Genomic DNA, 70,792 nt, shown 5'->3' with positions numbered 1-70,792 from the left:
TGAAGTCGCAATACTACCATCAACTAGAATGGTTTGCTGCTCTGAAGAGATTTCCAAATATCTACTTTTGCTGTGGGTACAAGAAGTGTTCATTACCAACTCTATTTGACTAGATGTCGCATATGGCAGCCGTGGTTTTACAGTTTGTTGTGTTCTGTCTGCATTGCTGTCTGTCCTGTGTTGTTTTGTTTGCATTGCATTTAGAAATGCTCTTACTGTAACGCCGAATCAAATTCCAATATGTGTATGCTTAATGTGTATGCATAAATGGCAATAAACGTTATCTCATCTCATCTCATCATCAAATACAAGCTATTTTTAAAAGAGTATAACAAGGTTTTTTTGTCATTTGTTTGGGGTTTGCGTCTCATCATTATTCAAAATGGTTGGATCCCAGTTGTATGTGTTGTGCTGTTCCCTTTCTTCTGGAAAGCATGAATAACGTTTTAAACCCAACATTTGTTTGGCCCTTTTTAAAATTATTATTAATTGAATAAACATTTTACTACAGAGACAATGCTTTACCACATAAACCAGTTTGATGACATAACCCCTTTATGACATCATAATCACCTACCAGTATAGCCTGTTCACAGGTTCTTTTGCAGTATTTTATTTCCATTGGTGGCTGAAGGTGCATTAGTAAATATGAACTTTCAGCACAATGTGGAAGGTAATCTTGTGAAGAAGAGTAATAGGAATATAAATAGAAATAGGACACGCCACCTGCCGAAGAGGCACAGAGGCAAGAGAAAACATGAGGTCACAAGAGGTCACAAGAAGAAGCGGCAGATGATGATGAGGATGAAGGACCTTGAGGATGTCGCCCCGTCCCAATCTTTGGTCACAGAGACCTTTGGCTCACAGCAAGATGTGGTTAGCATGCCAGTGGTGAGGCCAGCAAAAGAAGAAGAACATCACCATGACACGGACTGGGGGACATTTCCCCTCCAGTTAGACGCTGAGCTGGATGACATTCTCTCCACGCCAGTAGAGGGCGAGGCAGAGGAGGCAGCGAGGCTCTCAAGCCTCTGTCAACAACCCTCAGAGGTTCTCATCTACCCAGACCTCTATAAGTTGCTCTACGGAGACCTACAGGGTATAGCCCTCTCTCCCTCCCAACCTGGACAACAGTCAGAGTCAAGCCAGGAGTCTATGAGCGACTTAACCCTTTCTCTCACAAACCAGTTCCTCTCACAAACACCTCAGTGTTTACCCCTAGGCCTCCACCCACTTCAGCTGACGCCAGACTTTGACCCAGTTGATGTAGACAGTCTAGACGCATCCACAACATCCAACCATTGTGACTGGGTGTCCGAAGACTACCTCACTGATGACCTCCTCACCAATGCGTTCGGCCATGTGGACAACCACCATGCTGCTTCCCAAGAGCCCCAGAGGACTGAGCCCCAGAGGACTGAGCCCCAGAGTACTGAGCCCCAGAGGACTGAGCCCCAGAGGACTGAGCCCCAGAGGACTGAGCCCCAGAGGACTGAGCTCAGTGACTCCAGGGAGGAGATGAGGAGGGAGAGCCAGTGGCAGCGAGAGCAGATGGATTCACTGGAGGCATACCTGGACTCGCTGGACTTGTCTGAATAATGAACTCAAACATTTTACTTTGCATGTTTCACCTATAAACATTTTGGATTCAGTTTGACATTGTTCTGTTTGTATCCTCATGTAACTTTGAATGAATGAATGAATGAATGAATGAATGGTCTTTATTGTCATTGCTATAGTACAGGTACCAAACAACGAAATTTGGGAGGGGGGGCTCCCCTGGTGCTAGGAAAAAAAAATAAAAACAAGAAGGGAAAAGAGCTGGTTTACATAAATAAAGGCTATGTACACTATCCACTATACTATACTATACAAATAAAACACTGTGCTGTACTCTATGTGTACACGACCGATTAAGTTCTTCGTTAGTTGATTCACTTTTTCGCTAGCTACTGTGTTTATATACTGTAGGATAACTACCTCGGGTGTATACTTTGAAACAATTGTGTACTTTTTTCATAGTTTCTATAAGAAACAGCAAAGTAAAAAGGCTTTATCAAAGCAAACCCCGCTCCATTGAACTGAATAAGACCAAAACATGAGAATCCATGAGAATAAAAAATAAAATCATGGTACAAAGAAAAACTGACAGCAGCTTCGAGAACAGTGGTTCTCCAGTATTAGTATCTAGGAACGTGTTAAAAATACATGTCCCTTGTGCTAAAACAACCTATATATAAAATAAAATAAACGTACCGATTATGGAAAATATGCAGGGCCATTAAGACCATTAAGACAAAATAAAAGTCTGATGTTAAAATGATTATTAAAAACAAAATAACTAAATAATAATATCTTCATAATGATATTTCATAATAATGATAATAAAATAAGAACAAAAACAAGAATAATTTCTTAGTGCTACCAGTAGCCTTTGACAACAGGGGAGGTTGGCGTTTACAGAACAAAAAAACAGATCGCCTGCCAGAACCGTGGCTTCCTTAGCGATAGTTGCCGTACTCGGGTATAGTTTTTTGTTTTTAAAGCAATCTCTATTGGTGGTAAATTCTGTGGAGATCTCTGTGATTGGTTGAGTCCGTCAATAGGTAGAGTAGCAACTCCCTCCTCCCCTCTGGTAGCTCTGGGGACAGGATCAGGTGGGTGGAAGGTGGCTGAGGTGGGACACTTCTCTCACACACACACACACACACACACACACACACACACGCACTCCTGAGAGGTTTGACCAGGGAGGCTGCTTGGTGGGAGTGGTTACGTTGCATAGTGGTCAAAGCTCCCCAGGTACTCCAGCGCTGCCCGGTAGCACAGCTGGTACTGGTCCTGAGGAGGGACAAACATCAGACGGAAGTTGTTACTACTGGGTGGAGCTCTGAGACATGTGTATGGTTGAGACAGGCAGTCATGTGGAGAAGTGGTAGAAGTCCTGAGTAGAAGTTGCCCCAAACCACTTATCTTATTACCATCCTTATTGTTGAGGTTAAGATTGGGACTGGAGGAAATCTGATCCTCTGTCTGATATTAGGGACAACTTCAACCTGAGCTCTTCTACCAACCTCTACTATTACTATGATATTACTATGATTACCATTTTAACTTCTAGAACTTTGTCTCTTTGACGACAACAACAACAACAACAGGCCAGTGGTACCTCTGTCTGCACCATGGCAGGCCGTTGGGTGCGTAGCGTCTTGACAGTCTGGAAGAGGTCGACCACGCCCTCGTACCTCATCCTCTCCAGCACGATACTGAGCGTGATGAAGACGCCGGTCCTCCTAGGGTCATAAGAACACTTAGTATAATAATAGCATAATAGTATTCATTCACATAGATATTTGTGTGATGCTGTTAACAGTAGACAAGGAAGACGCAGTTACAGTATAAATGCAGCGCTCTCCCTGACCACTGCATTTGCGTTGCATTTCTCAAATTTCTGGAACTGTATACATTATTATTATTATTTGTTATATATTGAATACTTTTATGTTCTGTTCGGCTTTTAATTGAGTATATTTTAAAGAGTTAGGCTAGGCTTTTTAAATTGATTGATTTGTTTTATTTATTGTTTTTAAACCTGAACATTTAAAAAAAAAATACTTCAGCTTTTAATTTTACAGAATTTTATATGACTAATTACATTTTTCACTTATTAATTGTTATTTTATCTCATGTGTTCATGTAAAGCACTATGAGTATATATTAAGTTGTATGAGTGCTATAGAAATAAATGTGCCTCGCCTTGCCTTGCCTACACTATCAAGCTGCCTAACAGTGCCCCCACCTGTCAGTTCTGTAAACCTACACAACACAGGGGTACAATTTCACGAATACACTCTTTTCCATGACAAAGCAGAATACAATGTTTTCAATTTGAAATGAATGAAACATGCTTTTTATTGAACGTTTTGGACAAATCAGAGGGAATCAACTCCCTTGTTGTCATCCATAAGGGGGGTCGTTAGTTGTCAACGGGGCTGTATAGACTTCCCTCTCCCCCTCCCACCATATAAGCCCCTGGTGCCATCGGGGCCTCGAGGCTGCCGCCACTCGAGGCTGTCCACCACTGTCAGGGAGGGCCTCCTCTGTCCTTGTTCCTCGTGGTGGGCAGTGCCAGCTGCAGCAGCTGCAGCCTTGCGTCGCGGGACCCAAGGGCTGGCCGTGGCCCTGAGGGGTGACGATGACTGGCTCGCCAGGGGGCTGTCCAGGGGGCTGTCCAGGGACTTGTGGCACTCTCCGGGGGCGGAAGGACCCAGAGCACAGCCAGAGCCAGAGCCAGAGCCAGAGCCAGACTCGGAGCTCTTCTGTGGGACTGAATCCGCCAGGGGGCTGTCCAGGGGGCTGTCCAGGGACTTGTGGCACTCTCCGGGGGCGGAAGGACCCAGAGCACAGCCAGAGCCAGAGCCAGAGCCAGAGCCAGAGCCAGACTCGGAGCTCTTCTGTGGGACTGAATCCGCCAGGGGGCTGTCCAGGGGGCTGTCCAGGGACTTGTGGCACTCTCCGGGGGCGGAAGGACCCAGAGCACAGCCAGAGCCAGAGCCAGAGCCAGAGCCAGACTCGGAGCTCTTCTGTGGGACTGAATCCGCCAGGGGGCTGTCCAGGGGGCTGTCCAGGGACTTGTGGCACTCTCCGGGGGCGGAAGGACCCAGAGCACAGCCAGAGCCAGAGCCAGAGCCAGAGCCAGAGACAGACTCGGAGCTCTTCTGTGGGACTGAATCCGCCAGGGGGCTGTCCGGGGGGCTGTCCAGGGACTTGTGGCACTCTCCGGGGGCGGAAGGACCCAGAGCACAGCCAGAGCCAGAGCCAGAGCCAGACTTCCCCCTCCCCCTCCCACCATAGAAGCCCCTGGTGCCATCGGGGCCTCGAGGCTGCCGCACCACTGTCAGGGAGGGCCTCCTCTGTCCTTGTTCCTCGTGGTGGGCAGTGCCAGCTGCAGCAGCTGCAGCCTTGCGTCGCACGACCCAAGGGCTGGCCGTGGCCCTGAGGGGTGACGATGACTGGCTCGCCAGGGGGCTGTCCAGGGGGCTGTCCAGGGACTTGTGGCACTCTCCGGGGGCGGAAGGACCCAGAGCACAGCCAGAGCCAGAGCCAGAGCCAGAGCCAGAGCCAGAGCCAGACTCGGAGCTCTTCTGTGGGACTGAATCCGCCAGGGGGCTGTCCAGGGGGCTGTCCAGGGACTTGTGGCACTCTCCGGGGGCGGAAGGACCCAGAGCACAGCCAGAGCCAGAGCCAGAGACCTGTTTTTCTGCTAGGCCGTCCTCAGACGAGCCCTCCATAGCTCCTGCTAGGCCCTCCTCAGACGAGCCCTCCATAGCTGCTGCTAGGCCCTCCTCAGACGAGCCCTCCATAGCTCCTGCTAGGCCCTCCTCAGACGAGCCCTCCATAGCTCCTGCTAGGCCCTCCTCAGACGAGCCCTCCATAGCTGCTGCTAGGCCCTCCTCAGACGAGCCCTCCATAGCTCCTGCTAGGCCCTCCTCAGAGGAGCCCTCCATAGCTGCTGCTAGGCCCTCCTCAGACGAGCCCTCCGTAGCTGCTGCTAGGCCCTCCTCAGCCGAGCCCTCCATAGCTGCTGCTAGGCCCTCCTCAGACGAGCCAGAGCCATAGCCAGAGCCAGACTCGGAGCTCTTCTGTGGGACTCTTCTGTGGGACCCGGGGCCTCCCAGGGGTGTCACACACACGCAACGGCCCTCAGACATCTGCTCCTCTGCCCGCAGGGCGTCATAGGCCCTCCGAGTCTCCTTTAAGCTGTCAAACTCCACCACGACACACACCTGCTGCCCCAGCACCGCATGGCGCTTAGCATGGTGCCTCAGCTCCACGGGCAGCTCTTTGCCAGGCCGCAGAATACGGAGGGACGTGACGTTGCCGTGCACGCTAAACAGTCTCAGCGCCGTCTCCAGGACTCTGGGCTGATCTAGGTCCTCTCCTGTCATACGCTCTCCTAACAGGTTCCAGGCCAGTAGCAGCTTACTGGTGGGGGCACAGAGCAGCCTTTTTGGAAGGGTCTCCCGCCGCCTCACTTTGGTTCCTTCCTCGTTCACGGCCAGCAACTCAGAGCAGCGCGCTCCGGCCAGAGTGACGCTCCAGTCTCTTGTCAGCGCCTTCATCTGAAATATGAAATTGATTGAGAATGTTTATTTTGGTCCCCTATGCAATTCACAATACAGATATAAAAAAAAATTACACAGTCACAATTCATAACACCAGGACCAAAAAGGTGTAGGCTGAAGCCGTGGCTTATTGCGCAGCCTTGTTACATGTATGCATGTCCCCCCATGAATGCATAATCAAAACATTGAAACTTTTCAAAATTTCACTTACGCATGTCAACAAAAAGTTCAAAAAATACCAAACAAAAACTATATTTAAACCTCTGTTTTATACTTGTTAATCATCTTATTTTCAAATAATTTTTAAAATCATTTTAGTGTACTACACATTTTCATTTCCTTTTCAAAAATATTCCATAAATTAACTCCTTTAACTGTTATACATCTTTGTTTTGCATTTGTTCTAATCTTTGTTTTCATAAACATACATATTCCTCTGAGTTCGTAATTACTCTGTCTAACTTGAAATAGTCTCTGGATACAGTCTGGAAGCATCTTATTTTTTACTTTATACATTACTTGTCTTGTGCCATTTTGAAGTCCACCAATTCTTTAAATTTGAGATCATAGGTGTTTATGAATAATTTGTTAGTTGGTTCTTGATAGGCAGCTCTGTTTATAATTCGTATAGCTCTTTTCTGTAGTAAATAAATTGGATTTGTGATTGTTTTGTGATTGTTTTGTGATTGTTTTGTCCCCACACTTGTCTCACTTGACTAGGACCGGAGCTAACAGTACCTTTTTGAAGGATGTCAGTAGCTTGAGGCTGACGTATCCCAGCCTTTTTTTCTGCACATGTTTGAGGAGAAACGCATCCTGGCACAGGTGTTCATCAGACAGGTAATACTCCAACTGCGACGCAATCCTCTCATGCAGGTCACCCGTTTCACTGCGATCCTTCTTCATGCTGCAAAGGACAACAGCCGGCCAGCAGGGAGTTTCTGAATGTGAAGGAACTAGAATCTTGACAGACCAGACCCTCTCTGTAGGCAAGGCAGGACCGAGGACCCCGTAGGAGCTGCGAGCTGGTCTGCTGGGCAGAGGGAAGGGAAGTGTCTGAACAACGGAGAACCTCCGGTATTTATCTGTTTTCGCCCCGTGACGTCACAATCATCATTGTGACGCAATCGGCCCGTTTTTATCAAAACCACTTTTATGTCTGACTGTCACAACAGAGATGACGTCACAACAGAGTTGACGGGTTGTTGCTGGGGTTTCACATTTGGGTTTTTTCTCCCAACAAATATAAAACAAATAAAAACATATTTGCAAAATCAAACCTGTACTGTACATTATGGAAGAACTGCAGTCTATAAAACCTGTACTGTACATTATGGAAGAACTGCAGTCTGTACACATTTGGTGAGGGATATATTTAGTTGCTCTGTTGCTTGTATGTATTTGTTACTCTGGTGTGCAAAGCTGGCGCGGGACCCGACGCCTGTTGTGTTTTGAATGACAGGCTACTACCGCCACCTTGTGTTAGCATTGAGTATTTCGCTTTTCATTTAAAATGAGATTAATTTCTGAGTTGCATCTATATGCCAGTCTTTAGCATGAATCATTGCGCAAACTGATCCGCATCTGCAAACATCAGTGTCTAAATTAGGCTACCCATCGTCAATAAATATTAGAAAACGAACTTGTACATAGATATATGAATCAATTAATTTGAAGTATGAATGTGCAGAAGTTGTATTAGAAGCAATATTTACCAATCACATGACTCAGGACCTGGACTGGTTGCGACAGGTCTATATGGTAAAGAGACAGGTCTATATGGTAAAGAGACATATTGATCTAAGGTGAAAAATTCGAGTTACATGACTTTATATCAATTAACTAGATGCAGATTTGTTGTAAAAACTGTAATGTACCGCCCCGCGGTGGCGCAGCGGTCTAAGCATTAGCCTCTAGTGCAAGCTGCCCACCGGGGACTGGGATCGAATCCCGGTCTCGCCAGACCCGGATATGGCCGGAGCCCACAGGGAGCGGCATATTGAGCGGCCGCTCCCAAGGGGGGACTATTTCCGGACAAGGATCCGTCGCGCAACAGCGCCCCCGGGGTGCCGGAATAACGGTTTTGGGCTCGAGGAGCCAGACAGCTAGTCTGCCTGGCTCTCTCCTCTGGGGCTGCCGGCCACGGGGTCGTGCGGCGGATCCTACGCAATAGGCAGGGGATAATTGGATACTAGGTTGGGTGCAATTGGATACTAAATTGGGTGAAAAAGGGCTAAAATCAGAAAAACAAATTTAAAAAAAAAAACTGTAATGTAATTAAATATATGATGAGCAGAATCCGGGTGCTATTTGCCATTGTAATGATAAAGAATGAGTGAGGCCTAGCTGGGAAGCCTCTGTGCACTGATGGAGTTTACTCATTTGTAATCATATGGAACTGTGGTGTTGGAGGTCCATAGCTGATAGAATGATAAGGTTCTATCTCCATTTAGAATGATAAGGTTCTATCTCCTTTTAGAATGATAAGGTTCTATCTCCGTTTAGAATGATAAGGTTCTATCTCCGTTTAGAATGATAAGGTTCTATCTCCGTTTAGAATGATAAGGTTCTATCTCCGTTTAGAATGATAAGGTTCTATCTCCGTTTAGGGCAGTTCAGAGATATTGAGCGTCAAAGTTTTTACATTCCATTATGTTTTGTGAGATGGAACCTTTGTATTTTATTAACCGTTTGCGTCCACTCGCCATGTTGCTATGATACTTTTTGCCCGTCAGGTTGGTGGTTGCTAGGGAAGAAACCACGTGACTGAAAGCTATGAATTCAAACAGCAGAATTAGTGGGATACTCTCCCAGCAAGCACCGACGGACCTGGACGAATTGGGACCAGCCCGATAACGGCCAGACCACGTCATATCACAACTAGTTACTATCTGGCCCAGAATATCACCCTATTTACACTCAAATATGTTTTTATTTTTTTTATATTTGTCGCGAGAAAATACCCAAATGTGAAACCCCAGCAACAACCCGTCAACTCCGTCTGTATGTCACGGATGCAACCTCAGCAAATATTATGTTCAAGTCAAGACTAAAACCCCATCTTTTTAATATTGCATTTAAGTTACAAAATACTTAAATTAAGATGATATAATGATTAAAGCACTTTGAGCTGCAACGTTTGCAGGAAAAGCGCTATACAAAGTTATTATATTATTATTATTATTATTATTATTATTATTATTATTATTATTATTATTATTATTATTATTTGATTAAATTGTATTGTCTACTGCCACGGGCAAACAGTGGCAGTAGTAGTTGATGAAATAGTCATACTATTTAAAAAGTGTTATTTTAACAGTTGTTATAGTTATACGGTATTCAATGTATTTATTTGAATTTATTTGAAACTAAACCTCCACAAGAAGAAGGGAACCTAAAAGTCGGAACGTTTGTACATGTAACTCTGTTTCCGTCCGGAACTGAAGTGAAACTCACAGCAGAGCAGCACCTGAAGTCTTACTGCGACAGAGACAGAGAGATTCTGTCTAATATCTATATCTATATCTATTGAACCATCAGAGAGTCCATCTCTGTCTAAACCTTTACAACCATGTCGATATTCACACCAACTAACCAGATCCGCCTCACTAACGTGGCCGTCGTGAGGATGAAAAAGGCAGGAAAGCGGTTTGAAATCGCCTGTTACAAGAACAAAGTGCTGAGCTGGAGATCAGGAGCGTGAGTATCTAACCCCAACCCTAGAACCCTATCTAACCCTAGACAGCTTTTATTAATATCAGAGATATACAGCAAGTTAAGACAACTGATCATGTCAGCATCAACAGTATTGTTGAGTAAACCTGTGATACTAATGCGCTGCGTGTGTGACTCAGGAGAGAAGGCGTTGTCAATACACGTGTGGCTGATTGCCAATAATGTGAACCTGATCTGTGTCCTGGTCATAGTCAGTCTACAGTCAATATGGTGAAAGGATCCATATCTGTTTCATTTCTCCTCCAGAGAGAAAGACCTGGATGAAGTCTTACAGACCAGCAGTGTTTTCACCAACGTGTCCAAAGGTCAGGTGGCAAAGAAAGATGATCTAATAAAAGCCTTTGAAACAGACGACCTGACAGAGATCTGTAAAGCAGTAAGTACCTGCTAGAAAACATGACTTGCATTAAGAGCCAATTCTACTCTCATTATACATCTCACATGTTATATCGTGTCAGTGTGGTGTATCATGTTATCTGTCTCTCTTGTCTTAAGATTTTAGCCAAAGGAGAGCTCCAGGTGTCGGACAAGGAGAGGCAGAGCCAGTTGGAGACGAGTTTCCGGGACATCGCGACCATCGTGGCAGAGAAATGTGTCAACCCAGAGACCAAGCGGCCGTATACAGTCAACCTCATAGAGCGAGCCATGAAGGACATCCACTACTCCGTCAAAGCCAACAAGAGCACCAAACAACAGGTGAGGCGACGTGTCGCCACCAAAAGAAGCTGTAGTTGTGAAAATGTTCAGGAATAAATCCAAGGCAGTTATTGTGGAAAAATAAAAAGCCATACTAGGTTTACAGGTTTACAGGTTTACAGGTTTACAGGTTTACAGGGACAACGCACATGAACAAACATGACTGTTCATGTGTCAGTTTTAGCCAATGTGACATTGAATGTCGTCCCTGGGCAGATGTTTAAAAAACATTTCAGATGCCAGTTTAAACAAATATAGACACATAAACACATAAAAGGCAGACAAGAAAGACACCACCAATTATAGCAAACAAGAATACACAACGGACACCTAGCAGCAGCACATGGCAAGTAAGTAACACACAGTCGGATAGAAGCGAGACAAAACTAAATAGACAATTGCAACAAAGAAGAAAAGCAACCGTCTATAACAAAACCCAAAACAGGACAAGAAATAACAACATAGGATACGTTTTAAACATGGGTCAAGTCAGAGGCAGAGGCCTGTTGCGCTGCTGAGGTGTTCTGGAATGTTCTGGAATGTTCTGGAGTGTTCTGGAATGTTCTGGAGTGTTCTGGAATGTTCTGGAGTGTTCTGGAGTGTTCTGGAGTGTTCTGGAATGTTCTGGAGTGTTCTGGAAGCCCAGGTTGCTTTGATAGCGGCCCTCAGCTCGCCTGCATTGTTGGGTCTGGTGTCTCTCATCTTCCTCTTGACAATACCCCGTAGATTCTCTATGGGCTTCAGGTCAGGCGAGTTGTCTGGCCAATCAAGCACAGTACCGCCATGGTAATTAAACCAGTTACTAGTAGTTTTGGCACTGTGGGCAGGTGCCAAGTCCTGCTGGGAAATGAAATCAGCATCTCCATAAAGCTCGTCAGCAGACGGAAGCATGAAGTGCTGTAAAATCTCCTGGTAGACGCCGGCTGTGTTGACTCTGGGCTTGATACAACACAGTGGACTATACACTGTAGTGATGATGATGATAAGAGTGATCTTAATGACCTTCCATGAGGTAAAGCTAGCGTCCGTTGTGCCACACAGGCCTTGGAGGTGATCCGCCAGCTGAAGGATGTAATACTGTACTAACATGGTTACTATGGTTACCCCCCCAGGCCTTGGAGGTGATCCGCCAGCTGAAGGAGTCCATAGAGATCCAGAGGGCTCACATGAGGCTGCGTCTGGTGCTGCCGGCCAAGGACGGCAAGAGGCTGAAGGAGAAGCTGAAGCCGCTGCTGAAGGTGGTGGAGAGTGAGGACTTTGATGAACAGCTGGAGATGGTGAGAGACACACGCCCTCTGGCCCAACACACACACACACACACACACACACACACACACACACACACACACTCTCTGTGATGGAGTGCTTTAGGCTTCACACGCTCAGTCAGTACGCTACAGTACCATGAAAGCATCGTGTCAAAACAAACACAGTACACAATTCATGACATTGTATTATATATGAAGCAGTTGATGTCAACAAGTTATATGACAATGTTCACACTCTCTCTCTCTCTCTCTCTCTCTCTCACATATGCTCTTGTCCTATATCTCTCTTTATCCATGTCCCCCTCTCTCTCTCTCCTCCTCCCTCCCTCCCTCTCTCTCCTCCTCCCTTCCTCCCTCTCTCTCCTCCTCCCTCCCTCCCTCCTGCAGGTGTGTCTGGTGGACCCCGGCTGTTTCAGGGAGATTGACGAGCTGATCCGCTGTGAGACCAAAGGCAAAGGCTCCCTGGAGGTGCTCAGCCTGAAGGATGTGGAGGAGGGGGACGAGAGGCTGGAATAGCCCAGAGCCCTAACCCTAGGACCACATCCAGTCATTCTCCTGTGTGCACTACTACCATGTGTCACCTGCCACACAAACGGATAATTCGTCATTAAATTCGTCATATTTATGATCCTCATGTTAACCAATCAAGCCCTTTATGATGATGATTATTTTACCAACTTGCAAATGCTGAACCCCCATGCATGTCATCATTCATCATCTGAGTTCTGTGACCCAGTATATACATATGCATATATACATACATGTTCTGTATTCTGTTGGTTTACAGAACATTCTGAAGCTTGAGGTTATTTAACAGTTTGTCCAACAGAGTGTTTATATAGTTTACCCTATCAAGTCTATTTAGTCGATTAACAAAGTCGATGTTAAGAGTTCCCAGGGTTTTACTTTGCCTTTCATTTAACCCAGAGTGCCATGTAGTCTTTTGAGAAGTACGGTCATATATTCATCTAACACCATTTAACACCATACATTTAACACCATACATTTACAATTCAAGTTTCAGTTTGTAGATTTGAGCTTTAAAATAGTGCTAAATGATCAATCAGTAGCAATCAAACAATGACATGCTGGACATTTAGTGAACAGCTTTCTAAAGTGCTTTTTTAAAAATGCTGTCAATGTTAAGCACTAGCCTTTACCTACCTATTTGATGTTTAGTTTGTTTAGAAGGATATGCACACATTTGCCACTATTACAAAACTTAGCGTTCTTAAGTTTTCAAATGTACAGTGTAGCCAGCGCAAAACTTAATATCATCATCTAATGTTCCCTTGTAAGTTATTGCAAATAAAAACATATTCATTCATTTTGTCTTATTATTTATTGTTTTGTGGATGTTATTTTTAGAGCCCGACGACCGATACTGGATTTTTGGTTCCAGTACCACTAATGATATTGTTCCAATAGCTGATATATTGTTTTTCAGTGGTGAAATGCTGAAATAGTCCGAAACCAAAACCTCTAGCCTATCATCACGGGCGGGGAAAATCTGTGGAGAAAGTTCCAGTGCGTTATTGAGACCTCGTCTGTACTGTCCAACTGTTTACATTTTTGACATTTAAATGGCTTAAACTGCTTAATGGCTTAATTTAAACTGCTAAATGGCAAAATTACATTTAGCAGATGCTTTGATCAAAGTACATCTGTCTAAAGTAAGTGAATCATCTATACATCAGTCATCATAAGAACAACAGTCTATGCTATGCTAGCACCAAGGTGCTGTTGGAAGTCACAATGCTGGAAGAAGGAAGGATGACTTCTATTCTTTTATTAACAGTAGAGGAACTGAAGTGTTGAGCCAGAGTTGTGGTATTTGTGGGCTGGTGAACCCCTTTTACCATCTGACCAATTGTAAAACGCTATGGAAGTCCTGTGTCATAACTTGTACAATGTAAACATGAGGCCTACTGGGGGCACTTGTCACGGTGCCGCATCAATATGCCGACCGCCCTCCCTGCATGTGAATGCTCTCCGCTTCTCTGTCTAGGTACATGTGGGAAAACTAGGGTTAGGGTTAGGTGCTATGTCGACTTGGTACATGCTGGCATGTCTAACCTTAACCCTACCCCTAACCCTAACCCTAACCCTACCCCTAGTTTTCCCACATGTACCGTCTTGTCAGCTCTCACAGAAATCCGCTAATAAACTGTCGGCATCGTGGTCCGTCGGCACAGCGGGTGGGCCCCTCTTGTGACTTCTGGAAACAGGCCAGACTGGTAGGTAGTTAAGGGTAAACATGTCTAGGCCCGTCCTCCTATGTGGACTGTTCTGCCCCAAGATGAACAATGTTATAGAAATATTAAGTCAATATTTTGTCATTTACGGCCCCAAGGTTAAGTTTGTAACTTAACTTAGATTCTACTGCTGCCTATCAATAATGCAATTATTGACATGACATAAAACCCAATGAAGACATACAAATTTAAAAAAGGAACTGCCCAATATGGTGGAGCGTTTGTTATGACTTGTTATGGCATGTATATAACAACATAGTCCTCCATCATTACTACACTTTGTTAGTGTTCTTATGCCCCATTCTGCCCTCCAAGAGCTCCATGCCAACAGTTAGGACATTATGTGAAAAGGTAAACACACACACCAAGCCACTTTTTTACATAACACAGACATGGTAATGATAGACTTGTATGATAGACTTCCAAGAGTAGAATTTGCATTGAAAGGCAGATTCAGAGCATGACAGATCACCCCAATACACACCAAGAGAAAACCACTAGTCCCCCCACATCTCAGACTTAATGTTAAACAATTAACAACTAACAGCACATTTCATCCTTCTCTGTATTCAAAGTTGTTATGTGTGTCATCGCAGTAGTAGAGGTCTGCACAGTCATTCACACCATATGGAACATCGCTACACGAAAGGCCCTGAGGCACACTGGCGGACTCAGGGGGGGGGCAGGGGGGGCGACCGCCCCTCCTGGTGCCCCCACGGTTGAAAAACGTCTCTCTTAAGTGCCCTTTTGAGTGGCAAAAATGAGAGGACGTGCCCTATTAGTGCCCCTCCAATGGTCTAAACTTGACCATGTGCACTGATGGGGTCCCATGTTGTGCAGTAGGTGCCCTTTTTTTCTTTGCGCCCCCCCTGCCCTTCAAACAGCCTGAGTCCACCACTGCTGAGCCAGTCTGTCTGTCTGTTCCCTTCAGACAGGCACTGATGTCCGGTTGTACTGGCTGTATCTGAATGCCGTGCGGTTGATCGTGTGAATCGGGGACTGTCCTTCCTGCTCTGACCCCGGATAGCGCTGCTCTCCTACAAACTCACTTCTTACTTGGGCAGCATGGCACCTGGTACTGAGGACGCCTCCGCCTATCATCAACAGGGCAAAAGAGATCCATCCTATGTACAGAGCGGCGCCCCAGTCCCTCTGTAGCGCCACAGCGCCCTCTAAGGGCCGGCTAGTGTGATGACACGTCCAGGCTAGAGGAATGAGCAGCAGTATTCCAGAGAGAACAAACACCGCCCCAGAGACGGCATTCACTTGGGCCCGTGCGGGGAACCAGACGGCTCCAACCACACTGATGACCACAGCAAAGGCCCCCGCACCGATGGAAGACATGATAAGGGCTCTCCACGTCCGGAAGTTTCCGGAGAAGGACAACAGAGCCTGGTAGAAGGAGCAGTGCAGGCTGCCGTCGTGGCCCAGGTCCCAGTGCTCCCATCCCAGCCACACCCCGTCCCAGTAGGCGGGCAGCAGGGCGGTGGTGTTGTCCACGGTGCCGCTGACGCTCCACAGGGGGAGGCAGCGGGTCAGGATGGCGCAGAGCCAGCCCAGGGTGCCCAGCGCCAAGGCAGCCAGCTCAGCTTCTCTCCTCATGACTCTCTGTGTCTGCTCCGGGCCTCACGGCTACTGACACGGCCTCAACAGCTGCAACTGATTAGCAGGGCGGGCGGTGTGAGAGTGTGTGTGTGTGTGTGTGTGTGTGTGTGTGTGTGTGTGTGTGTGTGTGTGTGTGTGTGTGTGTGTGTGGGGGGGGGTGTGTGTGTGTGCTTGAGTTTTTATTGTGTGCTGTAAAACTTGTCCTCCCGGATTCTTGAAGAGAAGAATAGGGCGTGGGACCGGCAGGCAGCGCTACAGCTGGATATGAAAGGGGATTCCTTCTGTTTGCTTTGCCATGGTTTCATAACAAGCCCCTTTTTTCAGTTTCTCTGCTCAGACAGAGAAACAGAAAACAGAAAAAACAGACACCAAAACAAGGAGAGCATTGTTGTGTCTGGACTCCTAACACTAACACTGCCTTGGGTCTTGTGCAGAAATGTACCTGTTTATGGAACACAACCCAGGGGAGGCTGGTGGAGGTAGCAATCGGAGGCAGGCTCATTGTAATGAATGGAATGCATTGAAACTGTCCTCTGGTTTTAGTCTACATACGCCTACATACTAAATACGCCTTGTGTCAACCCTCTTATTCTCTCTAATATGATGAATTCAGAAATACATTTTACTTTAAAAACATTTATTTCAAATTGTCTGACAAAGGAGAATGATTTGTGGACCTCTTCAATAATGTCAAAATGTAACATTGTTGTTCATGAAGAAAAATAGAAATCAGCATTATAACAAAAAATATTTTTTAAAAACGTGAAGCTTTATTTGACAATAGTCCAATTAGGGGACCAGAAAACGAATTAGATTCGATTGTAAGCGTAGTGAGTGACAGACAGCAATCTCAAACATACCATGGCCAGACAACACAGAAGGACATACAGTTGCATAATACAAAAATAGATTATTCTCAACATGCAAACCGTGCGTGCATCATCTCTCCAGTGTTCAAACACAAACATGTGTCCTGCCTGGTGCCTGAAGCAGAAACCCTCAGGGTTCTTCACACGTAGTTCTTCTTCTTCTTCACACGTAGTTCTTAACAGCGTAGCTGCTGTGTGTGGCGGTCTGGGCCAGCGTGTACCTGCCGGATGACGAGTGTTGCCCCCCCCCCCTCTCCGGGGGGCAGCTGGTAAACAGCATCCCCCCCCCACAGAACAGAAGCCCCGAGGTCACCCAGCCCACGTAGATGGCCGCGCCCAGCTCCTTCTTCAGCACGTCGGGCACGCGCGGGTTGTAGAAGTCCCTGATGATGGAGTTGGCGGTCCAGGACACCGCCACCACCATGGTGAGGCCGGCCAGGGAGAAGGTGACCCCGGAGGCCAGCACCACGCGCGCCTTGACCCGCGGGTGGCTCAGGCAGTTGGTGCAGCGGGCGCCGAGGAGGAAGAGGAGGAAGGCGAGGCAGCCCAGGACCAGGCCGATGCACACGAGGCCGCGGGCCGCCTGCAGGTCGGGCGCCAGGTCCAGCAGAGCGTCGTAGATCTTGCACTGCATCTGGCCCGTGTGCTCGTACACGCAGGTCATCCACAGACCCTCCCAGAACACCTGCATCACCACCAGGTGCGTGCCGATGAAGGCGGTCACCTTCCACATGGGCAGGGCGCAGATCAGGATGGTGCCCGCCAGGCCCAGCATGGACAGGCTGATGCCCAGCTCCTCCAGAGCCATGGGACACGGCCGCTGACACTGCTCACACCTGGGAACAGACAGAACATGAAGATAAAGGATTGTCCCAAAGTTACAACTATTTTTTGGGGTTCTGACTTGTTTTATTCTGCCTGTCTGTCAACACTTCTTTTTTTAAGTCATTTTTTCTGAGTGGGACAGTCCCACGCATATTTTTTATTTTATTGACAGATACAGTAGAGATTTTAGACAGGAAGGATGGGTGAGAGAGAGAGAGGAGGGATGACATGCAGGATATGTCCCTGACCGGAATCGAACAGTTACATGGTCAACACTTAACCCGCTACGCCACCTAAGCGCCCCTGTCTGTCAACACTTCTGAATGAACTTTGGGGAATGATTATGATAAACCAGAATGTATTTCATTGTAAATGCTCAGATTCCATACATGGACAGGCTTCCCATGTGGCAACGTGTTTCACTGTGGGTTTTCAGTCATCAGCACAATGAATGAATAAACAAGTGACGTATCTAATGAGGTATCCAGGCAAACATTCTGATTCATACAGCCATGCCTTCCCATGCATTCCTCATTCCTCTGGTCAATATTGACACATTAGCTCAACACATGAACGTTTACAGGGGAGGCTAGTGGAGGGATGAAATGATGAAGAATGATATCAAACACACATTCCATGCATCACAATGAGCCCATGCTCCGAGGTCTATTCCCTCTACTGTTACAATGGCAGCATTGTTGTGAGTTGTGTGTGTCATAGTTTTTGTCATGAGGACCTAATTACGGTGGCATACACAACATACACCACTAGAGGGCAGTGTGGGACCAAACAATGACATTGATGGAGTGATTGAGTGATGTTAAAGGATAGGAGAGAGAGAGAGAGAGAGAGAGAGAGAGAGAGAGGAGAGAGAGAGGAGAGAGAGAGAGAGAGAGAGAGAGAGGAGAGAGAGCAAAGAAGAGAAAGAGAAACAGTGAGTCATTCAGGTAAAGAAGCAGGTGTTAGTAGTAACACTGAGGTGACATCAGGCGAGCTGCATTCCCTTTGTGTGGAACATTACAGCCCATTTCAACTCTTATACCCCTGACTTGACTTCTGGTTTCAATGGGATCAATTATCAAAGTAAACAAAACAATTCTATCTAATCTAATTCAGAACTTGGTTATTAAAATCTTTAGGCCAAATTAGGCCCAAAAAACACAGAAGAGTCACATTTCACACTCACACTGACTTCATTCAGTAGTTTCAGAACTTCAAAACAAGTTAAATGAGATGTGCTGTTTGATACAACAGCACATCTCTGTCTCTGCTGTTTAGTCAGTGAGGTTGAAACCTGAATAGTTTCCCCTGACTTCCAGTCCTGAAAAACCGGTTCTTGCAGAGCGTCTCTGTTTCAACCACAGAGAACATCGTTGGGTCTACTATGATGAAGGCATCGATAGAACAAAAGAAATCATCTAACTCAGACACAGGCAGGTTCATTTTAAATATAAGTTTATTATTCTAATAAAATCAAAAAATAAAGTATAATATAAATGTTATTTTTTTTAATGTGGCAGCACCATCCCATTTCCCACCTTGGATCAACCAATCAATCAATCACATTATTTGTATGGTGCTTTTGACACAGACCAATGTCACAAAGTGCTTCACAACAAGAACACTACTAAACATTACTAAACAATACATACATGGATCATAGGACATTTTCACAAAATATGGGAAATAGAATTGGGGACATCGTTAGCCACTGTGATTCAAAGAGAGGATAAAACTTACAATGCCACTGCTTCAAGAAACACATGACATTCACATAACATACTGTAGTACGTAGTAGTAAATCGCAAATAAATCAAAAGCTTCATGACGCATTCATGACGCACTGTCTGTGCATATATATATATACATATATATATATATATATGTTACGGTACATGTGGGAAGACGGTACATGTGGGAAAACTAGGGTTAGGGTTAGGTGCTAGGGTGCTACGGTTAGGGTCAGGGTTAGGGTTAGGGATAGGGATAGGATTAGTTAGGGTTAGACATGCCAGCATGTACCAAGTCGACGTAGCACCTAACCCTAAATCTAGTTTTCCCACATGTACCGTATTCCCACATGTACCGTAACATACATATATATGTATATATGTATCCCTCCTTCCATCAATACCTTCTCCTTCATGTTTCACAGTCTGTCCATGTACTTCATCAGCTTACATTAAAAAAACGTTTTTACGTTTTTACATTTTTGGCATTTATCAGCTTGTCCCAACTGACGTGTCATATGTAGGTCTTTGTCGGGGTGGAGGAGGAGTGCGTAGAGTCCTGTTTGCTGCGTACTCCTGAGGACTTGCCCAGCAGATACTTCACAGACGGGACATCCTTGTCTTCCTTGGGGGGACAGGAGCTGCAGAGGAGCCCCCCGCCCAGGAGCAGCAGGATCCCGGCTCCCCAGCCCATGTAGAGCGAGGCCCCCAGCTCCCTGCGCTGGGCGTCTGTCATGAGGGGGTTGTAGAAGTCCCGGATGATGATGCTGGCCGTCCAGGACACCGGCGTGAGACACAGGACCCCGCTGATGATGATCACCACCCCCGCCGCCACCGTGGCCTTCGCCTTGGCCGCCTCCTCCACGATGAAGTTGGTGCATTTCCCCCCGGCGAACGTCACGAGGAGGCCCAGGACGCCGGTCACGATGGAGACCACCATGAGGGCACGGGCGGCCTGCAGGTCGGAGCTCAGCGCCAGCATGGAGTCGTAGACCTTACACTGCATCTGCCCGGTGCTCTGCACCACGCAGCTCATCCAGATGCCCTCCCAGATGGTCTGTGATGTCACGATGTTGTTGCCGATGAAGGCCGTGACCCTCCACATGGGCGCGCCGCACACGACGATCTCCCCGATCCAGCCCAACAGAGCCAGGACGCTGCCCAGCATCTGCATACCCATAGAGCCCATGTTGAATGCAGCGTCTCTCTCTCTGTCTCTCTCTCTCTCTCTCTCTCTCTCTCTCTCTCTCTCTCTCTCTCTCTCTCTCTCTCTCTCTCTCTCTGTCTCTCTGTCTCTCTGTCTCTCTCTGTCTCTCTCTCTCTCTCTCTCTCTGTCTCTCTCTCTCTGTCTTTCTCTCTCTCGCTGGCTCTCCACCTCTTGAGTGTGAGAGAATATAGCCAGGCGATCAGGTGTTTATGTGCATTTGAAGAAGTAGAAGAAAGGGAGGCGTGTGTGGTTGCTCCAGCTATAAAGATACTCAGAGCTGGCCAAAGAATACCAGCCTTGCAGGATTCTTTGTGTCAGCAGACAATAATGGTGTTGATTTTATTTCTTCTCTCGCTGGAGATGGAGATTGTCTTACATGCTTTTGTTCAAACACCAACAAGGAAAAGGGATGTAGGCCTACAGGGGCTATAGAAAGTCAACACACCCACCCCTTCACTTTTTCCACATGTTGTTGTGTTATAGACTCAATTTAAAATGTATTAAATAAATTAAAAGGGGCATTAATCCACACACAATACCCCATAATGACAAAGTGAAAACACGTTTTTTGAAATTCCTGCAGATTTCTTAAGATTTAAACACAGAAATACCTCATGTGCTTAAGTCTTCACACCTTTGCTATGACACTCTTAGTTTATGTAATATTGGAATCAATATCTTTAGTTTATAGGGTCTCTGATTTGCATAGGAATCAATTACATACTGTGTAGATTAGGATGTCACTACCAACTCAGCAAATGTTATAACCTTCTCTTGATCCTGACAAACTCCTCAGTCCAAGCTAGTGACAAATACACCCATAACTTGATGGAGCTACCAGCTACCAGCTACCAGCTGCCACTATTCTTCACATGAGAGATGGTGCAGAAACTGCATTGCATGTGCTGGATTTGCACTAAACTTAACGCTTTGTAGTAACACCAAATAAACACAGCCACTTTCTTTGCTTTCTTTGCTGAATTCACTTGAATTCATTGTTGCAACACAATTATGGATCTGAGATAGATTCTTTTTCCATCACGGTATTCGTTTTTGTCACTTGGTTATAGACCGATTTTGGAGACTGACTGAGATGATGTTGTCCCATCGACTGTGCTTTTACCCCTCCACCATTCAACTGTGTAGATGTGTGTAAGTCTCCCAGGCCTCAGGGTCGCGTTCCTGGGCAGTTTTGTTCCTCTCCGTTTGCTCAATCTATGACAACCAGATCCACACAGTGTGTCATTGATTCCTACAAATATTGATTCCAAAATGACATTAACTATTATCCTTGCATTAAGATGGACTCTATTTAACTTATTGAGTGATTTGTTAGGGTTCATTTTTGCTTTTTAGCTAATTTTAAGAGTGTCATAGCAAAGGGTGTGAAGACTTATGCACGTGAGGTATTTCTGTGTTTCAATCTTAAGAAATCTGCAGGAATTTCACTTCTCATTATGGGGGATTGTGTGTGGATTAATGCCCCTTTTTATTTATTTAATACATTTTAAATTGAGTCTATAACACAACAAAATGTGGAAAAGGTGATGGGGTGTGTTGATTTTCTATAGTCACGTATGTGTGTGTACACAGTTATGTGTGTACCAGTACTCTACCAGCAATACAACAGAGAATGATCATTCTATTTCTTTGTATGAATGAACTGTCCAATGATTAGTCTCACATTATCTACAGACATAAGATAATGCTTAGTTAAATGTTCTGTCCTGGGTAGGCAGGAAAATAACCAGTTTCTCTCTCCCTCTCTCCTCGACCATTCAACACCTTGTAACTGTACAATCACAAGGACAGTTTCCTTCCTGGCACACCTGTGAGATGCTTGAGTGGGTAAGAACTAACAATCACAGCATGTCATATGAGCTAAGCGGTTGGTGTGCATTCATACAAACAAAGAGAGAGGGACAGAGAAACATACCAGGCAAAGTGAGGCCGCTCCTTAAAGTCTGATCTGTTCACATGTATACATTACTGTGTCTCATTTAGAGAGTGCATTAAGCATTATAAACTGCATGTAAACATACAGAGTGTCAAAGGAAGTCATTATGGCTGGTTTTGGTACCTGAAAATGTATGTTTAGTTGCCGGTGACTGGGTTGCTCTGCTGTAACTCCAGCAAGGCCGTTTGAGAGAGAGAATGATATTTCTATTCCGGTGGAAAGTAGAAATCGAAGGAAAGGCTAGTTTTAATACATACGATTCCACTTTCCATTCAATGCATTGTATATACATGTACATAGGGATTCAGATTTCTACCTCCACTAGCCTCCCCATTGTCTATTGAACAATGAAAGCATGTTTTAAGCATGTCTCATTTTTGTGACGTCAAAGCACGCACCCTTTTCAGTTTACACAACGCAGCAACACTGGGCAACTGGGTCATCCATCAACATGCATTCTTGCCTCTCCTTAAAAACCTTCCAAATTCCTTAGTCTTCAGTCTGTCATAATCAGCCTTTTAGTGGGTCTTCACTATCATAGAGGTCCTGTGATGTACTGCTCTAGTAGACCAGGCTTTCCTTATATACTCATATCAACACTGGGTTACATGGTTACAGTAGTGACACTTACCCACGTATCAGAACTACTTTAGTGTTCCTCAGATAGAGAATAGTGAGGAGAAACTACATGAAAAAACTAATGATGTTATGGAAGATAAACTTTTGAACCCCATATGAACCCAGGGCCACTGTAATGATAGAGTAACCGGTGAGGGTTCTGTTGTGGGATATAATTGATTCTTAATAGATTTAGTAGAACTTATAAAGCACAAAGAGCTTAGATCAATTGTCTCCAAAGAGGCCTTTTATTAAGCCAAGTTACATGAGCGCAGAGAGAAATGAGCAGACCAATAAGCAAGAAGCAATAGCCCAAAGCAAGAAGCTCCCAACGATGGGTGGGACTCATATTTATAGAACTGTCCTTGGTCATGAGGTCACCATTCTTGGAAACCAATCATATTATACAAATCTGTGCTTACATAAGTTATGGGCCCTCCTGTCCATAGTCAGAATTATTCACTGCGCCACAGATCTTGGCCCATCCCTTACAGGAAGGAAATGGGCCTTCCTTGAGTGCTAGATGCACCTCTACTGTAGAGAGACTTACATCTCTCAGTATAACATGATATAAAACCACTACAGTTCTATATAGGAATTCTATTCTGACAGGACCCACTGATGTTTTAGGGAATGTTGCCTACTGTACATATATACTATATATACTGTACATATACAATCACACATGTTTGCAGAGAGCCAGAAGATGTTATGTTAAAATCCCCCATGATCATGACTGGATGACAGGGGAGGCTGGTGGAGGTAGAAGGTAGGAGGTCTCTACCTCCACCAGCCTCCCCTGCTAGACGACCATTGGATCCCAATTTTTAGCCAAATGAAAATCACAGTAATTGTATGAGTGTTCAAGAACAGAGAACTAAATGCATAAAGTTTGTTAGAGACGTTTTATTGTAGGTAGTTGATGTTTTGATATAACCAATAGATATTATTAACAAAATATTGAAATATTAAATGTGTGTTTGCAAAACTTACAGTGAAGTTACAAGCCACAATATATCAATCATATATACAGTGGAAATCTTTTCTCGCAGCATAGGTAATGCTGTTACATTAATCTTAAAAAAACAACAACATATGAACTCGGTAAGAAGAGAGGCTTCATAGCAGTTCAGTCTCAGTTCAATAAGGTGACCATACACAATACAGCACACTGTACAATACTCTCATTCCTCAGGCAAAAAGTCATTTCTTTCCACCTCCTGAAAAGTTTTCACAGAATCCATCCTCTATGATTCCAGATCACTTTAAAAAAATTGTCTTTGTTGTTGTTGTTGTTGTTGTTAAAGGGAAAACAATGATGCATAAATAGTACCAGTAGAGGGCACTTCTTTCAATTCACAATGATATGATCACAACGTATTTCCCATTTTACCAGTTGGCAAGCTCAAACGTAGGCTCTGCTGGTGGCTGTGGACCTCGCCTGTGAATATTTCACTGGGTATTCTTTCTCCTCTCTGGGGGGGCAGGAGCTCGCGAGGAGCGCCCCTCCCAGGATCAGCAGTGCCGCTGTGCCCCAGCCGATGTAGAGCGCCGCCCCCAGCTCCCTCCTCTGAGCATTAGTCAGGACGGGGTTGTAGAAGTCCCTGATGATGGTGTTGGCTGACCAGCAGACAGGGACCAGGAGCATGACACCAGCGATGATGAAGACTATGCCGCTAGTGATGGCCACCTTGGCCTTGGACGCCTCCTCTTCCACGAAGTTGGTGCACTTGCCCCCGGCGATGCCCAGCAGGACGCCGAGGCACGCCGCGATGATGGCGATGACCGTGAGAGCTCTGGCCGCCTGCAGGTCCTGAGGCAGAGCCAGGAGAGAGTCGTAGATCTTGCACTGCATCTGGCCCGTGCTCTGCGTCACACAGTTCATCCACAGGCCCTCCCAGATGACCTGGGCCGTCACGATGTTGGCCCCGATGAAGGCCGTGACCTTCCACATGGGCAGAGCACACACGATGATGGTCCCCAGGAAGCCGATGATGGCCAGGGCAAAGCCCAGCATCTGTCTTCCCATAGACACCATTGTGATGTCTTGGTTGTCTTCTGTTGTAGCAGTGAGTAAGCACAAATCAAAGGGTTGTAGAGGAGATTCAGGTCAGCTCAGCTCAGCTCAGCTCAGCTCAGCGCGTCGTAAAGCTTGATAATGTCTGTGTCACGTCTTCTCAGGTTATATATATCTCTCTGTTGAAAGGGTGGAGTTAACTACCTTCCCTTCTGACCTGAAACTAGTTGAGAGGGTAATTTTCCAGCCCAACCAGATTCCTTGACCCGTCGGTATGTGAATGGCAACCAGTTTCGGTGAGATGAGTGAGATGAACATCAGTTGTCAGACATTCTTACAAAAACAAGGAACCTCACGGAGGTGCGAATTGGTCCATTCAAACCACGCATCACAACAATGTGATCGTTGGATGTTTACTTGAAGAGCCAGTTTGCCAAGTGGTTTCAGGGTTTTCAAGACAAGCCTACAGTAATCTACAGGAATTCCACTAGCATCACAGGAAGTTAGAAGGAAGTTCTCATAGGAAGTTAGAAGTTGAATGTGAAATGATGAAATAATTCCCCCTATAAATCCAGATGGTTATGTGCTTGATTAAGATGTCATAAAACATAACATCATTGCCTCTGGCACTCCGTGCGTTTTCATGTACTTTTGCTGTTGCTGTTGCTTATTCAAGAAAGTGTCATATATTTGAGCAACAGAAGGGGAAACTCCTAGTCATTTTCAAGTAACCATTTAGATTTGTCAACATAATTACCTACCCGGCATTGATTTTGGAAAATATATTTTGAAGATGAAATGGAATGTAATGGAAATGTAATGACTGCATTAATAGTGGAACATCCATCTGTCTAAACATCGAGGGCCTGGTTCTCTAAGTGTTGCACCATGCACCATGGTTTAAATAAAACAATTATTTTTTGTGGTGTTTTAGGTCCAGTTTTGCTTTTATGGTGTCTGAGTCCGTAGGTGTTTGCCCCATGGAGCAAATTTCAGTTTCATATCAAGTTTCAAGTTTGTTTGATTGATTGATTGAGAATGTTTATTTTGGTCCCCTATACAATTCACAATACAGATATAAAAAAATGTACACAGTCACAATGCATAACACCAGGACCTAAAAGGTGTAGGCTGAAGCCGTGGCTTATTAAACCTACCCTTGTTACATGTATGTTTTCTTTCCCCATGAATGCATAATCAAAACATTGAAACTTTTACAAACAAAATTTCACTTACGCATGTCAACAAAAAGTTCAAAAAATACATTTAAACCTCTGTTTTATACTTGTTAATCATCCTTCAACTCCTTTAACTGTTATACATCTTTGTTTTGCATTTGTTCTAATCTTTGTTTTCATAAACATACATTGTTGTTACCCCACATTACACAAGTGTAAGAAAGTAACATTCTGAGGCTTCGGTTCCTGACATTACAGCACAAGACAATAAGGCGACAGGCAAGTTAAGCCAAGATAAAATACAGTGACGATGGTACGACTGTACGACTGTACGACTGTACGACTGTACGACTGTACAACTGTACGAGACACACGTGAGACGTGGACAGGTGACAAGTTGTGATGCTGTTGAAGTGGCCAACCACGGTGACAGGGGCCTCTGGGTGCTTGTTTTCTATGTTGCTAACTGTAACTGTATATAATATATATATATATATAACTGTATCCTATAGTTTGTTGAGTATCTTAACTGTATCCTATAGTTTGTTGAGTATCTTAACTGTATCCTATAGTTTGTTGAGAGCCGTGTTCATGTTGGCTTGTGGTGAAATCAGGAAATCCTAGCTACCTTGCTACTCCTGTCAGCTCTTCTAAAAGCAAACATATCAAATGTATATAAAAGAAACTAATAATGCATATAAAAATAAAGGTTAAGACAGGGAAGGAGGAATTTAGCTCTGTTTTTATGTTTTCTTATCTCATATTGAGGCTATGATATTTGAAAATGCAGTCGCTATTTTCTAAAGTGTACACAGAGACATTCAGACGTACTTAACATGTTACAAAAAATGTTTAATTTTTCATTTGGTCACAGTGTTGACAGTCATGGTGCTATAGATACATCGTCATAGATCAGCTGATCATTTACAACTGTTTCATAATGAGGGAAGAACAGAGGTGGCTGTAAACATGAACATTTCCCTTCTCATCCTCAAACTATTTCACATAAAGTTGACATAGTAGTATTCAAAACACGCATTTATAAATCTTGTGTCAGCAGTTTGAAGGAAATGATGTGCAATATATGTGACATTAGGCTATATGTGCAAATACATAGCTCCTAATAGCTTTTAATGTATATGAAAAACAATATTTACAACATTTAATTAACACTTAATCACTCTCATATCTTTCTTTGCTTTTAAATTACAAATCCCTAAAATAAAACGGTATACAGTAACAGTTACATACCAACCATACCAGATCATTTAAGTACATTTCAATGTGATATTTACACTCTGGTAAGACATGGCTTGAAAAAACAACAGAAGCTTGAAAAAACAAGGCAGTATATAAAATATCAGTAATTACCAATAATAATAGCAAACACCAATATTTAGAGACTCTACCATTGTTCCATGTCACATGGTTAGAGGTACTGTCCAGTAGAATATTGTCTTGGTGCTGCGTAGGGTTTGCTGGCTACATATGTTCCAGTACCTGAGTATGGTATGCTGCCGGGTGGGGGAGCGTACATCTTCCCATAGGGTCCTGGGTTCATCACGGGCCCTGGCCCGCTGTAGGGGTACATGGGGGCGCCGGGGTACCCGGGGTACCCCTGGCCGTACCCGTACATGTCTGTCCTGGGCGGACAGGAGGTGCAGAGGATGATCCCTCCCATCAGGAGGATCGCTGCGGAGCCCCAGCCGATGTAGATGGAGGCGCCGATCTCCCTCCTCTGCGTCTCGATGGTCAGGGGGTTGTTGAAGTCAGAGATGGTGAACGCGGCCGACCAGCAGACGGGGATGAGGATGATCACGGCGGAGAAGATGATCAGGATGCCTCCCAGGATCACCACCTTGGCGTTGGAGGCCTCGTTCTTCAGGCAGCTGGTGCACTTGCCCCCGATGAAGCTGACCACCAGGCCGATGAATCCGAAGATGATGGCGATGATGGTGAGGGCGCGCGCCGCCTGCAGGTCCCGGGTCAGGCGCATCACAGAGTCGTTGATCCGGCACTGCATCTGCCCCGTGCTCTGCGTCACGCAGTTCATCCACAGGCCGTCCCACACGATCTGGCCCGTGACGATGTTGGCGCCGATGAAGTTGGTCACCCTCCACATGGGGATGCCTGTCGTCACCGCCAACCCTACGAAGCCGATGATGCTCAGCACCTGGCCCGATATCTCCTTACCCAGCCTCCCCATGGCGAGAGGCTGATGTCTGGGGGAAGGTGAGCCTGCGAGAGCCTAGGTCTGGATCTCTGGAGCTCTGTGGTGTGTGTGTGTCTGAGTGACACAAGTCTCACAACTGCAGTTTGTTAGAGGAGCAAGAATGTGGAGGAGGAGGAGTGGTTTCGTTTCCTGCCGTCAGGACAGAGGTTCCAGCTAGACAAGATTCCTCTGGCCGTCACACTATATAGGTACAGATACAGAGAGAGAGAGCTCAGAGGAGCGGTGCCCATCCTTAAACAGCTTCTAAAAGGTTCTCTTTCATATGCAAGAGAGACAAAGCAGACTGATGATTGTATCACTCTCACTCCTCCTTGATTGATACCATCACTCAAAACACACTGAAACTCACAACTCATGTTACTAAATAGATTCTTCCAATTCACTAATGTAAATTCATGAGTCATGAGACTTCCTCTTGTGACTGCAGTGGCAGCCATGTTGGGTTAAAGCCGATTCATTGTTGACCTTATTTTTTTAATTCCCCTATCACTCACATAGATAGAAACATAGCTTGTTAGTAATGGATTTTTAAACAACTCTCTTGGTCAGTAGATTACTGTCAAGGTAAGGAACAGTCCACCTGACCTTAAGTGAAAAAATAGTGAACTATCCCTTTAAATGTTTACTAACACTCTACATGTAGTTGCCTAAACTGTTACAACTGCTAAAACTGTTCCACTGTTATTACTTTAGCAACGTTGTATTAAGGATGGAAGGTATAAGGTATTATATAAGGTATATTAAGGATGAGGTATTTCATTGTATTAGGGAAATAAAGTATGTGTTATATTACAAAAGTGGAATATAAGAAACAGTATTAACACAAAATGCTCAACCCCATTACTATAATGCATTTGCAGTTACTTATGTTGTACTATTGTACATAATGTCAATATGCTGTACATGTTAATAACACTTAATTACACTTTACATGTGAAGTGAGACCAAAAGTTATTTTTTTCAGTTATTCAAACTTCTGCCATCAAACATATTGGATGGAAACTGTTTGAAATGTTTAACCTTTTATGGCTGTTCTCTATGTAGTGTCCTATAGCATAAAGTCAAAATGCAACTACAAAGAATTTAAGATTTATCTCTCGGATACCTCTAATATGTACAGTATGTATAATAAATACATAGTACCTTTGTACTGTAACAACAAGCATGGCGATATCTGGTGACGTTAGAATTATAAGGTTCTATCTCCATTTTTGTCAAAATTGAGTTGTTTACATAATCTGATCCGTTAGGTGTTTATTAATGCCTGTGTGGTGTTATTTTTAAATGTTGACATTTTTTAGTTAGTAATTAATAAAATACAAAGGTTCCATCTCACAAAACATAATGGAATGTAAAAACGTTGACGCTCAATATCTCTGAACTGCCCTAAACGGAGATAGAACCTTATCATTCTAAACTCACGATCTAGCAAAACAATGCATGTTACAATGCAACAGCACAGCACTGTCTACCTCTGGTGGCGCTAGGTGGGTCTCCTAAACAGACAGACATTTGTGTCAAGAAATGACCTGATTGGACAGACAGACAGGGCACACCACCCCCACACCCATGAGCAACATCTTATTTTAACAGTTTAAAATTAACTTACACTGGTCTAATTAGAGAACATGATTGATTGATTAACGTCATACAATGAACCATACAGTCAACATTTAAGCTGGAATTAAGAATTAGTTTTTATGATTAATAGTTTTTATTATTTTCAATAAACAGACAATGAACAGACATCCATCACAAGTAACAGTTGACATTGGACAATAAATTAATAATAATGGAATGAAGAATTAGTGACAAAAGTTTGATTATGTATCTTGAAGATGGCTGTAGGGATCAGATGTAGACTGTTGTGTTGTGGTCACTATATGTGAGGCCAGTAGGCTCAATCAGAGGCTCTTCCAGTGAATGTGACTGACGTTCTTGCATGTGAATATGGAACTGTGTGGTTTCCCCCCTTCAGGCATAAACATGGACAGCCACAACAAATCAAGGACCAGGACCCCTGATGTGACTCTTCCTACGTAGTGTAGCTTTCATTTGATCATCTATTTCTCTCAAGGGTAGCTTTAGTGTAGTTCAACTTATTCTCCTTAAATTTTATAAAGTAATTGGTAATCTAGTTCAATACATTCTCAGAGCAGCTTCCTCAACACAAGGAGAACACACAGAGAAAGCACAGTCCCTAAAAAGCCAATGATAGCCAACAGCTCGATACAACTCAAGTTATAGTGTAGTTATATACAGTATCTCTCTGTTAAAGGGTGGTTTGGTTATTTCCTTCCTTACAGTAACTACCAGACATGATGATATTATACTACAGTATACGTCTAGCTAGACCAGATGTTCTACTCCCACAGTGGATGCAGGTCATCCTGATGGTCTTGATAAGATGTTTTGAGATTAAAGGAAAGCAAAATAACCATCAGAGGTTGTTCCTGGTCAGGTCTCATGACCCAGAGCAGATGTACTGTTAACTAATAAATCGCGCTGTAGAACTGTTGTATAAGGCCTGCGGCCTCATACCTAGGCTACGACCGAATCACAGCCGTGCTGATATTCAGTAACACACTCCCTCTCCTGTGATATTGCTTAATTAGCAGCCTAGAGCTGAAGGTTTCATCTTCAAAGGCTCTTTCATGTGTAGGCGAATGGAAACAAGCAGGTCAAACATTCACACTCTCCCCCACTGACACACCAAGAGGTTACTGAAACTGGCACTTCTATGAAAACATGACAACCCTTTGGACTCACTAGTCCCATCCACTATGACTACATCTGGATGTTGTGTTATGGGATTATGGAAATATAAGTGAGTCACAATGGGCCTACCTCGGGCCTTAATGCCTATTACTCAAAATAAAAGGTTGAAATATTTTACATCGTGGCTTGAAAGAAAGTGCAAGAAAGACTGACATTATATATTTCAGATGTAACAACTTTTATTGCAATAAAATAATGAACACGTCGCCTAGCGAGGTAGACACGCGATCACTCGGCCATTGCATAAACCAATACGTTCGGTTCAATTTAAAAAAATAAAAATCAAGTCATAAAATAGTAAAAGCATGAACAAAAATCTCAAACATAATCCGATCTGGCCCCGGGGGACTTCACCGGCGCCGCGGAGTATCTGACAGAGGAGTCCCACCCCCGGTCCTCTCTGGGGGGACATTGGCTACAGAGGATGCCCCCACCCAGGAGCATCAGGCCCGCAGACCCCCAGCCGATATACAGAGACGAGCCCAGCTCTCTGCGCTGCGCGTCCGTTAACACCGGGTTGTAGAAGTCTCTGATGATGACCTGAGCTGACCAGCACACCGGGATGAGACACAGGATCCCGCCGGTGATGAAGAACACGCCCGAGGTCATGGCCACCTTGGACTTGGCCCGTTCCTCCTCGATGCAGTTGGTGCACTTGCCCCCGGCGATGGACAAGAAGATGCCGACCAGCGCGACCAGCAGAGACACGACCACCAAGGCCCGGGCCGCCTGCAGGTCCCGGGGTAGAGCCAGCATAGAGTCGTAGACTTTACACTGCATCTGACCCGTGCTTTGCACCATGCAGGTCATCCATAGGCCTTCCCACATCACCTGAGCTGTGACAATGTTGCTGCCGATAAACGCGGTCACTTTCCACATGGGAAGCGCGCAAACGATAATGTCTCCAATCCATCCTACCACGGCGAGGCTAATGCCCAGAATCTGCAGACCGGCTGATGGCATGACGGCGGAATGATGGGTTCATCTGCAGGGCTACTGGCCCAGGGCTCATTTATGAGGAGGCCTAATGTGTGTCTACCGAAACCTGGAACACCTGCAGCGCGTTGTTATAACTAATCACACCTGATAGCAATCGTCTGCTGGGAGTCCTGATGTGGATTGGACCTTGAGAGTTCTGGGTGAACTCGCTTATCTGGTTTATTTGTAATGAAACGTTTAGGAAAATAAATGGTTTGTGCTTTCAGGAATAATAGGCCTTATTTAACATTATTCTATCCCTTGTAAACATTTTTGTTGTTGTTGGAAAGATCTTATCAAACAGCACAAACAAATCCACACCGTTCTAATGAGGTCAATGTTAAAGCCTACAACACAGCAAGTGGAACATAGGGGTGTTTGTTTGTAGACTAATCAGTTTCACCAGCAATAAATAACAAGTTGCAGAGCAGACAGAAACCTTCCATGGTAAATAAGGGCCACACAACTCAATGACCTCCGTCTATGTGGACCTCAGGCCTAGAGCAGAAAATACCACATTCCAACAATTGACTGACAAGTTGATTGCATTGCAATAAAACAATTATTATTATTATTATTATTATTATTATTATTATTATTATTATTATTATTATTACTACTTAAAACCAAGTTGCAAAAGTCATCATTGCTCTTTGTCAAAGCCATTGATTACCTAGATAGAATAAATTGTACAACATTGTACAATAGACTTTGTTTATTTACAATAAAAGCATATTACAAACAGGAACAATAAGAAAGAGCCAGAAGAGAAAATCAGTGATATAGTAAATGTATTTAAATGTATTTGATTAAATGTAAATGTATTTGATTAAAGATGTAGGCCTGCTGCACGTTTGTTGTAAAAGTTTGATATGCACAGAAAACAAGCCCTGATTATAGTATAGTCCAGTTAGTACAGATTATCATAAATCCTCTATGACAGCTAACTAACCTTAGTTTATGTGTGTATAAACAGGATACATCAAAGATATATGAAAACAATAACTTGATGACAACAACAGGGCCCATTATTTAAATGTTTTTAATCTGAATCAGAATGATTATGTTGCTCTATCCAGGATCAGACCAGGCTGGCTGATGTCCCAATCCAGATCAGTCTGATCCAGATTAAACGTTTTGAAATGGTCAAATAAAATAACTCAACCGGACTGATGCACCTTGAATTGACTAACTAACCCATTCAAGTTGTTCGATATGTCAGATGAACTCTCTGTTCCCGGACCCGTATGAGATCAGTATGAGACCCGTATGAGATCAGTCTGATGAGTCCTTCATGTGTAGCTCCCTTAGCCTGGGGAGGTCAGGCACACAGACAGCAGAACAGTTCCATGTCTATGCTAAGCTATGCTAGCTCCGCCATCTGATCTCAGACGTACGCTGTGGGCGTAGCCGAGCTGCTGGTCCTCACAGGGTTGAACTTGGTCACGTAGCGGTGGTCGTGGTCCTCCCTGGGCGGGCAGTTCCAGCACAGCAGCCCCCCTCCCAGGAGCAGCAGCGCCGCCGCCCCCCAGCCGATGTACAGGGCCGCGCCCAGCTCCCGCCTCTGGGCCTCGATCAACATGGGGTTGTAGAAGTTCCTGACGATGGTGTTGGCGGACCAGGACACCGGGATGAGACAGAGAAGCCCACTGATGATGAAGAGTATTCCAGCCAGGATGCACGCCTTCGCCTTGGTCGCCTCCTCCCCGATGCAGTTGGTGCATTTCCCGCCTGCGATGGACAAGAAGATGCCGAATATCCCTGTCAGGATCGACACGATGATCATGGCCCGGGCGGCTTGGATGTCTTGGGGCAGCGCCAGCATGGAGTCGTAGACCTTGCACTGCATCTGCCCGGTACTCTGGACCACACAGGTCATCCACATGCCCTCCCAGATGGTCTGGGCCGTCACGATGTTGGCGCCGACGAACGCCGTCACCTTCCACATGGGGATGGCACACACGATGATGACCATGAACCAGCCGATCAGGGCCATGACGAGGCCCAAGATCTGGATCCCCTGAGAGACCATCTTCGGGTTGGATTGTTTAGACGTCAGACACTCTAGAACCTGAGTGTGGAATCCTGAGGGGGTCTGTTCTCACAAAGAGTCACGAAATGTGAGCGACACGACACGGTGTGGTATTTATAGAGTGTGTTGTGGGCGGTGGGGTTGTGATGTGTTGAACAGACACACTAGGTTATGTGACACTGCTATGACTTACGTACCCATAGTGCTATTTACACAAAAACAGAGCCGCTGTGACCTCGAGCAGTGCTGACATAGAAGAAAAGCTGCAGCTTCAAGGTCAGACAAACAAAACTGCTATATACTTCTCTGTCTAGAGTCAACTGTCCTGCTTTTATTAATAGAACAGAAGAATGTTCTAAATAGTATTTGGGAAAACATAAATAATTCATTCGAATCGGAGCAAGATTGTGTGGCTCTGTTTCATCCACCAGGCTGCACCTCACCAAACTATGGAGCGCCTTTTTTTTCTAACCCAATGTATTATCTATGGTCCTACATTAGGGGGCGCCATTTGATAAAGGAGGATTGTCCTGTAGCCACACCTTGCGATCTATCTTCTCATTAAATATATAAAAAATACCTTGAAGTCATATTATATAATTAGGGCTGTTGTTGTAGGTTGTTGTTACTTACCACAACAATCATACTCACAAGGAATAGAATATGAATCACGGTTGGCTCATGACTCTAGTTTGGGTCAAAGTTTGCTGATATGCGCTGACAGAAGACCACATGTTCCTGGGCGCCCCAGACCCCAAATTAAGTTTCTGAATGTAGATTTATTAATTATGCATTACTGTTTCTCCCTACATTTACAATCAAACCTAATGTGGTCTTACCTGCTGGTAATATGGGGGTATCTATAGTATAAATACAAAAACGTTCTCCCCCATATTAATTCTGCCATACCCTAGGTTTGCATACAAAAAGAAGGACTTTGCCACTCCGCTGAAACATTATGTAGAGACCGTCTAGCACAACCCAACCAACATGGCTTATATTTTCAACGTCACCATTGATGATGAGGCAGAGTTGGATGTTTTTTTTATTGTTATTGCAGGACTGGCCTGGGAGCAGACTAACTGGAAACACCATTAGCAGGAGAAAGAGATGGAGGTGTGTGTTCGTCCCAACGCCCCCCCACTCCGTCAATATCTAAACCAGAATATCGCCATTGATATCTGTTATGTTATGACTTCAGCTCCTCAGATTACTTCAGACTATTGTGTACTATGTGTACTAGTCATTAATCTCACGAGTTCCCTCTGCCAATACTAAGTGTTACGTGTCATGGCGGCATGTTAATCGTTAAAAGATTAAAGCACATTTGCATTAGAAATTTCAGAAAAAAAGTTTTATTTACAGTTAAATCATCACATAGACACATACACAGAAAGTAAATGTAAAAAAAAATATATTGTACACATGATGTATGAAATGTACACTTTAAATGCAAACAGAAAATACTTTAGATCATTGGGAAATATTCAACATTGCGTTCAAGAGGTATTCATTGTATGCATAGTGAAACCCTCCCAGGACAGAACTTGAGCTAACATTAACCATTCTCTCCGGGGCTGGAGTGCATGCCGTTGTGTCATATCTGACAACTTAATGGCATTTCACCCTTTATGATTGATTGATTTAATTTTATTGAAGTACCATTGCCTCTTCCAAGGGTGCCACGCCCAAATGGGCTTATAAAAGAATAGAGACACTAGCCTCAAAGTAAACGTTTTCAACACCTTTTTCTTTTACCCTGAGGTGCTGTCAAATTACATTGAATTAGACTTAGTGATATCAACATGAGCACACAACTAAGAACAACATCTGTGACAGTAACGATCACAGTGCATGTGTGCTAATATACAAGTCTATTTGTCTCTTTATTTCTCTTCTTTTTCGCTTCTGTTTTTATCCTCTCTCTCTCTCTCTCATTCTCTCTGATGTTCCGTTCTTCAAACGTAGTCCTTGGGTGCTGAGGATCTGGCGGCCGAGTACTTGGCAGAGTAATTGTCTTTAGCGGGGCAGTTGGCGCAGAGAAGCCCCCCTCCCAGGATCATGAGCGCCGAGGCCCCCCATCCGATGTAGAGGGACGCCCCCAGCTCGTTCTTCTGAGAGCTGACCAACAAGGGGTTGTAGAAGTTCCTGATGACGTTGTTGGCCGTCCAGCAGACGGGGATGAGACACAGCAGCCCGGAGATGATGAAGACCACACCCGAGGCCACGCCCACCTTGGCCTTGGAGTTCTCGTCCTCCACGCAGTTGGTGCACTTGCCCCCTGCTATCGATAAGAGGAGCCCAAAGATGCCAGTGATGACGGAGATGATGGTGAGGGCGCGGGCCGCCTGCAGGTCGGAGCTCAGGGCCAGCATGGAGTCATAGACCTTACACTGCATCTGCCCGGTGCTCTGCACCACGCAGGTCATCCAGATACCCTCCCAAGTCGTCTGCGCCGTGACAATGTTGTTCCCGACGAAAGCTGTGACTTTCCACTGGGGCAGGGCGCACACCACCATGGTCCCGATCCAGCCAATGATGGCCAGGGTCGTGCCCAGCATCTGAAACCCAGCTGACACCATCTTGTCTTCTCTTGTCTTTTTAAGTTCCTGGTGAAGTCGTCAAAGAAAAGGAATTCCAGAAAAAAATTGTTGTGTCTTGTCTTTTAGAAATCAGTTGTGATCAGGATGTCTTGCTTGAAAGATCTCCAAGTGTAAATGTGTCTGAGCGAGTCGAGAGCGTCGGCTTTTATACACTTGACTGGGGAGGGGATTGACAAACACACGCACTGTCACACGACATGCCACCACCCCAGGGCATGTGTCGTCATGCAGGGTTTCTGTCTCCTCTTGTCTGTAATTCGTACAGGTGAAACAGCCTCGTTGTGAGTCACGGGGGTTTAAAGAGTTGTAATCAACCTAAAGAACATGCATGGTAACACCCTTTCAACTGTAGTGTCTGGGCTGACGTATTTCTCTATTGTTGTTGTTTTTTCTTTGTAAGATTGTCATGATCTTGAACTTTAATTCTGTCCAATTAAATTACAACATAATACATTTCTGTTGCACAATGTTGTAGTTAAAAAGTTAATACAAATGTGTCTAAAGCCAAAACATAAACTTTAGACATGCAGTAGAATTAACACAATATCATATTTGAGATTATTATGCCTTCAAACACAATGCTGTCCCTAGGTTAGAGTTTTAGTATATAGGGTTATTGGCTCTTAATCATATCTGGCTTTACAAGACTGTAAGATCCTGTTGTTTAATTGACTTGAGACAATGCCAGAATACAGGGGCAGTTTTTCATTAGGATGACTGACTTTATTAACTTTATAACTTTATAACTTTATTAACTTTATTAAGCAAATCCTAGCCTTTTCACAGACAACGTACAGGATCTCAGACACAAATGATGTACAGATTGGCATTATGAGTTGGAGACCCAAATAAAAGACCCAATGTGAACGGATCTGTTCTGTGAGGATCCACCTCAAACACAGAAGTCGCTCTGTTGTTTTTACTTTTGGTTCTGGAGTTGTTTATGATATGGGTTAGGGTATAAGCTATGTTAGCTTATAGTTAAAAGTGCAAAGCAGTGGAGATGCATCCAACAGTCTAGAAACAAACAGCTTTGTTTGAAGTTTTACATTTAAAAACTGTCCTGTGATCAGATCTGATTAGTGCTACAACCTGTCAGTCATGTTATTTTGAACACCAGTCAATCCCATAATCCACCTCTGACAGCTGAGTAACGTGTCGCTGAGTAACCGTTAAACACGCTTTGTCTGACAGACGGTAGAACGAGGAGTGTGCTGAGCAGAGAGAGAGAGAGTCAAATACCAATAGATCATTCTAGAACCACTTAGCATGTCAACCTATAATCAACAACTCTGCCACATACTGTTGTCTTTGCAAACGTGTCTGAAATACTTTATTACTTTATTTGCGTCTTAAATGTATAATGTGTATAATCCCACACATTGAATATCCAATCTCAATACAAAGTTATTCAAATTCTTACAGTTATCTCAGTATTTACTGTTCTTCAGCAGAATAGTAAAACAAACATATTGGTTGTACAACCATCTGATGCAGGAATGCCAACAGGTTTGTAAGAAAATAACATTGAGGAACTGAGAGAATGACAAATTGAAAAAAGACATAAATGTTGGTAAACTGCAAAGCGCTTGGTACATCAGGCCCTTTGTGTGTACAGATTACTTCCCCCGGCGTTTTCTAACATGATCAAAAGTCTGTTAACACCTATCACTCCATAGAGTGATAATGCAATCCCAGGATGTCAACAGGTCACCTGACCAGATATTCAACTAGATTTACACTCCTAGACTAGTAATAAAGTTCATCCCCAACGATGACATCATGTACCTTCAGTAACCTTCATTTCATGTAACCACCATTTTGAAAAGAGGCAAGAAAAACCACTGCTGTAGAGCTGCTGACCTTGCAATGTGGTGTCAGTCTGTCCTGAGATGTCTGGTGGGCTGTCGCCGTCTCCTGCAGTCTGCTGTGACGGCCGAGGGTCTCTCTCTCTCTCTCACTCTCTGAATAGAGATGGTCTGCAGCAGCGAGGAGACATGAGGAAGACCATGAAGTAATGTCAAACAAAACCAAGGTGATTGCAATTGTCGGACTGTTGCAAAAGGGAGGGGGGGGAGAGAGAGAGAGAGAGAGAGAGAGAGAGAGAGAAAAGGAGAGAGAGAGAGATACTGTTTGTTTCACAAATGAAAAGGGGCACTGTTAGAGAGCCAAAACCGCCGTTAAGGACAATAATGCTTCTATTTTACCCAGGCTGCTCATTAAAGGCACTTTGGCACGGGCCCGGAGATTGGGTTCCACACACAGGTACGCGGGGAGGAATTTCCACAATTAAGGCTTCGAGGAGAGATGGTTCTGGAGCGTATCACCTTCTGACTGGGATTACGGCTAAGGCCGGGAGTCAGGAACGGCCCTCAGAGGACCACACTGTTCCTGGATCAGGCCTCCTACACACGATCACCTCGTAAACATGTAATCAAGCACTCAGACATCACCCCTACCCCCCCCCCCCCGCTGGAATTCCCCCAAACAACTTGATTAAAAGCAGCACCTTCACATTCACACAGCTCAGCGGCCTTGCGGTTAGAGTGAGATCGGGAGGTCATGAGTTCGATCCCCGGCCGAGTCGTACCAATGACTATAGATATGGTACCCGATGCCTCTCTGCTTGGCACTCAGCATTAAGGGTTGGATTTGGGGGTAAAACCCTGTGACATACCAGCGTCATGTCCAGGGGGGGGGGTACTTGTACATCAAAGCCTCACGCTATGGAAACAGGAGATTAGGCTCAAGAGAACCGTTGGTTCTCAAGGCTACTTACTGTTCTTAACTTTCACACTACAGGATGTTCTGTTGAAATCAAACAACAACAGTAGGACACATCTGCCTTGATGGAGTCTGAATATTGATGACATAGTTCTGAAAGTCAATCTGCAAAGACTATTCACTGAGAGAGGGGGGGGGGGACTATACATTTAGAGGAGAACTTAACGTGAGACAGCATTACGCACAAACTAACGTTAAACGATTTTGTATATCAATCTGCGGAGTTGTGTTGTGGAATGGCCTTGAGGAAAAGCTCCTAAGGTGTACTAATGAACTGCAATTTAAAAGAATGTATAAGAATGATATCCTTTCTAGATACAACATGGAAGAGACAGGACATGGCATTTGCTAAAATTAGTGTATGATAGTTTGTATCCTGTATTGTGTGTATTTGAAACTTTTTTATTTAATTGTTTTATTCTTTATTTTTGAAATCATTTGTATTCCAATGTACTTGGACTGCTGTTCGAAATAAACTTGAACTTGAAGTCCTGATGAAAACTCTGAAAGCTCAATGGAAACAAAGTGTAGTGTTGTCAGAGGTTGTTGCCGTGGGAGTGGGAGGCTAAGAAGGCCTGTTCAGACATGTGCTCATGTTCTTTACGGTAACTTACTCTCAGTATCACATGACTTTGACTTTGGTGACAGGAAGAAAAAGCCCTGCGGCGATGCCACACCCTGTAGTCTTGGTTCCTTCCAGAGTCCATCACAGTTTTGGTTCCGTCCTAGAGAAAGAACATTAGTGCATACAGTAGGGTACATCTGTACATTAGTATCAAAGTGCCAATGTTTTTAATGTTGTATTCAAGGACCCATGTATTGGTTTTTACAGCACATCTCCATTAAGTAAAAACTTTCTAGCTCTCTTATTCTGAATTGACCACACTGTAATATCCCGTATGTATGTGATCACTGGCAGGTAAAGGGTGATTAAGAATAACAATTGTTCCTCACTGGGGCAATCATTTAGCATTGTTTGAATGCAGAAACTGTGTTGTACTTCTCTCTATACAATGACTTCCCTCCACCTGTGAGAAAACACTCCAGGCAAGTGAGAGACACGTTACGCAAGCAGGTGGAGAGGGCAGGCCTTCACTGAGCACTTAGCTTCTGACAACAACAGCAAAACAGTCTAACAGTCCTCGTCTGCTAAACAGGACGGGTCACTGTAGATTGTGCCCACACTTGTGGGTTAGAGATGCATAGAGCAATATAATCACCTTGTTGGGAAATTGGGAATTTAGAGATCAAAATCTTTGTACCATAAGAGGAGTATGCGTATATACAGACAGCAGCGTTGATGATGTAGAATCTCCATTTGGGGACTTTCTGTTTGGTTTGATTGAACGGAAACGTTTGGTATCAGTTCTTTTTTCCTACAAAGTGGGATGTGTGTGTGAGAGTGTGTGTGGGTGGGTGGTACACTAACAGGTGTGTGTGAGACTGTGTGTAGGTGGGTGGTACACAGGTGCCCTGGGGGTTATTCTGAGAGGACAGAGTCACAGTTTCAGTGGGTGATCCAGGTATGCGCAACAAGGATCTCAGGTTACCTGGCAACCACGAGAAGCGCAGGACTTCCAGTGACTCATGCATGTTTTGCAATGACAGAGAACAACACGGTTCTGTTGACTTAATCATCACGACTTGGTGGAGAAGTTTTAGGGAGATTGTCTTGACATGCTTATATTCTCCAGTCCCGTGAAACATGCATGTTGTTAATAACACTGTGTTGTTATTTCACCCTTTTAAAAATGATAGTGTGAGGCAGCAGGTACGTCTGTTTTTCCTGTGAGATCCTGAAACCGTAGTAGAGGAGACGTCATGCCTGGACGACCACAAACAGTCCTGGTTGTGCAACGAGCAGCAGGGAGTGACGGGGAGGGACGGGGGAGGGGTGGGGAGGGATGGGGGAGGAAAGAGCGTTTTAGCCCGCAGGGAACTTCTGTTACTCATTTGCATGAAGCTAACTGTTTCTGTGTGGACCTGAAGGCACTATAGCCATGTCAGAATGAAAAACATATTGTTGTTTTACATTTGGTCACTTACTTACTGTTTACTCCTTTTTTAACCACATGATATGTTTAAGAGGGAAAAAGCTGTTGATAAATTGTTGAAAAAAAAAAAGGTACACAACAGGAACAAGAACTGAAAGAACATTTCATATCCCCACTTTTCCCGTTTCCAGAAGACAAGTCTGTTCTTGTTGGTTATTAATGGAGCGGCGGCCTGCGGCCCTGGGCAGGTGTACCTGGCACTGTTACCTGCTGTTACCTGCTGTTGCCCTGGAAACCTGTCTAACCTGCTCCGGCTCCCACGGCAGGTGTGTGTGTAGGTAGAGAAGCTTCAACAAGTGTGTGCTTGTGCCCTTTCACACAAACACACACATCTGCCTTTAGGAAGAGCAACTGCCTAAATGGTCCCAACATCCCAGGTCAACATAGATCCTAAAACACATGCATTGAGTTTGAGTTTTCTATTAGGACCTCTTTTAGCCAATGGATAATCTTCCAAGAGTCCTTACATTAAAACATTACAAAAATCAGTATTTCATTACTTCATACACTTTCAGTACATGTCAATAGACCTTCTGAAACGTGGCATTAATACACATTAATACACAATACATAACAATAGCAGAAAAGCAATGCATTCGCATAAATTAGTCCCCATGACCATCAAAGTGAGTTTTGATGTGTTTCTTGAAGTCTCTCCTAGTCTCTCCTGCAGTACCTTCACCTACAATCCCCATCAAGGAACATTTTGATAACTTTATCTGACATCATTATAGCCTGGCCTGACACATTTTAACCCAAAAAACATATACATGTTATGTACATTACAATCATTGATGCCTGACACACTCTTTTAGACAAAGCACAACATTAAAGATGCAATGTGACATTCCAGGTTTCTTTTTTTTTTTGTGATCAATTTTTTATTATTATTTCAGGGAGTAAAACAAGGGGAGTGGTAACATACAAATAAACAAAGGAGAAAATAGAATAACACAAATACGGTTTACCAGTACAAATACAGAATGCGCATAAAACTTTTCAACCCCCCCCCCCTCCCCTTCCCTTCCCAATCTCCCTTTACCCCAATAATTCCCCACCTACCCCTCCTCCCACAAATGTCCCTCCCGCCAGATATCTCCCACCCACCCGCCCAATCACAACCCCCCCGCCACCCACCCCCACCCAATCACAGCCCCCCGCCCCCCCCCCCCCCCTCCCACTCCCTACAGGACCCTATGGAAGGAGCAAATCGATTAGCCTATAATAGTGTCTTGAGGATGGTTATAGTTTGGTCCCAGCATGAAACATTGTCCGAAATTGCATGATGCCTGTTGGCTATCCAGTGTTCCATGCTGGCTATGTCAATGAAGTCTAATATCCATCTCTGCGTAGTCAAGAAATGGGGTGACTTCCACCTGCAAGCTATAAGCCTTTTGGCTGCTGTAAGGCCGGCCAGCCAGATGCGTCTTTGTTTGATGTTTAGATCCAGGTTTGAACTGTCATTTAACAATAGGACTAATGGTGAGTGTGGAATGTGTTTGGACAGGATCAGGGACAAAGCATCACAAACTGTCCTCCAGAAATCAGCCACTCCCGGGCATTCCCATACCATATGAAAAAAGGTGCCAACTGTATTTCGGGTGCAAAGAGTACAGTTAGGTGAAGGTATGGTCTTTATTTTATGTAGCAGATATGGAGTGAAGTATGTCCTATGAGTAAAATTGAAATGGATAACCTGGTGGTTGGGATTTCTGGAGGAAAGGGATATGTTTTGCCAAATTAATTGCCAATTTAAGTTATTGTGTGATAAAGTATCTTTCCACACTCTGTCAATGTGTAATGGTTTTAAAGAAGCCTTAACCAGGATGGAGTAAAGAGCTGAGACCTGACCCCTGGGTCTGGTGAATGCTATGTGAAATGGATGTATGTCTAATGAGCTATTCCAGGGTACCCCGTATGTGCGCATAGCTGTACGTAATTGAAGGTAGAAAAAAAAGGACGTACCCGGTAAATTAAAGTTTCTCTGAATGTCTTGGAATGAGCGGAGACCCTCAGCCCCAAATAAATCTGAGAATGTGTGAACTCCCTTGTCACTCCACTGGGGAAATGAGATTGGACGGCCTCCCAACTGGAGAATTGAATTTTTAAATATAGGCGAATGGAGGTACCATTTGGTTGAGATTTTGCAGAGCTTTTCTGCGCATCGCCAAACTGAGATTAATTCAGTGATGATGGAGCCGAATTTCAATTTGGACTGTTTAATAGAAATGTTACAGTATATTACATCTTGTAACCTATGAGGATGGACAATGTTTTCCTCTAAGGGGCGCCAAGAAACACGAGCAGCCGGATCAAACCATGTGGAGAGAGGACGCAGCACAAAGGACCAATAATACCATTCGAAGTTTGGTAGCCCCAATCCCCCTTCGTTTTTTAGCCTCTGGAGGGTTGAGAATTTGAGTCTGGGCTTCTTCCCCCTCCATATAAAATGAGAAGAGATAGAGTGTAGTTTCTTCCAATAACCACTTGGTGGGGCTAGAGAGAGCATGGAACTAAAAAAGTTTATTCGTGGAAGAATATTCATTTTAATAACTGAGATACGGGAATGAAATGTGAGGGGTGAAGTTTTCCACCTTTGTAGATCAGAATCTACCTCCTTCAGCACATTCTTATAATTAATTGATACTGTGTTTGAAATTGAGGGGTAGATAGTGATACCTAGATATTTAATATTCTGGACCACTGGGATGTTCAGTGAGATATCTAACTGTCTAGCTGAGGCATTCAGTGGCAATAGAGCTGATTTTCCCCAGTTAATTTTGTAACCTGAAATTCGGCTAAAATTATTAAAGATGTTTAGAAGGTGAGGGAGTGACTGAGGGATATTCTGAATAAAAAGAAGGATATCATCAGCATACAGAGATATGTGATGTTTGGTGTTCTGGACCGTAATAGGATCATGGGTGACTGACTGGCGAACGGCCTGGGCCACAGGTTCCAGAGATAGGGCAAACAGCAAAGGAGAGAGAGGGCAACCCTGGCGCGAGCTGCGGGATACTGGGAACTGTTTAGAGCATGTGTTCCCTGTCAGAACCATTGCTGTCGGGTTAGAATATAGTAGTTTTATCATATCCACATAATGATCTCCAAAGCCCATATAGCGTAAAACCGCCCATAAAAAGTGCCACTCGAGACGATCAAAGGCTTTCTCAGCATCAAGTGAGAGAATAGCATTTGCTGAATCAGTAATATTCGAAGAGTCAATAATATGGAGAAGGCGGCGAACATTGTCTGAGGCAAGGCGATTTTTAATGAAGCCTGTTTGGTCCTCATGCACTAAGGTAGTCATAAATGGTTCCAGTCGAGAGGCTAGAACTTTGGCGTACAGTTTAGTATCTGTATTTAAAATTGACAAGGGGCGATAGCTTCCGCAGTCAGTAGGGTCCTTCCCCTTTTTCAAGAGCAAAGAGATTATAGCTATATTGTTGTTTTTGGAGAAGGAGCCATTTTTGATTGCAGAATGAATCATTCCCAATAGCAAGGGGCCAACTTGGGGCCAAAAGGCCAGATACAATTCAGGTGGTAGACCGTCTAACCCTGGTGACTTGCCTTTATTCATACATGAAAGAGCTTTGTATAGTTCAGATAGCGTAATAGGAGAATCTAAATCAAGGGAGTCATTTTGGGAAAGCTGGGGGAGCTGTAAGGGGTTCAAGAAAGAACTAACAGCTTGATCATTATAATCAATCTCAGAAGTATATAGAGCCGAGTAGAATGCCCAGAAGTTATTGTTAACCTCTGTTGGATCAGTGCACAAAGTACCTGTAGAACTTTTAATTGAAGAGATGTTTGCTAGTTGTTCATTGGTTTTAAGTTTTGAGGCTAGTAAATGGCTTGGCTGTGCGCTGTGCAAGTAATGGTTTTGTCTAGTACTGTGGATGAGGAAATCCGCTCTATGTCTGAGAAGATGGTTAAGATCTTTAAATAACACTTCTCTCTCAAGAACTAGCTCAGGGGTAACATGCGGAGTCATTGTGATCTCCAGTTCAGCAATTTTCTTTTCTAAGTCTTGAATATGTTTTAATCTGGATTTGTGTAGATTAGAGGCAAAACCAATAGTTTTATCCCTAATGAACCCCTTCACCGCATCCCAGAGAATACCAGGATCATCCACAGATGGCTTATTAATTACAATAAACTCATCAAGTTGTTCCTTCATTTCCTTTAGGAATGACTCATTCTGCAAAAGGGTAGAGTTAAAGCGCCAGCGAGGAGCCCTTTTAGGCTTCAAGGAGATCGCTACTCTGCCAAAGACCGCCCTGTGGTCAGAGAGAGACATAGGAAGTAAATTAAAATCTGATGTCTTATCATACAGATGTTTGGATGTTTGGACATTCCAGGTTTCTAATAGTTCTACTGACTTATCTTGACGATGTTTAATCTGTAATGCTCCTTTAAACATGTATTAACCCCTACAGTCCTGGTCATTGCAGGGCTGCTCTCCCCAGAGTAAAAAGTTCCCATCCTCCATTTACGTTTTATTGTTCTGTTTGTGTTTTGTTTTTTTTACGTTTGTGCTGTTCTGCTACAGTATATACAGTGTATTATATATATATACAGTATATAAGAGCATTACTGATTAAACATTGTTAACCTGTCATTTAGAACCATTAGAATGTTTGAATGTTACATATTGCACCGTTAATGTGTGTGTATATGTATGTATATATATATATAACATTTTTGTTTGTTTTTTTCTTCCACCAAGCAGAAACAACAGCACAAACGTGTATACATGCAGTCGTGAAAAAATTAGGACCCCCATGAAACATTTAGTTCTTTTTTAGGAAATATGCACATATCAATATTTTATCTTCTTTCAAACCATACCTGTAGATAAAGGTGATAAAGGTGATGTAATTCAACCAAAAACAATGAAAATGTAACTTTATAATTTATTTAACAAATAATGAACATTAAAGATGCCAATTCCTACTGAGGAAAAAGTTAGGACACCCTATGCCCTAATAGCTGGTATTGCCCCCTTTGACTGAAATAATCTCAATTTGACATTGACTGGTAGAACGTTTTCCCACTCCTCAATGCAGAAGTCTTTCAGCTGTGTGATGTTTGAGGGGTGTCTTGCAGCACACATCCTGTTTCAAATCACCCTACCCTACAGCATCTCAATAGGATTAAGATCCGGGCTTTGACTTTGGCCATTCCAGAACTCTCCATTTCTTTCTTTTGAGCCATTCCTTGGTGGATTTACTGGAATGTTCTGGGTCATTGTCATGTTGCATGGTCCACATCCGCTTCAGCTTCAAGTTCTGGACAGATGGTCTCACATCTTCCTCGAGCACCCTCTGATACAATAAAGCATTCATAGTGGATTCTATGATGGTGCAGCGGGTCAGGGGCAGACCGAGGGTCTGACAACAACTCCCACCTTCTAAGCGGATACTGTTGAAGAGCAAACCAAAGTCACCGAGACAGACTAACCCAGAGGCCAGGAACAGTACAAAATAAACCAAGTCTGATGGATTAGAAGAGTCCAATAAGATCTTGACCGGGGCGCCTGACTGCACCCTGACATCCTTGGGGAGGCCCGGCACCTCCCTCGGCCCAGTGTAGCTCCGCTAGTTCCACTGAGGAGGACAGGAGAGGGGAACTCAGCAGATGGGTTAGGGTTAACACGGGGTGGTCGACAGTCCCACAGTTCTCCCAGCTACGCTAGACAACAAGGTTAGCCTTCAATCTCCCAAATAAAGAAACACAATCCAAACCTCCCAAAAATACTTCAACAAAAACAATGCAACTGTCACTACGAAGAAAGGAAAGGTAATATAACCAATAAGGAGCGTGCCACTTTAGCTCTTTAAATAAACCATTACACTTGAGAACAAAACCAATGAAAACAATCTAAGCAAAAGATAACAATGATAACAATTAGCAAAAAAAAATATGGAGAGGCTAACCCGAGGCGAGCTAATATTCCGGATGCTCCTCGGGCAACAGTGGAGATACAGTGGGCTGCAGGCCATGACTGAGTGACCTGGTTAAACTTTCTATAGTCTACACAGAAACGCCATGCGCCACATTTCTTTTGAACCAATACTATTAGAAAAGCCCACGGGCTAGAGCTCTCTTGAAGGATTCCCCCTTCCAACATACCTTGGAGGAGGCAGCGGAACTCCTTGTCGAGTGTGGGGGGCACTGGTCTATGCCACTCTGGGATAGGGGTGGCATCACCCTCATCGTGGCTACTGTTAGATCTTCATGGGATTGTCTAGAAACATATATGCTTATGTCACTCACACACACACATACACATACATACTCACACATATACACTCTATTCTCATGTCGCTCAGACACACACATAATACATACCCACACACTTACACACACACATTCTGCTTCCAGGTCAGCCTGATCTTCATGGTTAGCAATGACGCCACAATAGACCGATTCGGGGCTGTTATCTTAAGACCGTGGCTAAGTTAGGCGCCAGGGATGGTGAGCTCATTTCACAACGTAACATCTGAGATAGCATGGAAAGTATTTAAACCTGTCTGTATTTCACAATGATGTCGTCGAATGTCGAATGCTGGTACTGTGCTGACGAACCATTTGCTGCTGTCTTAATAAATCTTATAGTACAGAGATTCCGACCCGTGTTGAATGTTCTATTTACTTGTCAATCGTGTATGCGGCACACCTGATCTATCTGAGATGACACAACGCATTTAAGATCACAAATCCTCAATAGATTGATCCATTCCATCTAATTACCGACAAGAAGATTCTACACTACCAAACACCTGTTGCCATTTGGTTAGGAGTTGTTGGAGCTGGCGTTGACTCATCTGTACAAAGCACATTGTTCCAGAAGTCTGTTTGTGTAGGTGTTCTCTCTCTAGCAAACTTTAGTTTTGCGCTGATGTTTTTCACAGCAAGGGTTTCCTCCTTGCGCACATCCCATGAAAATCTAAATGTGTGCTGTCTCTTTCTGATGGTAGATGGATGTACTTTGACATCAACTGTGGCAAGAGCTACCTGTATGTCCTGTGATCTTGGAGACTTCTTTAAGCGTCTTGTGGTCTGGTCTGCTCTTGGGCTGAACTTGCTAGGACGGCCTGACCTGGCCATGTTGGCAGTTGGTTTAAATGTTCTCCACTTGTAAATAATTTTCTGTACAGTGGAATGGCTGATTTATACTTGTTTGGAGATCTGTGTAAATCCCTTCCCAGACTCATACGCATCTACAACCTTCTGTCTGAAGGCCTCAGAGAGTTCTTTAGATCTCACCATGGTGACACCACTCACTCAACAACCAAGAGCAAACCAAACTGAATATCTGAGGTTTAAATAAGACAGGCTCCTCAAAATCCTCTCTAACAATGTTCTAATCATTTGCACCTGATGTGGTGCACGTGACTCTAATTTTAGACATTTTAAGTAGTAATTAATATGGGGGTGTCCTAACTTTTTCCTCACAAGAAAATTGCTATTAATTTATATAAATTACATTTTACAAATCTTCTTTTTTATTTGTTTAGTCATATTACTTTCATCTCTCAATATTTTTTAAAATGAAGATCAAATGTCCATATGTTTAAATATGTTGAAAAAGACAATGGTTTTCATATAAGTTCCCACCCTCAACCACAAGGTGTCATCTTGCTACAGTGTCTCCTGGAGTCACACCCAGGACACACAAACCCACCATTCAGCTTCACTGTTGTTATTCAAACCTCATCACTGAGGTATTCTGTCTGAAGTGGTTCCTGGATAAGTGTGTTTGTACGGCCATGGATTCATACGGTCCTGGAGGTAGTAACAGTTCTCCCTAGAGGCTGGTACAACCAGGATACTGCCAACTGTTTGCAATAACGGAACTATTCATTTCTGATACATATTTGAGTTACATACAATATGTCTGGGGGTTTCAACAGCATAACACATAAGCCAACATACACAAATTAATATTAATATTCATGTATCAAAGTGGCAGTTTTCACGATAAGGCTTGTGTTATTGATGATACTGAGAAAAAGAACTCTAAATAATTGCTTATTTCTAAGTTTCTTAGATAAATACATTTAAATCTTAATTCATCAGAGAAACAGCACCCTCCTCTCTCCTGGATCACTACTGCAGAGATATTTGTGTTAGCAGCTTCCCAACATAAACCACGGCTACAAACCCAGAGTTGGGTAATCACCATCACTTCACTACACGTAGGTCAACTATTAGATTAACTACATATTGCAGTAGCTTGATACTATAGTAGTTGAACTTAATTCAGATCTTAGCAGAGTTTCTAGTATTTATTTAATTACTCTAATGTAGTTAGCTACATGTCCCCTCACATTTCCCCTCTAAAAACAACAGAAGAAATAGAAATGTAACTATAATTCCACCTCTAACGGGCAGCTTTAGTATAGTTCAACTTATTCTCTTGTAATGTAATTGGTATCTAGCTAAAACACTTTTTCAGAGTAGCTTCCCCAACACTGCATAAACCATAGCACTTATACTGCTATAAACAACTATCAGAATAAACGTTGGGTCTACCTCAGATCAGATTTGAGCTACCTAGGTCCTGGACCATTAGCCAAGACATGGGGCAGTTTCCCAAACATGGATTATGCCAATAATGCTAATGCTATATTATATCTCTGGGCTGGTCAATGGAACATCTCTATAGTCTGATGAGGCTCACAATCCTGCTGTATGCAGGACTGTGTAAGGTTGTAATATTGGCTCCCTCTGGCTGCAGAAAAGGATACACACACACACACACACACACACACACACACACACACACACACACACAAACAAACATTCAAAGCAAGGCAGGTTTATTACAGCACATTTCATACAACAGGGGCAATTCAAAGTGTTTTACATCGAGCATTAACAAAACAAAATACATCAAGAGGAGAATAGTAATCAGATAAAAAAAAATAAGTAAAATGCTAAGAATAGATATATAAATATATAAAGATAAACATTTAATAAGATAATGAATAAGATAATAGAAATGAATAAAAAGACATGGATAGAATTGTTCGTTTTTAATCGTAACTGTTGCAAAACATGACGGTTTTTAGCTTAGATTTAAATATTTTTAGGGTTTGGGCCTGTTTGATTTCTTCAGGGAGTTTGTTCCAGGAGCACACGGCAGAGTGACTAAAAGCTGCTGCACAAAAACTGCTGTGTTTTGTTTTCACTCTTTGAATGATTAGCTGATTAGTCTCAGCTGACCTTAGGGACCTTGCTGGAATATAGGGTGGGAGGAGATCTGATATGTATTTTGGTCCCAGACCATTTTAAGAATATGGAAGCAGCGTGCTCTGTATTTGATTGGTCTGACATGTGGCAAGGCTTCCCCTATCATGGGGAGGGATGAGATAGCAGTGACATCCACACTGACCTTTGACCCCAGAGATGACCCCTGTTAGTGGAAGAGAGGCCTATCAATCACATAGAGCTAACCCTAACCCTAACCCTCAACTAAGTCAGATGGCTCAAGCAAGCAGAGCAGGGGAGGCTGATGGAAGTAACAGTCAGAGAACGGGCACATGGTAATGCATGGAATGGAATGAGGAAGTGTATTGATACTGTACATTCATTTCATCCCCTGCATTACAATAACCCTAACCCTCCAATGTCTACCTCCACCAGCCTCCCCTGATACACAGACATTCTTTATCACTTTATTTATACAGACAAGAGAGATGAAATCAACTGACTGGGCACGCTAACAAATGAAGGGTTGAATTTGATAACTAACCCTTACATGCTTACATGGGCTGGTTACATGCTTACATGGGATAGTTACATGCTTTAGCTGGAAACTACCAGGTTAAATAAATAAATAAATAAATACATAATAATAATCCAACATGATTGTGCAAGATTTAGTGAGTAGATTGGGAACAACAAACATGAGTAAACGGCCTATCAGCAGCAGGCTATCGTCTGATCATCTCAATGCATTTTGTTGACTTATTCATGAATTGTAATTCACTGAACAGGACGGCCATGCAGAGATGGTTCAGTGACGAGCCCGTCCTGAGCCTTGCTGTTTCTCCTGCAGGGGATTATGTATCTCGCTGCCGACTCACCGAACAAAGCCTGCGATTGTCTGACTTCACCTCGTATGCAGATCTCATTGAGAGGGTGATTCAGCAGTTTACTTACTTACTCCCCAAGGTTAATGGAACAACACTGACACGTTACAAAGGCATAGTAGAGTTTCTTTCTTTCTCGGGCACAAAATGAAGTTTTAAAGACACTCTTCTTTCTTGGACGCTGTCATCTCTCTGTAAGATAAATTCATAGCCATCAGCTCAACCAGCAAATATTCATTCAAATGTATTACATGGATACGAATGTACTTGGTTGTGCACCAATGAGTGTTATGAGAGCGTACTTGTCCTATATGTAAGAAACGTTGATCCCATTGGAACGTTGACATCTAAATGGATCTGCTGTCAGGGTCATCAGTGCCCTTGGGTGTTTAAACAGACAACACTAACGCCTGGTTGATGCCACATCTTGTGATGTGTGATGTGAAAATATATATCAATGCACCTTGAAATGTGGAGTGGTGTTATTTGAAAGTAAACATGATTGAGCCACCTGACTCCACCTTCCACATCTTCTTGGAAGCAATATAAAGAAGGTAGAATCTGTTTCTCCCTCTCTTTCTTTCTCACTCCCTCTCTCTCTCACTAAAGCCACTAAGTCCAAGCCCAGAGAGAGATCCGATATCGCCTTCATCTTAAGAGGGCTGTGCTTTGAGACACAGAGAGCCTTCTATCCAGAGCACCCAGGCAGACACCAGAGCCCAGCCCCAGAGACCAGAGCCCCACAGCCCAGCCCCAGTCCCAGCAGTGAGAGAGACACTCAGGACCAGGGTAAGAGTGAGAGAGACACCCAGGACCAGGGTAAGAGAGAGAGAGAGCACAGCCCAGCCCCAGAGACCACAGCCCAGCCCCAGAGCACCCAGCCACACAGCCCAGCCCCAGCAGTGATGTACTCGGCCGGCGTGGAGATCCTGGGGATGATCCTGTCCGTGGCGGGCTGGCTGGGGGTGATGGTGGCCTGCGGCCTGCCCATGTGGAGGGTGGCGGCCTACATCGGGCAGAACATCGTCATCTCCCAGGTGATCTGGGAGGGCCTGTGGATGAACTGCTCAGTGCAGAGCACGGGCCAGATGCACTGCAAGACGCACGACTCCATGCTGGGCCTCCCCCCGGACCTGCAGGCGGCGCGCGCCCTGGTCATCGTCTCCATGGTGCTGGGCGTGGTGGGCATCGGCCTCTCCGTGGCCGGGGCCAAGTGCACCAACTGCAGCCCGGACGTGGGGAGTAAGCCCCGCATCGTGCTGGCGGGGGGGGTCACCTTCATCGTGGCGGGTCTGCTGCTGCTGGTGGCGGTGTCCTGGACCGCCAACGTGATCATCCTGGACTTCTACGACCCGCTGTTGGAGGAGACGGGGAAGAGGGAGTTCGGGAACTCGTTGTACTTCGGCTGGGCCGCCTCTATCCTGCTCCTCCTAGGGGGGGCGCTCCTCTGCTGCTCCTGCCCACCCAAAGCACAGCAGCAGAGTGGGAACGTGTCCGCGGCCCCCGGCCCCCCCAGACTGGACTATTCTGCCGTCAAGCACATGCCTATTAACGGATACACAAGACGGGACTATGTTTGAAACTACTGTGTGAGTTTCTGTGGCGTGAGTTAGAGACCAGCCCCCTTTCTCCTTTGGGGATGGTGGGAGAAGCGATGTTAGAAGCCCTCATGTTCTGGAATGTTCTGACTGCCAGGAAGGCAAGCACATGGGGAACGATCCACTTGTGGGACCATGTGGATTCAGATGAGAAGTATTTCCTCAAACCCGAATGATGTTGTGTTTTTACATAGGTGTGTTTCTTCTTCAGTCAGACACAAGTAGATGAGTGAAATGCTGTAAGTAAAATGGTAATAATTGAGAAATAGCTTTTTTATGTAGAACTGTAGTTCATTTTGTCTCCTGAATCTTGTATGCTTTTATACGTATAAAGTATGTATAACGTAAGCTTTTATAAGTTTATAAGTACTCACAAAGATTTAGTAGTTTCTTTTTTCAATACTTTCAGTACACTACAAATGATGACAATCTAATGTTAACGTGACTTATTAGCTAATTGTTCTAAAATATTCAAATTAAAACGAGAAATAAAATCTTTTGCCTTTTTGCCCTTTTTTCAACATTTCAATTCAACACTGAGAAAGCCTGAGAAAGCTCAGCCCTGTGATCAAGAAACTAAATTACAAATTGATGACAAATGCAACAAGATATGCACACAGTTTCACACTACCATTGTGTTGTATGAGTCACAGTTTTCACTTATTATATAGCCTAATGAATCCTCCAGTAGTGTGCGTGTCCTTCCTGTGAGTCCATGTGTGTGATATGATACCACCAGACTGACAAGGACGCTCCATCTCTGAGGTAATTGGCGTAGGTACAGCAGGGCAGCGTTAATTAAGACTGAAACCTCAAGAACTATATAAAATTAAAAAGAAAAACATCAGCATATACACCAGAAATTATACCAAATATACCATAAAGGTCTGAAATAACCATATGGTATTTTTAAAAATAACAAACTAATACATGCTAACAAGTATTTTGTAGATAAAACGTTAACTGTAGGAGAGCTGGAAAGCACCAAGATTCAGCAATATCACCTCAACTCAGGCCTGCGACAGACCTGCACCAGTTAGGTATTTGATTTCAATGCAAATGTGATCAGCACCACAATGTCCTTCTTGTTCCAGAGGGGTCCTACCTGCCCCTTCTGCTGCTTCCCTTTGTCCCCCCTGGTCCATTTGGGAGAGTGAAACCGAGTCCCAGATAAAAGCCTCGATGTTGGAGGGGCCGTAGTAACTCACACTGTAATGATAGGGTGACCTCCCTCCACAATGACCCCATTGAACGGAGAATCGGCTTCTAGAACTTTGTTTACATTCTAATCTAGCCTACGGAAACAGTACAGGAACAGAAGTACAAGATGTAATAAACACATTGTATGGACCGTAGTATATAAGTATTAGTATTAATATATATGAGTATATAGTAGATTAGTATATAAGAGGCACATTTAGTAATCTGTTATCACGAGACAAAGTAAAAGGAAAAAGTAAATTTAGCTCATTCAAACATCGCTATAACTGTACTAACTAACTAACTAACTGTACTAACACTATAGTTACTTAAAGGTGGACTCTGGGATATGACGCCATGCTAGAAAGTCACAGCAACTTTTACCAAAGATATTCGGAGTGAGTAAAGATGTGAACAACGGTAGGCACTCGTTAGACATTGGCGCATGCGTACTGTCAGGTAATGTGGTCTCCTCTATGGTCTCTGTTATGATCTCTGGTATGATCTCTTCTGTTCCTGTACTTTTTCATAGGCTAGATTAGAATGTAAACAAAGTTCTAGAAGCCGATTCTCCATTCATTGACATTGTATTCCAGAGTAAAGTACCTTTAAGTGAAAACATGTTACTTAGTTACAGGGGCATTCTCGGGCACATGGACATTAATATGCAGTTCTTAGCAGTGACTAGTGTACTCTACTGTGCACCATGTTAATACAATGTTTTGTTGGAGTAATTACAGAGTTACTACACAGATATAGGAGGCAACCAGTAAGCTTGTAATGCAGTAATGCAGTAATGTCTCCAGTGTCAGTCAGCATAAGGGTCTCCCTGGGCCGAGGTTGAGAAGGACAGGGGGCGAAATCCCCCAGTGCTGTGGGACCTTGGGAACAAGGACACTGATAGGACCCCCCCCACCACCACCGCCCCCCAATCCCACCGCCCCCCACCATATCAGCTCCATTCACAATGGACCCCCCCCCCCCTCCCACTCACTACCCACCCACCCATGCATGTTTGTCCACTTAAAATCATTGGAGAGAATCCTGTCTCCGTCCTGAAAGCTCACAGCCAAACAAGGACAGCAGATAAGGGTTCACACACTCTGCCACCAGTCTTCTATGGCCTCAGTCCTTGATAGAGATTACCAAGACAAGATGGACAATCTAGGCCGGCAATATTGATTGATTGATTGATTGAAAACCTTTATTGTCCCCAATGGGGAAATTTTGTTGTCAAACAGCTCAGTTAGGGCAGAAAACATTCAATACAGAAAACAGAAAAACATTCAATAAAATACATAAAACAGTGCAGGCTCAATAAGTAAAAAGTTCCAAAAGTTCCATCTCCAGGTCTCCCCCACCCTGCAGGGCCTGGTTGTAGAGTCGGAGTGCAGCTGGAACAAAGGACTGTCCAAATCTTTTTGTACTTTGGCGGGGGAGAACAAATCTGTGGCTGAACTTGCTCCTCATCCCCGCCAGCTCGCAGTACATCGGGTGGGAGGGATTGGCCAGCATGGCCGCCAGTTTTTTCCCCATCCTCTGTTCTGCCACCACCTATATATAACTCAGACTCGGCCTATTTACCTGGAAGTGCCACACGAGCAAATCAAGCCAATAGGTTATTTATCTAAAACATCATCAGTCATCAGAAGAATAATAAGCTCCTGAGAGAGATCAGGCCGGTTTGAAAGAAAAGGTGGTAAAAGAAAAAATTTGATGTGAGTTGCAGGACAACTGGTGACTTTCAACCAGAGGAGGCTGGTGGAGGTAGAACACCAGGGGAGGCTGGTGGAGGTAGAACACCAGGGGAGGCTGGGGGAGGTAGAACACCAGGAGAGGCTGGTGGAGGTAGAACACCAGGGGAGGCTGGGGGAGGTAGAACACCAGGGGAGGCTGGTGGAGGTAGAACACCAGGGGAGGCTGGTGGAGGTAGAACACCAGGGGAGGCTGGGGGAGGTAGAACACCAGGGGAGGCTGGTGGAGGTAGAACACCAGGGGAGGCTGGGGGAGGTAGAACACCAGGGGAGGCTGGGGGAGGTAGAACACCAGGAGAGGCTGGTGGAGGTAGAACACCAGGGGAGGCTGGGGGAGGTAGAACACCAGGGGAGGCTGGTGGAGGTAGAACACCAGGGGGAGGCTGGTGGAGGTAGAACACCAGGGGAGGCTGGGGGAGGTAGAACACCAGGGGAGGCTGGGGGAGGTAGAACACCAAGGGAGGCTGGGGGAGGTAGAACACCAGGAGAGGCTGGTGGAGGTAGAACACCAGGGGAGGCTGGGGGAGGTAGAACACCAGGGGAGGCTGGTGGAGGTAGAACACCAGGGGGAGGCTGGTGGAGGTAGAACACCAGGGGAGGCTGGGGGAGGTAGAACACCAGGGGAGGCTGGTGGAGGTAGAACACCAGGGGAGGCTGGGGGAGGTAGAACACCAGGGGAGGCTGGTGGAGGTAGAACACCAGGGGAGGCTGGGGGAGGTAGAACACCAGGGGAGGCTGGTGGAGGTAGAACACCAGGGGAGGCTGGTGGAGGTAGAACACCAGGGGAGGCTGGTGGAGGTAGAACACCAGGGGAGGCTGGTGGAGGTAGAACACCAGGGGAGGCTGGGGGAGGTAGAACACCAGGGGAGGCTGGGGGAGGTAGAACACCAGGGGGAGGCTGGGGGAGGTAGAACACCAGGGGAGGCTGGGGGAGGTAGAACACCAGGGGAGGCTGGTGGAGGTAGAACACCAGGGGAGGCTGGGGGAGGTAGAACACCAGGGGAGGCTGGGGGAGGTAGAACACCAGGGGAGGCTGGGGGAGGTAGAACACCAGGGGAGGCTGGGGGAGGTAGAACACCAGGGGAGGCTGGGGGAGGTAGAACACTCAGGGGAGGCTGGGGGAGGTAGAACACCAGGGGAGGCTGGGGGAGGTAGAACACCAGGGGAGGCTGGTGGAGGTAGAACATCAGGGGAGGCTGGTGGAGGTAGAACACCAGGGGAGGCTGGGGGAGGTAGAACACCAGGGGAGGCTGGTGGAGGTAGAACACCAGGGGAGGCTGGTGGAGGAAGAACACCAGGGGAGGCTGGGGGAGGTAGAACACCAGGGGAGGCTGGTGGAGGTAGAACATCAGGGGAGGCTGGTGGAGGTAGAACACCAGGGGAGGCTGGTGGAGGTAGAACACCAGGGGAGGCTGGTGGAGGAAGAACACCAGGGGAGGCTGGGGGAGGTAGAACACCAGGGGAGGCTGGTGGAGGTAGAACATCAGGGGAGGCTGGTGGAGGTAGAACACCAGGGGAGGCTGGGGGAGGTAGAACACCAGGGGAGGCTGGTGGAGGTAGAACACCAGGGGAGGCTGGTGGAGGAAGAACACCAGGGGAGGCTGGGGGAGGTAGAACACCAGGGGAGGCTGGGGGAGGTAGAACACCAGGGGAGGCTGGGGGAGGTAGAACACCAGGGGAGGCTGGTGGAGGTAGAACACCAGGGGAGGCTGGTGGAGGAAGAACACCAGGGGAGGCTGGGGGAGGTAGAACACCAGGGGAGGCTGGTGGAGGTAGAACATCAGGGGAGGCTGGTGGAGGTAGAACACCAGGGGAGGCTGGGGGAGGTAGAACACCAGGGGAGGCTGGGGGAGGTAGAACACCAGGGGAGGCTGGGGGAGGTAGAACACCAGGGGAGGCTGGGGGAGGTAGAACACCAGGGGAGGCTGGGGGAGGTGGAACACCAGGGGAGGCTGGGGGAGGTAGAACACCAGGGGAGGCTGGGGGAGGTAGAACACCAGGGGAGGCTGGGGGAGGTAGAACACCAGGGGAGGCTGGGGGAGGTAGAACACCAGGGGAGGCTGGGGGAGGTAGAACACCAGGGGAGGCTGGGGGAGGTAGATCACCAGGGGAGGCTGGGGGAGGTAGAACACCAGGGGAGGCTGGTGGAGGTAGAAATGGGAGGACGGGTTCATTGTAATGGACGGAACAGAATAAGGAATGGGATCAAACACAACATGCTGTGTTGCAGGAGGTAGAGTCGCGGTCTAATGATCACGGTTGGCAGATCAGCGGTTCGAGCCCCGGCTGGCCACATGTCGAAGTGTCCTTGGGCAAGACACTGAACCCCAAATTTGCTCCCAGTGAGCGGGCCGGCGCCTTGCATGGCAGCTTGCCGCCATTGGTGTGTGAATGTGTGTGTGAATGGGTGAATGAGAGGCCGTTGTAAAGCGCTTTGGAGCAGCAAAAAAGGTGCTATATAAGTGCAGTCCATTTACCATTTACCAACACACGTTTGATACCATTCCTCATTCCGTGCTTTCATACGCTGGTACAGTACAGTGCAGATCTCTCCTAGCAGCTCTCTTCCTGTGTTATCTGTAAAACAGACACACAGTAAAAACTACACAAACAGAGCTGAGCTGAGAACATTTATTATACATCTATAATATGTATTTATGCATTATTTAGATCTGACCTCTGGAATGAACACAATGGAAATCTAACAGGAGTTTGTGTTCTTCCTTCTTCCACTTTCGGCCCTCTCATAATCATTGCCGCTCCGTCCTTAACTAACCAGCCTGTTATCCTTTAACTCTCCAGCCTCTGAGCTCTGGCCACTCATTGACTCCCCCAGACCCCCAGACCCTCATCCAAACATTGTAGGGAGCTACTGTGGCCCGCAGAGGTTAAATCATTAATCAACGCCGTTAACATGCCAAGGCTGTGCTGTGGTCTCTGTTCAAACAGGAGAAGGGAAAAACATTTGAAACACCGACAAGCCAGCCAACCCCCCCTGTGTGACTCCACCTTCTGTTTTAAACACATCACTAACTGAGTATATGAGCGGAGAGCACACTCAGTGTGAATCCCACTTGTGTGTTGTCTGAGACAGCCAAGACACCTACTGCTGAAACAGCCAAGACACCTACTGGAACAGCCAAGACACCTACTGAGACAGCCAAGACACCTACTGAACCAGACAGGAAGGAAGGAAGAGAAAGCAACAAGGAAACAACAACAACAACAACATGGCTGCGTTGGGATTAGAGATCCTGGGGGTGATCCTGGCCGTCCTGGGGTGGATCTGCTGCGTGGTCTCCTGCGCCCTGCCCATGTGGAGGGTGTCAGCCTTCATCGGGGTGAACATCGTCACGGCCCAGACCATCTGGGAGGGCATCTGGATGAGCTGCGTGGTGCAGAGCACGGGCCAGATGCAGTGCAAGGTCTACGACTCCATGCTGGCGCTGAGCTCCGACCTGCAGGCGGCGCGCGCTCTCACCGTCATCTCCATCGTGGTGGGCATCGTGGGCGTCCTGGTGGCCGTGATCGGGGCCAAGTGCACCAACTGCGTGGACGGCGAGTCCGCCAAAGCCAGGGTGATGATCGTGGCCGGCGTGGCCTTCGTGGTGGGGGCGCTGACCCAGCTGATCCCAGTGTCCTGGTCGGCACACACCATCATCACAGAGTTCTACAGCCCCCTGACGCCGGAGGGGCAGAAGAGGGAGATCGGAGGGGCGCTGTACCTGGGCTGGGCGGCGGCGGCCTTCCTGCTCATCGGCGGGGGGATCCTCTGCTGCAGTTGCCCCCCGCAGAGTGAGAAGAGGTACGGTCCGGGCGGCACCCCCTCCAGGATGGTGTATTCTCCCACCAGGTCAGTGGCCCCTAGCGGTTACGACAAGAGGGACTACGTCTGACTTGCCAGCTGCTTTGTTTCTCATGTTACCCCACAAAGTGATCTGGTCTGAACGTGAAACAACCTGGAACTCCAGATAGAAATGGGGTGTTTTTCACCAGAACTATTTTTTTATCCGTTTTTGAAAGGAAGAAAGATATTGCTTTTACTCAATTAGAAAATAAAAGACTGATGTCACAGATCATCTCCAATGGTGGTCTGTTGAGCAGAAACAAACTGGATTTATTTAATATTTTTTACTTAGAGGTGTATTTTTGGAACAGTGTGGAAATTACCCAACTTGTTTTTGTTATCTGTGTCTAAACATGGACAGGAGGTGTATATACGTATATACTGTATTGAAGACTAATCATTTCAGAAGAGCTGAAATGAAGTTACATTTTGTATTCTATTAATTGAAAGAATATTATAACAAATTCTCCTGTGTACATGTTGTATTATTATGTGTGGAACACGGATCTTGTGTTATGCTAAGGATATACTGCTAATTAGCAGTATGTGTATAATTTATGTAGTTCATTATGAAGTTCATTATGTACGTTTCTTAAAAAGTTGTCTGTTCGTGTTGGTGTGTATCAATCTCACAATAAAAAAGTTTCATAACACATAATACATTTCTACAAGTCTTTTACCCTTTCTCACTGAAGCTTAAACATGTTTACAACACACACATTAACTTTGCTCAGGTAGGAAGGGATAGTTATTGCAATAGCAACCATGTCCAGTGTGACTGCACAGCAAAGATGGAAAGTAACTTTGAAAGTGAGACGTGTCTCTCAGTCTGTGCTATTTAGTCAATTCCACCCTTTACATGTAACCTGCCATAGTTGACTATTATAATAATCATGATTATTTTGCACACTTGAAGCTCGTAGAATGATTTTGACTCAATTCAGTTCAATGACAATCAATGTCTCCTTCTTGTATGAGTTAGTAGTTAGATAAAGCTCTCATTAAAACAAGCTGTTAGGGTGACTGGTCTTGATCAGGATGTAAAAGACCCTCAATAAGCTTTACTCCTTGGTAATGAGTTGCTCAGTTAGTTGGAGCCTCTTTCATAGTCGCTATCTTCTTGGCTGATTCCCACATGTCTGTTGGCTCTCTGATAACAAGAATCCTTTGCTTTGTCAGAACCCCAACTTTCAGCCATTCCAATAACCCCCCAAAACAATGGAGCCGTTTCATGGCAAGATGGAGGCCAGGGTGGGGTTGTCAACACTGGGTCTCGGAATGTCGGGGAGAAAGTCTATTATCCTAATTTTGTGGAGCATATCTAGGGAGCCTATCCTGGCTCTGAATGATTCAAGGGCATTTTAAGTGACAGGCAGACATAGTCGTTCAACTAGATCAAACATCAGACGACTAGGAATCTTGTTGCCGAGCAACTGAAGTCAGGCATTCTTCTTTTATGAGTGTTTCAAAAAAAAATGCTCTAGGAGAGGCTCCTTCAAGGAGCTGAGATTGGACGAGAGCTACGCTGCTCACTGGAGTGAATTTATTGGGTAGTAATTGGTCACAGAATACTTCAGAGTTCATCAATGATTGTCAAACACGTAGTTCATTAAATACAACAGGGGTTATGTACTGTATAGTGTGGGTCAAGTGTGTCACAGTGATGTTTTTCTCAGTGTGCCAACCAACCCTGTCCTTCCTTTAAACTGATTTAATGAGCCGACTATGGTTGTGTGGTTCCTTGTGTAGGTAGGTAGGTGTTGTTGACATTTGAGTCATATACTACTTGAAATGATCATGATTGGTGGTCTTAGGAAAGACAACAAAAGTGGTTAGAAATACTAATGATAATAACAGGTACAATTACAAACAGCTTAAATCTATTTCAGTTATTTTTATTTTTTTGTTTCTTACAGTGGCACCGACACTCGTGTGCCTGTTCAACTGTAAATGGCGTCCTTTGTAGCCAGAGCCATTGTGATGTTCAGTCATGTAAACCGATAGCAGCCTCAGTCCTAGAGAAGCTCCCGTCCTTCCTCCCTGTGATGTCATCTCCTTCCGGGACTCCTCCCTCCCCATCATCTATGATATAAAGGCTACTTGTTTTGTGCGGAAGCTCCACATCACATCACACACTCACAGGTGCAACAAGGGGCTAAATTACGCTAATCGGTGTTGGGTCTCTCTCTCTCTCTCTCTCTCTTGCTGTTTCTTTCCAAACCCAACAACAGATCCTCTTATCAGATCATCTCTCAGGTGTGACTGACTGACACTCAAGGAGGCCCAGTCAGTAACAGCAGCGCTAACATGTCCGCAGGGTTGGAGCTAGTGGGGATCGCTCTGTGCATCTTAGGATGGATCATCGCCATCGTGGCTTGCGCCCTGCCCATGTGGAGGGTCACGGCCTTCATCGGGAGCAACATCGTCACGGCCCAGATCATCTGGGAGGGCCTGTGGATGACCTGCGTGGTCCAGAGCACCGGGCAGATGCAGTGCAAGGTCTACGACTCCATGCTGGCGCTGTCCCAGGACCTGCAGGCGGCCCGCGCCCTCACCGTCATCTCCATCCTGCTGGCCATCATGGCCGTGCTCATCGCCGTCTCGGGGGCCAAGTGCACCAACTGCATCGAGGACGAGGCCTCCAAGGCCAAGGTGATGATCATCTCCGGGGTGTTCTTCATCGTGTCGGGGGTGATGCAGCTCATCCCGGTGTCGTGGTCAGCCAACACCATCATCAGGGACTTCTACAACCCCCAGCTGTCCGACGCGCAGAGGAGGGAGCTGGGAGCGGCGCTGTACATCGGGTGGGCGGCCGCGGCGCTCATGATCATGGGAGGGGGGCTCCTCTGCTGCTCCTGTCCTCCGCGGGAGAAGAGGTACAACCCCTCACGGATGGCCTACTCTGTCCCGCGCTCTGCGGCAGGCCCGGGGTTTGAGAGGAAAGACTATGTGTAATCTAACCCGATGGGAAAAAGACTACTTTTTTTATCTACTCCAAAACTCTATTACAAAGTCTCTATTACACACCTTTTTTCAGTGGTTTAAGAGAGATTTACTGGCTCAATAAAGCAAAGCCAAAGGAGACGTAATGAAGGGAATGGATGTTTGTTTTTGCCTTTACAACACTTTACTGTATGTTTATATGTGTTTATATGATCACTACTGCTATGCTTCTGAGGTTAGATATGGGGTCGACCCAGCGTGAGACAGATGTTTGAGAAAGACAATGTTCTTTTCCATTGGTTTCTAATGAGTACGAAGGATATGCTTTCAAGAACAACGACTGCTGAATCTATTGATTTAATTACATGGTTTTTAAATGGCTGGCTTTCTGGTGAATCATGTATATTTAAGGACAATATGAATATATGTTGATCATTTAGGAGATACAGATAAATTACTCATATTCAATTGATCTTAACTTTATTATCATAAGTGTTAGCCGTTTTGAGACCATTCAAATCTAAAATTACTAACATGTAATGACTTCTCTAACTTTAGCAACTGAGATAAAACATTGTAATATCTTATAGAAAATATAATTCTCATGTCTTGTGTTGGCACTGCTCATATTACTGAAGCAATGATTTGGCTTCGGAAAGGAACAGAGTTCAAACGTATTTGATAAAAGAAAATTAACAAAACAAGACAATATGGAAAGGGTTGTACTGACAAGAGTGAACAAATGATTATTTCTTCAACCTAAAGTAGTTTAAACACTTTGAACTACAAACCATATGCTTTGTATTGCTTTCTAAAGAGCTGTGTTTCTTTCTGTTATATTTTTATGGATTAACAACGATGCTGCATTTGTTTCATGCGTTTTTGAAAGACAAAGATTTGTTTTTATGGTGATGTTTATCATCAGTGTTAACAGTGTGAGTGTGTGATGTAAATATACAGTGTATACCAGTGCAGACTGGGGGAGGTCGACGTTGGAGGAAGGGGTCATTATGATGCATGGAATGGAATTAGGAATTCCTCCTTCTCCCCTGGTGTACACTGTGCGCTGTCTCCTGAGCTCCAGACAGATGATAGGTGTACTCAGCAGTGTTGATAACTGTGGAGGGGGGGCCCGGGGGGGGGCCAGGGAGAAGACATACGTACTATGAGGGCCTCAGTCTTTGTGCAATGAGGCAGAACGGGTGCACCTGCTGCACCCAGCCATACTGTAACATGCCTGCTTTGTTTGCGGCACTTCACTTTGCTTTTTAATAAAGATGGCTGTTGTTTTTAATAGGTTGTAATTGCCTCTGGTTTTAATTTGAAGAACAATAACTTTTCCAAGTGAAGTTATTGTGGACATGGTTATATGATTCATTGTCAAACTCCCCACTACATTACCTGATGTTTTAAGGTTTTTCCTCCGTTCTCCAGCACTGTGACGCCCATGTCACTTGTTTTTATCAAAGGTTTTTACCTACAATTACTAATGTATAGTACAGTATGCAGTAGTTGATTCTAAATGACTTAAATGTTGAATATGTAAATTGTCCTCCTCGCCATACTGTTATCTAACGTAGGAGTTCTCACACTGGCAGGTTTGTAACGTTTTGTTTGAAACTCAATGAGAGGGTGGGATAAGGATCAGTACAGTAAACTGCTAACGTAAAAGTAGCCTGACATGCTATCCTGCAGGCCGCGTTACTGCCAACTGCCAACTTAACTAGAGGCTCTAAACCATTACCCACAAGATCACCTCACAGGCACAGGGGAGGGATCCCAGCTAAAGAGGAAGGCACACGTACATGTTTGGAACACAGGCCTAATTGTTATATTCAATTAATAACATATCCATCCAAGACATACACAGGAATCACATTTACAACAGTAACAGAATGTTAGTCCTCTGCTGGCTGTGACTTTAGACTTTGAGTGAGAATAAGAAGAGTGTCGTATTTGAAACACATCTTGTAGCACCTTACAAAAGCAGAACATCTGAAATATTGATGAGCACCTCATAGTAAATATGGGATAAGGTCCCTTGGAACTGGGGTGTATCACCTTACCGGCCAACTGTTGTGTCTTCCTCCACATATCAGTGTCACTCCTGACAAAGGGTTTGACATGCGGCCACAATTACTGGCTTCATTTGTAATAAGTACAGTTTTAACTCTGGTCATCTACCTGGAGCTTCTCTGATTGTTCCTCTAACAGCAGAGGCTGACAATGGAGAGCATCAGTTTACATATGGATTGCATACGCTGGTGTATTGTTATTTCAGCTGTTCATGAATCTTTTATTTGCTTATTCAAATTATTTGTCATTATTGACTTGACTTGAGTCAATTTCAACCTTTGGTCATTATGTTTACAAGTCTATTCTAATCTGTTAACTGTTTAGAGACTGTCTCTCTCAAACACTTTGTTGTGGCTTTACAGTAGTAGATCACAGACCAGAATGTTGATTGGACCAATTTCTTTCTTACCTCGAAGGAAAAACATTTCTTAGAACGAGAATAAAAACCTAATTTTAATTTAAGCTTATTACAGCTTAAGCTGTAGACAGAATCAAGTCTATAATGTGTATGTATGCAGCTTCCTCTTTGCTAATGAAGACTTGATTCTGTCTATCGTGCATCTCTGCGCTTTATTACATATGCCAAGTCGACCACACATCACTGTTCTTTATGAAAGGGTTGGCTGGACCTCTCTTTGTTCACGTAGGATATGGATGTTTTTATTTTTAAAGCCATTATTGGTAAGCTCCTATTTTACCTTTCAAGCATTTTTTCGTTTGCCTCAAACAGCTACCAGACTGGGGCGGCTGTGTCTCAGGAGGTAGAGTCTGAGCCGGCGTCTAATGATCACAAGGTTGGCAGATCGGCGGTTCGAGCCCCGGCTGGCCACATGTCGAAGTGTCCTTGGTCAAGACACTGAACCCCAAATTGCTCCCAGTGAGCGGGCCGGCCGGCGCCTTGCATGGCAGCTTGCCGCCATTGGTATGTGAATGTGTGTGTGAATGGGTGAATGAGAGGCCGTTGTAAAGCGCTTTGGAGCAGCAAAAAAGGCGCTATATAGGTGCAGTCCATTTACCATTTTAATTCCACTAGGTGGCTGCTCCTCAACATTCCAAGAGTTTATCCAGACCTAAAACAGCCTTCTCATATAATATCTCATATCATGAACCCTGGGCTTGGAATGCTTTACAAGGCCTCATTAAATTAGACATATTATCTACACTACAGGAATTTAAAAACCGGATTCAAGTTGCCATTCCATAAGAAGGAAAGAATGTCATTCCTTCTTATAGATAAGGATTCCCCTTTCCCCATGTGAATGTGATATGTGTGTATGGATTATTGTTTATTGTGTTTTAAATGTATTTTAATGTAATTTATAGATGCTGCTATCTTGGCCAGGTCTCTCTTGGAAAATATATATTGTATCGCAATGGGACTTCCTGGTTAAATAAAGGTTAAATAAATAATAAATAAAACATTTACAGACAGCTTGTCGTAAGTCTTCTTTGTGAGTAATGTCAAAGTGCTCAGCAGTTCTAGGCAGCTTAATCTAGACTGAGTATGTTTAGTGGTACCTGTGTTACATCAAATGGCTTTTCCTGAAGTAGCCCAGGGCAGATATGAGGGTTATTAATCATTGATTCAATATATACATATTCAGAGAGCGAACCCCACCTGTCACACCTGTCACACTCTGTTTGTACTGTTTCTACCTGTCAGAGCATCTAGACAGCTGACATCACTTTTCAAATGAAAATATATCAAAATATAATTATCAGATAATGTCAAATTATATATAAATAATATAATAATATATAATAAATAATAATAAATAAATATGTACTATTTCAGGAAATGATTTCCCTGTTATGGACACGTTTGAATGTTGACAAATATCACATCTAAAACAGGGGGAAGCAATTCAACAGTAGTGTTTGTTGGTATACAACTATAACTCTATACATATAACCAAAACATAACATGTTGAAACTTCACTTTATCCAATTTAAAAAAAGAATAAAAAGAATATGAAGGAAAGTAACATTGTTACAAAGTAAACAAAGTTGGTTCTAACATCGAGTAAAGTTTCATGGCACCCACATCATAAAATACCTCAGTTAAAACAAACTGTTTCCCTGGTCACTCTGCCTCTGGTCTGCTCACTCCAGTGGCTCCAGCGAAACCACAGTCACATGACCGATACTGGGGTATGTGGAGGACGGGGAGGTTGCTAGGGGGTTGCTAGGCACCTGGAGTCATCAGAGAGAAGGAAGGACCTTATTCTCCCTCATGAAAGGAGGGCAGGAACACAACAGGCTCTCTGTGTCTCTGTGTCGACTAAATACACCTGAAACTTGTTCCCGGAGTTTCTCCTAAAAGCCTCTATACAACATCTCCTCTCCCGGAGGAGCCTTTGGTCCTATTGTTCAACCAGGCATGTTGCTGTGTTGCTAGGGCAGCTTATTCTTTATAAGACAATACATATATTAGACAATTGTCTGGTATTATAGCACTGGTGACTTGATACTGTTTGTGGAAGCTAATTCTGTCTCTTGTTATATCGGCCTGTTCTAGCTCTGTCCTCTTTCTCCATTCTCACTAAATTGAAGATATATATATATATCATATCATATCATATCATCTGCATCAAGCTGCACTGAAAACACATTAACACGTTAAATGACTCTCCAGAGATCTAGAGGTTCCCTAAGTCAGTTAAAACACATTAAAATGAAGCTTAAACTTCTGGCAGGGTCGACATCCAAACAGAACTTCTGCCAAAAGCCTCTACCCAAGCCTGACACCCATTTTGGAGTAACAGGTTATTGATCTGGGTCAGGTTGTTCTGGCGTTGGGCTGGAACAGCGTGGGGCAGTAAACCAGTGTGGAGCTCATAGCTCTTAGCTCATATGAGGGGTGAGACAAACAAAGTCTTCCTCCTCCTCTGTGATTGAGAGTGTGGATGATCCCTCCTCACATTCCTGCAGGCCCGTCTTCCCTCTGACGACAGGGGCCAGATAAGTAACAAACTAATGGGTTTTCTTTATATCACATTCCACACGCACACGTATACAGTGTACACCTGTGGAGGCCGGTGGAGGTAGAGATCGGACGACGGCCTCATTGTAATGCAGGGAACAGAATGAGGACTGGTGTCACATCTGTGTGTCTGGTACCGTTCCTCATTCCGTATTCCGTTCTGTGCATTACAATGAGCCCGTCCTCCGATTCCCCCTGGCAGAGGTTTAACTTGTAACCCAAACTGTCAAAACATGTTGTTAATGTGAGAGAGAGCCTCCCTGTTAGCTACATACCAGGGACGAAGCTATCTGAGGTGAGAACAAACTGTGCTGCTCTATGAACCCAGGTTTAAGAGTCGTTGGTGTTGGAACCAGAACAAGACTCAACCAACACCAGGGGAGGCTGGGGGAGGTAGAACACCAGGGGAGGCTGGGGGAGGCTGGGGGAGGTAGAACACCAGGGGAGGCTGGGGGAGGTAGAACACCTGGGGAGGCTGGGGGAGGTAGAACACCAGGGGAGGCTGGGGGAGGTAGAACACCTGGGGAGGCTGGGGGAGGTAGAACACCAGGGGAGGCTGGGGGAGGTAGAACACCAGGGGAGGCTGGGGGAGGTAGAACACCAGGGGAGGCTGGGGGAGGTAGAACACCAGGGGAGGCTGGGGGAGGTAGAACACCAGGGGAGGCTGGGGGAGGTAGAACACCAGGGGAGGCTGGTGGAGGTAGAACACCAGGGGAGGCTGGTGGAGGTAGAACACCAGGGGAGGCTGGTGGAGGTAGAACACCAGGGGAGGCTGGGGGAGGTAGAACACCAGGGGAGGCTGGGGGAGGTAGAACACCAGGGGAGGCTGGGGGAGGAGGTAGAACACCAGGGGAGGCTGGGGGAGGTAGAACACCAGGGGGAGGCTGGGGGAGGTAGAACACCAGGGGAGGCTGGTGGAGGTAGAACACCAGGGGAGGCTGGTGGAGGTAGAACACCAGGGGAGGCTGGGGGAGGTAGAACACCAGGGGAGGCTGGGGGAGGTAGAACACCAGGGGAGGCTGGGGGAGGTAGAACACCAGGGGAGGCTGGGGGAGGTAGAACACCAGGGGAGGCTGGGGGAGGTAGAACACCAGGGGAGGCTGGGGGAGGTAGAACACCAGGAGAGGCTGGGGGAGGTAGAACACCAGGGGAGGCTGGGGGAGGTAGAACACCAGGGGAGGCTGGGGGAGGTAGAACACCAGGGGAGGCTGGGGGAGGTAGAACACCAGGGGAGGCTGGGGGAGGTAGAACACCAGGGGAGGCTGGGGGAGGTAGAACACCAGGGGAGGCTGGGGGAGGTAGAACACCAGGGGAGGCTGGGGGAGGTAGAACACCAGGGGAGGCTGGGGGAGGTAGAACACCAGGGGAGGCTGGGGGAGGTAGAACACCAGGGGAGGCTGGGGGAGGTAGAACACCAGGGGAGGCTGGGGGAGGTAGAACACCAGGGGAGGCTGGGGGAGGTAGAACACCAGGGGGAGGCTGGGGGAGGTAGAACACCAGGGGAGGCTGGGGGAGGTAGAACACCAGGGGAGGCTGGGGGAGGTAGAACACCAGGGGAGGCTGGGGGAGGTAGAACACCAGGGGAGGCTGGTGGAGGTAGAACACCAGGGGAGGCTGGGGGAGGTAGAACACCAGGGGAGGCTGGGGGAGGTAGAACACCAGGGGAGGCTGGTGGAGGTAGAACACCAGGGGAGGCTGGGGGAGGTAGAACACCAGGGGAGGCTGGGGGAGGTAGAACAGTATGAGGATGCGTCTGATACCGTTCTTCATTCCGTCCCATGCTTTACAATGAGCCTGTCCTCTGGTTTCTGCCTCCACCAGCCTCCCCTGGTGTTCTACCTCCACCAGCCTCCCCTGACCAACATCCATCAGAAGACCCAGGTGTGAACTGCTAGATGGAGCTAAATCAAACCAAACACATGAATCCTTCTGGATGTTCACTCCTACAACACTGTCCATTTCTCTAGAAGACAAGAGAGATAAGAGATAGAGATAACAAGAGTCATAAGAGAACTACTCGTGACGTTAGAATTATAAGGTTCTATCTCCATTTCTGTCAAAATTTAGTTTTTTACATAATCTGATCCATTAGGTGTTTATTAATGCCTGTGTGGTGTTATTTCTAAAATGTTGACATTTTTGAGTTAGTAATTAATAAAATACAAAGGTTCCATCTCACAAAACATAATGGAATGTAAAAACTTTGACCCTCAATATCTCTGAACTGCCCTAAACGGAGATAGAACCTTATCATTCTAAACGGAGATAGAACCTTATCATTCTAAACGGAGATAGAACCTTATCATTCTAAACGGAGATAGAACCTTATCATTCTAAACGGAGATAGAACCTTATCATTCTAAACGGAGATAGAACCTTATCATTCTAAACGGAGATAGAACCTTATCATTCTAAACGGAGATAGAACCTTATCATTCTCACGTACTGTGAGTAGAGTACAGTGTCAGTGTTATGAGGTAAAAACATGCTGCGCCATCACATTAAAACCGTCTGTACAACCATTAAAGTAGCAGTTCCCAAATGTTTTTTTTAACAAGATACACAAAGTATGTATTGAATATTATAATGTATAGGGGAATGCTTTGGCAATAATCACTGAATAACTTACTACAGTAATAACTTATTTGGCGATATTTGGCCAACATAACGAGTTGAAGCTGCACTCCCTGAAAATAAATATCAATCAAAGACCAGCCCATGTCCTTATGTATGCACAG

At 45.1% G+C, this 70,792-nt stretch overlaps 12 protein-coding genes across 12 annotated transcripts; 4 read left to right on the top strand and 8 right to left on the bottom strand.

Annotated features, from left to right (window-relative positions):
- The first annotated feature begins 9,616 nt into the window (after window positions 1-9,616).
- sbds (SBDS ribosome maturation factor) lies at window positions 9,617-13,147 on the top strand. The gene is made up of 5 exons (XM_080549287.1): window positions 9,617-9,827; window positions 10,110-10,239; window positions 10,359-10,559; window positions 11,672-11,836; window positions 12,215-13,147. Exons 1-5 carry the CDS (start codon window positions 9,700-9,702, stop codon window positions 12,341-12,343), a joined length of 753 nt encoding a protein of 250 aa, XP_080405413.1. The 5' UTR covers window positions 9,617-9,699; the 3' UTR covers window positions 12,344-13,147.
- Window positions 13,148-15,009: 1,862 nt separating this feature from the next.
- Window positions 15,010-15,684, bottom strand: LOC308174047 (claudin-4-like; the record flags this gene model as incomplete). The annotated part of the gene is made up of 1 exon (XM_080549100.1): window positions 15,010-15,684. One exon carries the CDS (start codon window positions 15,682-15,684, stop codon window positions 15,010-15,012), a length of 675 nt encoding a protein of 224 aa, XP_080405226.1.
- A 1,035-nt stretch (window positions 15,685-16,719) lies between these two features.
- LOC308174127 (claudin-4-like) lies at window positions 16,720-17,364 on the bottom strand (the record flags this gene model as incomplete). Its single annotated transcript, XM_080549193.1, has 1 exon — window positions 16,720-17,364. One exon carries the CDS (start codon window positions 17,362-17,364, stop codon window positions 16,720-16,722), a length of 645 nt encoding a protein of 214 aa, XP_080405319.1.
- Window positions 17,365-19,625: 2,261 nt separating this feature from the next.
- Window positions 19,626-20,300, bottom strand: LOC308174045 (claudin-4-like; the record flags this gene model as incomplete). Its single annotated transcript, XM_080549098.1, has 1 exon — window positions 19,626-20,300. One exon carries the CDS (start codon window positions 20,298-20,300, stop codon window positions 19,626-19,628), a length of 675 nt encoding a protein of 224 aa, XP_080405224.1.
- A 3,998-nt stretch (window positions 20,301-24,298) lies between these two features.
- Window positions 24,299-24,931, bottom strand: LOC308174129 (claudin-4-like; the record flags this gene model as incomplete). Its single annotated transcript, XM_080549195.1, has 1 exon — window positions 24,299-24,931. One exon carries the CDS (start codon window positions 24,929-24,931, stop codon window positions 24,299-24,301), a length of 633 nt encoding a protein of 210 aa, XP_080405321.1.
- Window positions 24,932-27,517: 2,586 nt separating this feature from the next.
- cldnf (claudin f) lies at window positions 27,518-28,294 on the bottom strand (the record flags this gene model as incomplete). The annotated part of the gene is made up of 1 exon (XM_080549192.1): window positions 27,518-28,294. One exon carries the CDS (start codon window positions 28,292-28,294, stop codon window positions 27,518-27,520), a length of 777 nt encoding a protein of 258 aa, XP_080405318.1.
- Window positions 28,295-31,417: 3,123 nt separating this feature from the next.
- On the bottom strand, window positions 31,418-32,062 carry LOC308174044 (claudin-like protein ZF-A89; the record flags this gene model as incomplete). The annotated part of the gene is made up of 1 exon (XM_080549097.1): window positions 31,418-32,062. The coding sequence occupies one exon, from the start codon at window positions 32,060-32,062 to the stop codon at window positions 31,418-31,420; it is 645 nt and encodes a 214-aa protein (XP_080405223.1).
- A 1,402-nt stretch (window positions 32,063-33,464) lies between these two features.
- LOC308174043 (claudin-4-like) lies at window positions 33,465-34,109 on the bottom strand (the record flags this gene model as incomplete). Its single annotated transcript, XM_080549096.1, has 1 exon — window positions 33,465-34,109. One exon carries the CDS (start codon window positions 34,107-34,109, stop codon window positions 33,465-33,467), a length of 645 nt encoding a protein of 214 aa, XP_080405222.1.
- A 1,958-nt stretch (window positions 34,110-36,067) lies between these two features.
- On the bottom strand, window positions 36,068-36,691 carry LOC308174184 (claudin-4-like; the record flags this gene model as incomplete). The annotated part of the gene is made up of 1 exon (XM_080549259.1): window positions 36,068-36,691. The coding sequence occupies one exon, from the start codon at window positions 36,689-36,691 to the stop codon at window positions 36,068-36,070; it is 624 nt and encodes a 207-aa protein (XP_080405385.1).
- A 15,867-nt stretch (window positions 36,692-52,558) lies between these two features.
- LOC308174135 (claudin-9) lies at window positions 52,559-53,233 on the top strand (the record flags this gene model as incomplete). Its single annotated transcript, XM_080549201.1, has 1 exon — window positions 52,559-53,233. One exon carries the CDS (start codon window positions 52,559-52,561, stop codon window positions 53,231-53,233), a length of 675 nt encoding a protein of 224 aa, XP_080405327.1.
- A 6,119-nt stretch (window positions 53,234-59,352) lies between these two features.
- Window positions 59,353-60,631, top strand: LOC308174136 (claudin-4-like). The gene has a single exon (XM_080549202.1). The coding sequence runs from the start codon at window positions 59,436-59,438 to the stop codon at window positions 60,099-60,101; it is 666 nt and encodes a 221-aa protein (XP_080405328.1). The 5' UTR covers window positions 59,353-59,435; the 3' UTR covers window positions 60,102-60,631.
- Window positions 60,632-62,359: 1,728 nt separating this feature from the next.
- Window positions 62,360-63,007, top strand: LOC308174137 (claudin-3-like; the record flags this gene model as incomplete). The annotated part of the gene is made up of 1 exon (XM_080549203.1): window positions 62,360-63,007. One exon carries the CDS (start codon window positions 62,360-62,362, stop codon window positions 63,005-63,007), a length of 648 nt encoding a protein of 215 aa, XP_080405329.1.
- Between the last annotated feature and the right edge of the window lie 7,785 nt (window positions 63,008-70,792).

The sequence above is a fragment of the Nansenia antarctica genome (assembly GCF_963989245.1).
Source record: "Nansenia antarctica genome assembly, chromosome: 19".
Classification (NCBI taxonomy): domain Eukaryota; kingdom Metazoa; phylum Chordata; class Actinopteri; order Argentiniformes; family Microstomatidae; genus Nansenia; species Nansenia antarctica.
The sequence above is the reverse complement of the archived record's forward strand: the minus strand, read 5'-3'. Positions and strand labels throughout refer to the sequence as shown.

What these genes read in the sequence shown, in the direction of transcription:
- sbds (XM_080549287.1), top strand. Translation starts at nt 9,700, where the DNA reads ATGTCGATATTCACACCAACTAACCAGATCCGCCTCACTAACGTGGCC. An exon ending in TGACAGAGATCTGTAAAGCA is followed by an intron (nt 10,240 to 10,358) that starts GTAAGTACCTGC and finishes TCTTGTCTTAAG; the next exon opens with ATTTTAGCCAAAGGAGAGCT. An exon ending in TTGATGAACAGCTGGAGATG is followed by an intron (nt 11,837 to 12,214) that starts GTGAGAGACACA and finishes TCCCTCCTGCAG; the next exon opens with GTGTGTCTGGTGGACCCCGG.
- LOC308174136 (XM_080549202.1), top strand. Translation starts at nt 59,436, where the DNA reads ATGGCTGCGTTGGGATTAGAGATCCTGGGGGTGATCCTGGCCGTCCTG.